General features: G+C 37.2%; 3 protein-coding genes, 1 long non-coding RNA gene and 1 pseudogene across 5 annotated transcripts; 1 reads left to right on the top strand and 4 right to left on the bottom strand.

Moving 5' to 3' along the window:
* Nucleotides 1–15,105: 15,105 nt before the first annotated feature.
* On the top strand, nucleotides 15,106–17,155 carry LOC140006879 (uncharacterized). Its single transcript, XM_072049551.1, has 3 exons — nucleotides 15,106–15,966; nucleotides 16,018–16,326; nucleotides 16,604–17,155. The coding sequence occupies exons 1-3, from the start codon at nucleotides 15,106–15,108 to the stop codon at nucleotides 17,153–17,155; spliced, it is 1,722 nt and encodes a 573-aa protein (XP_071905652.1).
* Nucleotides 17,156–38,434: 21,279 nt separating this feature from the next.
* LOC113687754 (anthocyanidin 3-O-glucosyltransferase 2-like) lies at nucleotides 38,435–40,303 on the bottom strand (annotated as a pseudogene).
* Nucleotides 40,304–50,386: 10,083 nt separating this feature from the next.
* On the bottom strand, nucleotides 50,387–51,852 carry LOC113688458 (anthocyanidin 3-O-glucosyltransferase 2-like). Its single transcript, XM_027206275.2, has one exon. The coding sequence runs from the start codon at nucleotides 51,850–51,852 to the stop codon at nucleotides 50,416–50,418; it is 1,437 nt and encodes a 478-aa protein (XP_027062076.1). The 3' UTR covers nucleotides 50,387–50,415.
* A 3,391-nt stretch (nucleotides 51,853–55,243) lies between these two features.
* Nucleotides 55,244–57,898, bottom strand: LOC113743653 (anthocyanidin 3-O-glucosyltransferase 2-like). 2 transcript variants are annotated; one of them, XM_072048395.1, is made up of 2 exons: nucleotides 56,357–57,717; nucleotides 55,244–55,773 (listed from the first exon to the last, which is right to left on the bottom strand). In XM_072048395.1, exons 1-2 carry the CDS (start codon nucleotides 57,566–57,568, stop codon nucleotides 55,750–55,752), a joined length of 1,236 nt encoding a protein of 411 aa, XP_071904496.1. In that variant the 5' UTR covers nucleotides 57,569–57,717; the 3' UTR covers nucleotides 55,244–55,749. The 2 variants fall into 2 exon arrangements, with proteins under 2 accessions (XP_071904496.1, XP_027127498.1); XM_027271697.2 differs by lacking the exon at nucleotides 55,244–55,773 and having other exon boundaries at nucleotides 56,153–57,577; nucleotides 57,619–57,898.
* A 2,320-nt stretch (nucleotides 57,899–60,218) lies between these two features.
* LOC140006206 (uncharacterized) lies at nucleotides 60,219–63,832 on the bottom strand. Its single transcript, XR_011813839.1, has 3 exons — nucleotides 63,412–63,832; nucleotides 61,137–61,193; nucleotides 60,219–60,417 (listed from the first exon to the last, which is right to left on the bottom strand). It is a non-coding gene; the product is annotated as an uncharacterized lncRNA (long non-coding RNA).
* Between the last annotated feature and the right edge of the window lie 8,257 nt (nucleotides 63,833–72,089).

Below are 72,089 nucleotides of genomic sequence, written 5' to 3'. Positions count from 1 at the left end.
TTGAAATAGGTATTTTTATGTTTAAGTGCTCAAGTAATAGTTAGTTATACTACCGTAATAAGAATTTCTTGGAGATTTCACTTTATCGCGCTTAAATCGGAAGTACGCGTTTTTACGCGCGCGATCAATTAAGGGACTTAAGACCTTTATTTTTAGACTATTAAGAGTGAATAATAATAGTATGAATAGAAGTGCAGTAGAGATATGGTGCACTAGTGAAACAAATTCAAGAGAAAATGAGCACGAAACCCACGCGCGCGCCTAGTAAGAGTTGACTTTTCCACACCACCTAAAGCTACTATACCATTCTTTCTCCCCAAGTTTTAGCACACAAACAAAACCTTATTTCTCTCTCCTCACTCTATTATTTTCGGCTGGAACCTCCAAGGGGAGAAGGAAGAAAGCTCTCTTCTCCATTTCACCTCAATCTTTGCTCCAAAACCTTCACAAATCATCACACAACTTCCACTTCACTTGGAGAGCAGCTTAAGCTAGAAGAAGAACATCATCTCACGATTTTTCTTGGAGTTTTTGGTGACCAAAATTTCTGGTTTTATCATCTAAAGAGGTAACAAACGATCAACCTCTTGAATCTTAGTTTATAGAAGTAGTATTGCACTTCTAAGCTTGTATTTCCATGTGGGTAGCTTTATTTATGTTGGATTTTGGTGTGTGGGCTCTATGAACTCCCACAATGACTTGAGGACTGATTTCATGAGTTTTGATGTTATTAATGTTGGTTTAGTGCTTAAATTAGTGGAAATAAGTTGTATTGGTGAAAGGAAACTCAAAGGAGGTGATGAGCAAAAATATTTCGAAACTGCCCCTGTCATTTTCATGTGCTTTTGAGCACTTTTTGGTGGTTCAATGTCTTTTTTATGATTTATATATGTTGTATAGGTTGTGTAGAAAGTTTTCACCAAAATTTACGTGATTTGGTTGGCCAAATGTTGAATTTTCGAAAGCTCTTCAAAACTGGAAAATTTCCAGTCACTGCCCTGGCAGTGTTTTTCAAATGGCCATAACATTTTACTTCGATGTCAAAATCGAGTGCCATTTGCGGAACTGGAAACTATACATTACCAGTTTTCCAACGGTATAAAATGCATGTTCTGATTCCACCTAAGCAGTCCGTACCAATCATTTGAACATGACTGTCTTGTTTCGCTAGTTCACTGGAGTCCACGTCTTGAGTTGCAACTTGATGCTCAAAGATGAGCTAGTTGTGGACAGATTTTAAAAATGATTTCTGCTGAGAAATTGTAACCTTATGAATGAAGTTTTCAACTCCATCAACTACGATCAATTCCAAGTTGAATTGAGTGAGATATGGCCAAATTACAGACCTGGATTTTTGCTTGAAAAACCTCTTTTGGCTAGTTAAATAGCCTAGCTTGATTTGGGACTTGTTGTTTTTGAAACTTTGATGTCCAACATCTACCAAACTTTATATTAGATGTTTCTTGGACTTTGTTTCACAAATAAACCAGATTTGGGTTGGTTACATTGGACAAAATTTTTAAAAAGGAAAGAAGAGCTAGAAGGCAGTTTTGTCTTGGAAAATTTCTTGAACTTTGATGGTTTAGTTAACTACCTTCCCGTGTGAATTGTCAAATGAAATTTGATAGAGGAGTAGTCCTCATATGGAGGTTTGATATGCAAATAATGTCCCGAAATTGCTGTTCGAATCTGGAAAACTTTTCGTTTTCTCTTAGCCGAATGACCAATCTTGACTTGGGACTTGTTATTTTGAAATTCTTGGTGTTAATCACCTAAGAAAATGTATCTTGAATGTTACTTAGACATTATCTACACAAATGAACCATGTTTGAAAATATTTCATTAGCCAAATGATTTAGAAAAGGGAAATGGTAGCACAAGGCATCTTTGCCTTGAAAACTTAGAAACTTTCATGACTTTGTTAACTGACTTTCCATACGTATTTTTCCATGAAATTCGACAGAGGAATAGCCCTTATATGGTAGTGTAATACTGCCAAATTTGGTGCCATTCTGAGTCCGTTTCAATGCTTAACCAAAGTCCCAAAGTTTGTGATTTGAACCTGGAAATTGCCTAAAAGTTTCGATTTTTCAGCAACTTTGAGCTACTATATCTTGGTGCTCAAAACTCCGATTCTTGTTCTACTTGTTATGTTTTAAACTTTGTTTGCGACTCTAATTGAGTTCCAAATTTCAGAGGCTGGTTCGCATTGTGTGAATTTTGCTGAATTTCCAAACTTTGCCGAAAACCAACCCCGAAACTGTCTTGCAAGCCAAAACAGCAATTTTGAGACAAATTTTGAATACCTTCCATTTGGAATCATGGAAAAGAATCTTCTAGAAACTTTTAGAACTTTGGAAGTAGTTTCCAATGGTACCAAGTTTTCCGATTTTGAACTCATAGAGAGTGAGATCTGATTCTTCAAAGTTTGCTTGCCGAATCTGAAATTTCCGAACTTAAAGGAAATTGAAGGTTTTGAACTCTCTATTTTCCTCCAATATTGCTAGACCGTTTTACACTTGATTTCAAAGGCGAAAATCAGATTTCTCTTGCATTTTTTAACACCACTTCCGAGCCTCGATTATGAATAATTAAGGCTCACCTCATGAATTCTCCTTAGAATGAACACTAGTACAACCTTCTCGATAAGTAAGGGATTTTAAGCGATAGTGTGTAATAGACAACTATTGTTTGCTCAGGTGCTCAAGGAGACCTTCAAGATGATCTCGAGGGGAACACCTGAAGGATTGTATACGCATTTACTCTTTTGTTACAATAGGTGAGTGTTCCATATAGGAGTACGTAATTTGAATAAGTCTATGACATGCTTATTCCATGATCGTCAAGTGTTAAGTGCTACATGTTAAGTATTTATCACACTCACGCATATTTAAGTAAGGTATACTTGAATTACTTGACATGAAATGCTTGAAGAGTATATTTACATGACAACTTGAATTATTTGACATGAAATGCTTGAAGAGCATATTTACATGACTACTTGAATTATTCGACATGAATGCTTGAAGAGCATGTTTACGTGACTACTTGAATTACTCGACATAAAATACTTGAAATGCATATACTTCAATTACGCGACATGAAATACTTGAATTGTATATTTACGTGAAGTGTTTAAATGATTAACTATGCTATGGCTGCATAAGTCGGCTGGAGTGAACCTCCTCGACTTTTAAGTGGTAAAAGTGAGAAACGGCCAATGGCGGCCTATTAAAATGACTAATGTCTACCAATTAACCATGATTACTACCGTTAACCGTCAACCGTTAACCGTTAACCGTCAACCGTTAACCGTTTACCGTAATTACTTACCGTTTTCCTATCTACTTGATTACCTGGTACTTGCTTATTTGATTACCGTAAATTACATGTTCACATGAAATTATCAAATATTGCGTACTTGTTTATGTGTTAATTGTTACTAGTAATTACTCATATGAAATTGTCCACCATTTTAAGGCGAATGTGTACTTTATCTCACTCGACCTACCAAAAGAATAAATTTTTACCGTTCGCCAAGTTATTTGATTACTTGTGCATGTTGTAAGCTCTAAACTGAACTTGGGCCCTGCCCTTGGTTACTGACCTACTCAAGTCAGGACTGGGCTCGATCGGGTAGGTTAGAACCCTGAACCACCGTTTCGGTATACTCGAGTATTACCACTGAAGGGATAAGGCGATGGCCAGACAGTACCGTGGGGACCGGAAGTCATAAGGTGCAGATGACCGACATAGTTCCAATGGAACACCGTATCCTTCAATGTGTGTTTATTTTACATAATGATAACCATTCCATGCAAATGTGCTATACCTGTGATATGTTCAAATTACTCGTAGAATGATAATTGTCTCATGTTCATATGTCAACGTGTAACCCTGAACCATACATGCGGTATGCTCAATTACTTGATTTATTAGAACTGCTACAGTGTCTTGGAACCTCACTGGGCTGTGTAGCTCATCCCACGTTTTTTTTTAACAGGGTTTGAGACCAAGAGTGCTCGTGAATAGTACTAGATAGCTTTCTTTTGAAAATTTAAAATTGTATTACAGCAGATAGCTGTAGTAAATATTCTTTTGGGTTGTATTAAGCTTGAGAGCTGATTAATTGTAAGTGTGAGATATTTTGGAGTACTTTAATTATGTATTGAAGTTATTTGAAGTATTCCGAACTTTTGAATTGTAGATTGTAGTGGGTCCTGGCGAGAATTTGGCAGGCGTCCCGCGGATACCCTTTGGTTCGCCTTAGGGAGAAGTGAGGGCGTCACATAATATACTAGCCACAAGAAAGGTTTTTAAATCAATTATAAATAGTGTCATGATAGTGCCTTCCACTTAAATTTCTTGCTATCAATCTTTTGGCTTTTCTAATATTCTTTTAACTCCCAAAATTTTTCTTGAATTCACTAATATCTCAACTTATATTCTTCTAGAATTTTGGCCAAATTCACTAATAAGTCACGAAATCAACAACTTTCAAGAAATTAATCGTTCGAAAGTTAAAATAAGCAAGCAAGAGAAACTCATTTATCACTTAACAAGTAAATCACTAAATGATTGCAAATTTTATAGAAATATAATTTAAATAGAAATGCAAATAATTAAGAAGTGAGAAAAATAATTTTTTTTGGTCATTACAATGAACATCTCATATACATTAGATTTCATAACAAGAAGCATTAAGGTTCAATGCATATAACCATACAAGGTCCATTTTCATATAGAGAAAGTAACGCTTTGCTAAACATTACCAAAAAATATTTTAGAAAATACAAAGGGGTAAATCCCACTCACCTTGATTAGCTTGGAAGAATGTCCTACTAGGGTTTTTGATCCTTGCCTTCTATCCCTAGAGAGATAACATGTAAGTCTATTACTTTACACATATTGACTGTTCGTCACTTATTTCTTTAATATATCCCCTAGAGATGTTTAACCCTAGGACACCTAACATTGCTAAACGAGTAAAGTTTCTGTATCTAATATTTCCCTTTTAAATAAGTTTCCTATTTTAGAAAGTTCCTTTCTTGGAAAGTTACTATTTTTGATAAGTCTAAACAACTTTGGAAGGAATCCTAGTTCAGGTCAATATTCTTGGAAAAATCAATCATTAAGGAAAGTTTAATTAATTTAGTTAATTCTTTATTTTAGAGAGGTCATGAATTAACTTAGGAAAGTCCATAACTTTGGAAGTCATTTTTTTAGGAAAAAAGTTCTTAAAATGTTAATGACAATTTCAATTGTTGTATCCTAGTAGTAACTTTAGTACATCAAAGTTTTAAAATTTAACCTTAACGCTTAATGAGGCAGTTGCAAGAAATACATAAATTACAACACTAGACTGTTGAGTACTGTTACTATTAATGTTGTTAATAAAAACTCATAGTCAGTTGGTGTTATCATCTTAGTAGTCTTCTCCTTTTAGATAGAAGTTTATGCTTTCAAGCATTAAAGTTCACTTTACCTTAAGATACTATCACTGTCATTTAGCTACGGATAATTAATAATGGTTATAAGATAATCTTGGAACTGTTATGATAACAAAAGTAACGTTAGGGCGTTAAGGGCTAAAAATTCAGTCTTACACTTGAATATTCTAGATGTGACGATACTAAAATAATTTACAAGGTATTGGTCAGGGACCACTGATTGCACCAGATTTGCATAACTTTTTAAAAGTCTAAAACACTAAGACTAAGAACCAGATTTGAATCATACTTGTTATATCAAATGTAAACTAATTGCATTACTATGTGAACAATAGTCTAAACAAAAAGAAACCTTAGTAAGGCATTGAAGCTACAACGCTTATACTAAACATAATCCATAATGACTCCAAATCCATGTAATGACATGTGCATGATAATAAGAAAACTAATATGCATAGGATCTGACTACTTATATGTGAGTTGCATTCTTAATCGATTCTCGAGCCAACATGATCTTTTGAAGGGTAAGTACTATTGTTAGATCAATCAAGGCACATTTAAATGGATTGATTATAACACGAACCTTTAGGAGTTACTTCACAAATTCTAATAGAACTTAATCAACAATTTTTAGAGTTTTAAGATCTAGTTAATTCTACTAAAATTCATAAACTAAAGTAGGTATAATAAATCTTAAAATCTAGACTGGCTTTTCAAAACAATAAAGAATAAAAATCATAGAGTTTTACTTGTATTGCAGTCACGAGTTGTTCAAAGTTCCTTCTCCTCCCTCTTTTCCTCTTCCAAAAGATTGCTCAACTTTTCCCTCAAACTCACCTTTGTATTTGTCAGTTATCTAGAGAAAGGAAAAGATGATTTAATTTTTTTGAATAGGTATGTATAAGCCTCAGATAAGTAGTGTTGTGTCAAGACTCAATTAAAAAGTTAATGTCCTAATTATTAGTTGATAATATTTTCTAAATGGATTGATTGAGATTTTATTTATAATTAGACATAAATGCTATTAATTGTATTCTAAATCTTACCATAGGAAATATCCTAATTAGTAATGAAAATAGGCTTGATTAGTGGTTGACTAGTAATTACATATTAATGATACTAAATGTAATTGGAAACCTTACCATAAAAAATAAAGAAAAGAACTAACTACATTTATTGATCTTATTACTAATGTTTAGTAGTATGACTAGATTCCTTTGCCTAAGTAATATGGTAAAGGCATGATTTTAAGATATTACATTCTACTCCCCTTAAAATAAGTTTTGTTCTCGAAACTGACATACCTTGTGTAAACAATTGCGAATACTTTGTTCTAATTTCTTCTTTCAACTCCCATGTTACTTCTCTCTCTGTATGGTTTGTTCATTGGATTTTGACATACGGAATCGCCCTTCAGTTAAGCACCTGATCCTTTTGATCAACAATTTTCACTGGATGCTCTCCGTAGGATGTGTTTTCCCTCACCTCTAGTGGTTGAGCCTCCAGTACATAACTTAGATCAGAGACATACTTCCTCAATTGGGACACGTGAAAGACATTATGGATTTTCAATAGAGCATGTGGCAGTGTCAAACGATACATCAAATTTCCTACTCTTTCAAGTCTCTCAAACGGTCCTATGTATCTGGGTCTTAACTTTCCACTCTTTCCAAACCTCATAATACCTTCGAAGGGAAAATTTTTAAATATACCTTATCCCCTTGATTAAACTCTAACGGTCTCCTTTTAGTGTCTATCCATTTTTTATTATGATCCTGAGCCATCTTTAATTTGCCTTTGATGATTCTAACCTTCTCTAAAGTCTTCTCAATCAAATCTGGTCCAGAAATTAATTCCTCTTCGACTCTATCCCAATATAATGGGGATCTATACTTCCTTCTATATAATGCTTCAAATGGGGCCATTCCAATTCCACTATGGTAGCTATTATGGTAGGAGAATTCCACTAGCTTAACCATTCCATCCCAACTTCCTTTAAATTCGAGTGCACATGCCCGCAGCATATCCTCCAAAGTTTGAATTGTTTGTTCAGATTGCCCATCCATTTGTGGATGGAAAGCAACTCAATCTAAGATCTGCTCCCATCATTCTTTGGTATGTAGACCAAAATCTTGATGTAAATTTAGGGTGTCTATCAAACACAATACTTATCAGCACTTCATATAAACAAATTGTGTCTGAAATGTACATCTTCACCAATTTTTCCATGGAAATTCCATTTACAATGGGTAGGAAATGTGCACTTTTGCTCAAATGGTCCACAATGACCCAAATGATATCATGGTCTCCTTTGGTCTTTGGTAGTGCTACCACAAAATCCATTGTGATATGCTCCCATTTCCATTGTGGGATCACCAATGGCTGCCATAATCCAGCAGGTTTTTGATGTTCAGCTTTAATCTGTTGGCATACTAAGCATCTCGCAACATATGTAGCAATTTTCCTTTTCATCCCATTCCACTAGTACGTCTGTTTTAGGTCTCAATACATTTTAGTTCCTCCTGAATGTATAGAAAATTTTGTACCGTGGGCCTCCTTTAAAATTTTCTACTTTATTTCTTCATTCTTAGGTACATATAACCTTCCCTTCATCCATAGGCTACCATCAGTTTTTGCTTGAAATTTCCTGGATGTTTCAACCTTAAGCTTCTCCTTCAGGATCTACCCTTTGAGCGTATTTAATTCTGTTAACCAAAGTTGGTGCTAACACCAATGCAACAAAAACTCCATCAATAGAATCTACCACATCTAACTTCAAATCTGCCATTTACTTTCTCAAATTAGCGGTGCTAGCAGTAGTTGTTTTTCTACTAAGGATATCGGCTACTCAATTTGCTTTTACAGGATGATAGCTAAACGGTCAAATCATAATCCTTTATCAATTCTAGCCACCTTCGTTGCCTCCAACTCCTTCTGAGTAAATAAATATTTCAAACTCTTGTGATCAGTGAACACCTCACATTGTTGCCTCCATAGTTTTAGTACAAAAACAACTGCAGCTAATTCTAAATCATGAGTCGGGTGATTTTGTTCATACAGTTTCGATTGCTGAGCAGCATAAGCACTCACTCGACCATTTTGCATTAACACACAACCTAACCCATGCTTGAATGCATCATCATAAATCACAAAATCATCCAAGTCAGATGGCAATGTCAATACAAGAGCCGAGTCCAATTTTTGTTTCAACTTTTGAAACTTGCCTCACATTCAGGTGACCATACAAACTTAGCTCACTTGTGAGTTAACTTGCTTAAAGGCACGGCTATTGATGAAAATCCTTCAACAAATTTTAGATAATATCCCATCAATCCTAGAAAACTCTTTACTTCTATCACATTAGCTAGCCTTCGCCAATCCACAATAGCTTTTATCTTCTTAGGATCTACTGCCACACCTTGATTCGATATTACATGTCCTAGAAAGGTTACACTCCTTAGCCAAAATTCGCATTTGCTAAATTTTTCGTATAACTTTTCCTTCCTTAATATCCCTAGTACTTCTCTAAGATGCTCAGCATGTGCTTCCTCAGTTGGAGAATATAGTAAGATGTCATCTATGAACATCACAACTAACATATTTAATTGGGATCTAAATAACCAATTCATTAAATCCATGAATGCAACAGGTGCATTGATTAATCCAAATGGCATACTAAGAATTCATAATACCTGTACCTTGTCCTAAATGCACTCTTAGGAATATCCCCTTCTTTGATGTTCAATTGATGATATCTAGACCTCAAATCAATTTTAGAAAATACCTTAGCACCTTCCAATTGATCAAATAAATCATCAATTCTTGGAAGTGGGTACTTATTCTTGACCGTGATTTTATTTAATTCTCGATAATCTATACAGAGTCTCACACTCTCATCCTTCTTTTTAACAAAAAGCACAGGTGCTCCGCAAGGTGATGTACTCGGCTGAATAAATTTCTTATCAAGTAATTCTTGAAGTTGGTCTTTTAACTCTTTTAATTCTGCTGGGGCCATTTGATAAGGTGGCTTAGAAATGTGTACTGCTTCATATACTAAATTGATCCCAAACACCATTTCCCTATTAGGGGTATCCCAGGTAGTTCATCAGGGAAAACATCTGAAAACTCTTTAACTACTAGTATATTTTCTAAGGAAATACCATTCTCTTTAGTGTCTACCACATAGGAAAGATAACTTTCTACACCATTTCTTAATGCCCTAGATGCTTGTAATGTAGTCAATAATAACTGCTTGTGTATTTTCTTCTTTTTTTTCTAAATTCCCTTGAAAAGAAACTTATCTTTAGTAGGATCATTAAAAATCACTTTTTTTTTTCTCCTACAATCAATCTGTGCATGGTTTCTCACTAACCAATCCATTCCTAAAATGACATTAAAATCACTCATGTTGATTTCAACTAGATTAGCTTGTAATGTTCTACCCTCAATTTCAGTCAAAGAATTGTTATATTTTAGGTCAGACACATGATATGGGTTATCTAACCATTCATGTTGCACGTTCAAGGTCTTAGCAAACTTTCTAGCCACAAAAGAATGGGTAACATCAAAATCAAAGAGCACGTAGGCAGGCGTAGAGTTTACAAGAAGTGTACCTGTGACTACGTCATTAGATTCTTCTACCTCAAAGCCAGTCATCACATGTACCCTTGCATTGATTCTTGTCCTATTTTCAGGAGGGTTAGTAGACTTATCGCCTTCTTTCTTAGGATTTGGACAATCCTTCACTCAATAACCCATCTGTCCACACCCAAAATAGGCACCAATTTTCAGATGCCATTCTCCCAAATGCATCCTATGTCAAGTTGGGTATTCCTTCTTAGTAGGAACTTTTCCTTTAGATTGAGATGTAACCATCCGTGAAGGGGTATTCAGGTTTCTCCTTACCAACCTAAAAACTCTGCTTGGTCTCTTTGGACCGACCATACTACCTTCACCCTCAAGTCGAGGCCTTTCACCTCTTTCTTCCGCTTGAAATCTTTTGATATCTACCTCAATTCTTACACTTGTATTGAACAGTGTATCATAGTCAGAGATCATAGTGTTTGACAGCTTTGATTGAATTTTGCTTGACAATCCTCCACCGCATTCTCCTATTAATTTGGCTTCAGTCCTCCAAGTTTCAATATCTATTTTTAGATGGATATTTTCATACTTCAAATTATTGACTTCCAAGTCCAAAGCAAAATTCCTATTCCTCAATCAAACCCTATTAGTCACTAGCTTCTGAACATCACGCCTTAAAAATTCTTTCTCCTTCTCTACCTCAGTATTAGAAACCAGAAATTTGGTAATTGCCTTATGCAAGGCATCTTCCCTTAATTCCTGTCCTTGAGTCCTATTAGTTTTCTCCTTGAGCTCCCTTTTTAAATTCTCGATCATCTCTCTAGCAGCCACCTCAACCTGTATTGCATTTTTCATCCAATCTTCAATTAAATCACTGGACTCCTTCTTTGACTTTTCAAGTTCCTGAACCCTATTCTGCAACATCTTATTTTACGCCTAACACAGCATCCAATTGTCTCTACCAGACAATTGCACTCCTCTCTCAACATGATAGACAACATGTCCAGTCATAACCTACACGATCAAAATGTTCTTATTAGTAGAAATTTTAACTTAAAGCAAATTTAAATCTCCCAAAAAAAAATTGGGAATCACATATCTTAGTATCTAGAATCTATTCCTATAAGATCTAGACCTTGCTTAGATACCACTAAACCTGTCACGTCCCAAGCCCGCACCTTGCTTGGAATGCGACAATCGCCATACCCCAAAGAGTATAATTCTCCAAGATACAAGGCCTCAATAATCATTACATTTTATTTGCAGAAACAATAGGAAATCAAGTGCGGAACTTATTTCTATTAATACATAATAAAAAATAAAATGATTAAGTAATCATTCTATTGAGCCATATATGCTCATTATTAACATAACAAATCCAAATATGACATTTATTCAATCACTATTTGATTATTCAACTAGCGATTCTAGTCACTATTAGCCTCAACAAACTCGTATACGTACTCATCCTCCATATAAAATGTTAAAATATTGGGATGAGCATCAGCTTGTTCAATGAGTAAACTATACCATCCTTGTTGGATCAAGTATGTTACATATATATATACACAGTTATATATTTCCAAAAGTTGTACATGTAAACACACAATTTCATGAAGACTAAACATTCCTTACACATTAGTATCATCTTATAAACATTGATTAAACAGTTAATGGCTCTTAATATTTACATGCCTTCATCGGCACTGAGTACTCAACCTAGTGATTGACTCTACTAGAACGGGCAATCAAAGGGAGCTCCGGAGTACCCTTTGACCAACATTGCACTTTACTTTTCATTAACATTGGCACGACTATAACCCCTACCGATTATGTCGTGACCATTACAGCCTTTACATTAACGTTCACACTTAATCAAGTAAAATCAAATAATTTTGTATAAGCATGAACATCTCATATACATATAGATTTCGTAGCAAGAAGGTTTATGTTCAATGCATATAGCGATACAAGGTCCATTTTCATATAAAGAAAGTAACATTTTGCTAAACATTGTAAAAAAATTTTAAAAAATACAAAGGAGTAAATCCCACTCACCTCGATTAGCTTGGAAGAAAGTCCTACTAAGGTTCTTGATCCTTACCTTGTATCCCTAGAGAGATAACGTGTAAGTCTATTACTTTACACATATTGACTGTTTGTCACTTATTTCTTTAATACATCCCTTAGAGATGTTTAACCCTAGGACACCTAACATTGTTGAACGAGTAAAGTTTCTATATCTAATATTTCCCTTTTAAATAAGCTTCCTATTTTAGAAAGTTCTTTTCTTGGAAAGTTACTATTTTTGGTAAGTCTAAACAACTTTTGAGGGAATCCTAGTTTAGGTCAACACTCTTGGAAAAATAAATCATTAAGGAAAGTTTAGTTAATTTAGCTAAGTCTTTATCTTAGAGAGGTCATGAATAAACTTAGGAAAGTCCATAACTTTGGAAGTCATTTATTTTAGAAAAAAAAGTTCTTAAAATGTCAATGACAATTTCAATTGTTGTTGTATCCTAGTAGTAACTTTAGCACATCAAAGTTTTAAAATTTAATCTTAACGCTAAATGAGGCAGTTGCAAGAAATACACTAGACTATTGAGCACTTGTCACTATTAATGTCGTTAATAAAAACTCAAAGTTAATTGGTGTTATCATCTTAGTAATCTTCTCTTTTTAGATAGAAGTTTTTGTTTTCGGGCAATAAGGTTCACTTTTCCTTAAGATAAGGGCTTATGTTTATGTTTTCTGTAAGAAACAAACTTGTAACTCATTGAGTTTCATGAACGTATACTAAGTTAGTTTATCATGCAAATAGATAAGGGGTTGGTATGAGTTTTTTTTTTTACTTATGAAAACAATTTCCAGGTGAATGAGTTACTTCCTTAACAAGTCACAATTTAATAGTCTAAATAACCAAGTTAATAATTGTCTTGAAGCAACAAGGGATTCTAATCCCTAGGGGCTCCCCAATTACTCTTATGAAGACCTAATCTAATTTGTTCTTAATTTTTATTTCTTTTCTTATAGTTTACCACCTACATGGTTGGTTTTACCATTGTATGGCCGGTGTTATATTTATCAAGCTATATGGCTAGTGGAACCGCCTATCTAACTTCTAACTTTTATGGATGGTTATACCGCCTAACTAACTTTGTTAATTCTGACATTTGACTAGTTTAAATTGATAGCATGACATTACCATTTATTTAGATAATAGAGTTAGTTTTAAAAACCTTAGTAATTAATCAATTTCCTATAGGATCGACTCTAATTTTCACTATACTCGTTTGACCCGTGTACTTGTAGAAAATCGAGGTAATTCGGTATAATAGATTTGATAGTTAGGATTTTATAACTTGAAAGTCTAAACCACGTCAAATTTTGGCGTTGTTATTGTAGTATAGTGGTGAGTATCCCTGCCTGTCATGCGAGAGACCCAGGTTCGATCTTTGACAACGGCACCAAAAACTTGATGTGGTTTAAACTTTCAAATTATAAGTTCCTAAATATCAAATCTATTAAACCCAATTATTTTCGATTTTTTCAAGTATATGGGTCAAACAAATATAGTGATAATTAAGGTTGATCCCATAAGGAATTGGTTAATTACTAAGACTTTTAAAACTAACTCTATTATCCAAACAAATGGTAATGTCAAATGGCAAAATCAATGAAGTTAATTAGGCGGTATAACTGTCCATAAAAGTTAAAAGTTAGATAGGTGATTCAACCAGCCATACAGCTTAATAAATATAACACCAATTATGAGGCGGTAAAACTAACCATGTAGGTGGCAAATTGTAAGAATGGAAATAAAAGTAAAGAACAATTTAGATTAGGGTTTTGTAAGAATAGTGAGGAAGTCCTAGGTATTAGCATCCCTTGTTGCTTCAAGACAATGATTAACTTGGTTGTTTAGAGCATAAATTGCAACTTGTTAAGGAAGTAACTCTCTTATTCACTTGGATATTGTTTTCACAAATATACAAGAATACTCATATCAAGCCCTTATCTATTTGCATGATAAACTAACTTAGCATAAGTTCATGAAATTCAATGAGTTATAGGCTTGTTTCCATCTAAATCCACTTCTACTAACGTGAAAATGTAATATAGAGTTCATATACTTTGAACAACACATGCAAGGCAAGCTTAAGTGCACAAACACATGCTTGAATGATTATAGTTGGTGATCAATTTAACTACGAGTATGAGATGCAAATATATGAACTAACAAGTTCACAAATGACCAAAAATCAACTTAAGTTATCACATAGTCAAGAAACTACAAGTTTATCTCTTCCCTAGTATGTGAGAGTTTAGCTAAGCATGGAGTTGAAACTCATAAAACTCTTGAAATGAAACATGAAATAAACAAGAAAGTAAAGAGTAAAGGTTGATGAAATCTTATTCAATTGAATGAAAAAAGAACTTCAAGTTTCATTTTTACACCCTTGATCTTCAATTTCACAACAACATAGTTGTTTTTCTACAAAGAAAAGCTCACCTTTTACTCTCACAACTTTATGTTCTATTTTCAAAGCTACAACTATTTAGTTCTCTCTACCCTTCTTTTCTTTTCTAATCAATGAGATATAAGGGGTATTTATAAATGTTTTTGAAAGAGAAAATGTTCTCATAATGTGGCCATAAAGTTGTCCTTAACTTTTCCAAGACAAGTCTTGGTAGTTCTAGCCTTTTTTTTTACTGAAAAATTGGTCAAAAAACTTTTGTGAAATGTCCACAAGAAAAGGATGCTTTGTGCGTCCGGCGGCTGCTAGGGTTGCGTCCGCGTGGGTGCTTCGTTCATGGCTGGCCAGTCGGCCCTCCAGCACTTCCATCATCTTCCACCAAATCGTTTGTTGAAATTGTGTCCCAGCTTCCGCCTCCAGTGACGCGCGATGTTCCTGGTGTTCTTCCACTTTCGCCATCCGTTGATGTAGTGAAAGAGCCATCATCCTTCAAGGGTAAGCCAGCTGTCTTCTTCTCCGATGAAGATGTCACGGCTTTCTCAGCACCTTTTAAACTTACGCTGGTTGGCAAGTTCTCCAAGGGCAGGCCACGCATGGAGGAGCTACGAAAGATGTTCCAGTCTATGGGGTTCAAAGGCGTGTACTGTCTTGGGTTGCTTGACCCTAGGCATGTATTGATCAGATTTACTTTGGAAGAGAACTATTTGCGATGCTGGCTTCGTGGAGTTTGGAACTTCCAGAGCTGGGTTATGCATATCTTTAAGTGGTCTCCCATTTTCTCGGTATCCTCGGAGTCTCCCATAGCACCAGTGTGGGTGTCTCTTCCTGGTCTCCCAGTTCACTATTTTGCCAAAGGGTCCTTGTTTTCGATTGTATGCTTGATTGGGGAATCGCTCAAGGTGGATTCTTCCATGGTTGCGTTGGTGAGGCCGAACATGGCCCGAGTTTGCGTGGAGGTTAATCTTCAGCAAGAACTTCCAGAAAAGTTTTGGATCGGTAATGGGTTTGTGGGGAGGTTTTGGCAACGGGTGGAGTATGAGAACCTCCCTAACTTCTATGCCGACTACTGCAAGGTTGGTCACAGGGCTCAAGTGTGTCGCATAGGGATGGGAAGAGAGGTGAGAGGCAGGTCGACGGCAGAGGATCAACGCCAAGCCTGTGCTCCTAAGGCTGCTGTAGTTGCTCCAGTGGGGGATGCAACGGGGCATGGGGAGTTGTTGGGGACTAGTCTGCAGGAGGACGAGAGGGGTGCACATCATCTTGGAGGGGAATTCACCGTGATGGAATTGCTGGAGGGGGAGACGGAGCAAGGAACGCGTCGCGAACTACAGGACGCTCCACCAAAGAATACTGCGCTGCTAGATGCGAGGCAGGTTGACGCCTCTGCCACGGTGGTGGTGTCCATTGAGGAGCCTAAGAATGCGGGCAAGGAGTTGAGGTCCCTGCCTGCTGAGGCAGCGTAGCCCGAGGACCTGGACCTACAATCTTCATTGGGTATTGCTCAGGAATGTAGCTTGGCCGAAGCCGCGATTCTACCTGGCTGTGTGGAGGTGCGGCTAGTTGATGCGGTGGTCTTGGAAGGGTCTCCAGGCCTGACTGGGGTGGAGAATCGGCATGGGCAGTTTGTGGTGTTGACGGCAGCGAGGAATCTTTCCCCTCGAGGCACAACACTAAGAGAGGAGGTATGGGAAGGTGAGGATGGGCTCGCTGCTGAACAGCCTTGCCAGGTCATTGACGACTCCTTCAGGGTAGTCACAGGCAAATCCAAGGGCGTGCGTGTGAAGTTTCCGTCAGATAGGGAGCTTCGTTCCACGGTAAGGGCTTCACAAAATTCTTTCCAGCCTTTATCCCGTGATTAATGCATTATTTTGGAACATTAGGGGTATGGCTAAGGCCTCCCATTTTCAGAGATTGCATAAATTAGTAGTGTCTCATAATATTCAGTTGCTGGTAGTATGTGAAACGCATGTTCGTATGTTGTTAGCAGAGGAGTTTCAGGCTAGATTAAAGTTTGATTTTGTAGTCTCTCATTCTGAGGGTTTGTTGTGGATTTTCTATAATGCTCCTTTTAGTTGCTCAATTGTGTGAGAGGGGGGTCAATTTTTGTCTCTGTCTATTCTCTACCCGTACTTGGGGAGCTCGATTTCTTTCTCGGCTGTTCACGCTGCTACTACTGCGGAGGAAAGGAAAGATCTTTGGGCTGGCTTACTTCAATGTCAACCGTCCCACGGATCTTGGATGGTATGTGGGGATTTTAATGTCGTCGTGGGGGAAGAAGAGAAGAAAGGGGGTAGGCCGTTTACGGTTGCGGAAGCTGCTGACTTTGGGGCCTTCATGAGTGCAGCAGGTTTGGTGGACGGCGGGTTGTCAGGCTCTAGCTTTACCTGGTGCAATAACCGCCATGGCCGTGCCAGGATTTGGAAACGGCTAGACCGCTTATTGCTGAATGTGGAGTGTTTTGATGCTGGACTTTCGCTTGGTGTTGCTCACCTGGAGCGTCATCCTTCCGACCATGCGCCATTGTTAATCTCCACTGCTACCAGAATGGATGGTAAGCCCCATCCTTTCCGTTTCATCAATGCCTGGGCTGATCATAAGGAGTTTTTTGGGAATGGTGAAAGAGTCATGGCAGCAGAAGTGTGATGGGTCCCCAATGCATGTTCTTTGTTCCAAGCTACAGCGGCTCAAGTGTCAACTTCAATGGTGGAACAAGGACCGTGTGGGGAAATTTTCAGACAATGTTAAGAAAGCGGAAGAGGAGGTTGGGAGGCTAGAAAAGTGTTTGGAGGAGGAAGGGTCTGAGGCTGTGCATTCGGATTTGCAACTGGCCTAGGCTACGCTGAGACGGGCAATGGCCATGGAGGAGTCACTGCGGAGACAAAGATCTCAGGTAAAATGGCTGGTCTTGGGAGATCGTAACACTAAGTTTTTTCACTCAATGGTAAAGCAACGGCGCATGCAATCGGTAATTCATCGAATACAGAAGTCTGATGGCGAATGGGTGTCTGAGGATGAGCTCGTTGGCGCGGAGGCGGTTCGATATTTCTCTACCTTATTCTCGTCAGCGGATGGCCCTGGTATGCTAGATGTCCTCGCGATCATCCCTCGATTGGTGTCAGGGAAGGACAATAAGATGTTGGAGGCAGTTCCGTCCTTGAAGGAGGTGCGGCAGACTGTATGTGAAATGGATACTAGTAGTGCAGCAGGGTCTAACGGGTTCACTGGTAGATTCTTCTCCGCTGCCTGGGAGATAGTGGGTGGTGATGTGCATAAGGCGGTACAAAGTTTCTTCTGTGGTGCTGATTTCCCAAGAAGAATTACAGCGATTTCCATTGTTTTGATCCCCAAGGTTCAGCAGCCAAAGGATTTCTCCCAGTATCGTCCTATCAGTTTATGCAACTTTGTGAACAAGATTTTCTCCAAGATCCTAGCTCGCCGGTTAGCTCCTATCCTGCCAAAGATTATTTCGATGAACCAGAGTGGGTTTGTTCGGGGTCGGTCGATATCAGACAACTATCTACTCGCCTAAGAGATAATTGCGGGTATCAAGAGGAAGGCGCGAGGGGGGAATGTCATATTCAAACTTAATATGTCAAAGGCGTACAACGGGATGATGTGGCCTTTCTTGATACAGGTCCTGCGCGTGTTTGGGTTCGGAGAACACTGGCAAGATATGATCTAGAGGGTTATCTCTAACATGTGGTTCTCCGTCATAATAAATGGGTCACTTTGTGGGTTTTTTAAGTCATCTAGGGGGCTTCGGCAAGAGGACCCTTTGTCCCCTGCTCTATTTATTATCAGGGCGGCAGTGCTATCTCGTTCTCTTAACCAGTTGGTGGCTTATCGTGGGTTCCAGGGCTTTCGGGTTCTAAGAAGTTGCCCGACTATTACGCACTTGGGTTATGCGGATGACGTGCTGATTTTCTCCGGCGCTAATACGACCTCTCTCAAGTTGGCGATAAAGATACTGGGGGATTATGAGGTAGTCTCTGGCCAGTTGATCAATAAACAGAAAAGTTGCTTTTTGGTACATGCGGCCTTGGAAAGACCAAGGAGGTTGAAAATCTAGCAGGTTACGAAATTCTCTTCTAAGCCTTTTCCCATCAAATATCTAGGGTACCCCCTCTTCTACGAGCGGCGAAAACGAGAGTACTTTGCTGGGATCTGCCAAACAGTAGTGAGTAGAGTGGAGTCCTGGAGAAACAGGTTGTTGTCTTTTGGGGGCAGGATGGTGCTGTTGAAACACGTCTTCGCCGCTTTACCAGTATATCTGTTAATTGCTGTCTCTCCTCCGAAATCCGAGGGGAGTCAGAAGCTGCATTGGATTAGGTGGGGAGACCTATGTCTTCTAGGTGATGAGGGAGGGCTGGGATTCCGGCGCTTAGGGGATATTCACGATGCTTTCTCCATCAAATTATGGTGGAGATTCCGCTCTCTGTCATCTTTTTGAGCGTTTTGTGCAGAGGTACATCCTAATCTAGTGTATCGCGATGGGGGCTCACAGACTTGGAGAAGAATGATAACGGTGCGGCATATTGCGGAGCAGCATATTGGTTAGAGTGGGCGCTCTAGTAACTCGAACTTTTGGTTTGATAATTGGTTAGGAAATGGGACACTGGCGTCGAGACTGGACAGTGTTCGGATCATCTAGTGGCTGATTTTGTTAAGGATGGCACTTGGGACGTTCAACTTATACGGCAATGGGTGCCGGCAGGGATCGCCCACGAGATTGCTCAAGTTGATCCGCCGGTGGGCCAACTTCCTGATCTGATGGTATGGAGACCTTCACGGTCTGGACAGTTCACCCTACAGTCTGCGTTTAACCTAGTACGGTGGCATAGCAATGGATCCTTCATGTCTTAACAATGATGGGACCCATATACAGGAGGATAGGTTATGCAGGTTGGTCTTCACCAATCTCCTGGAATTATTTGCTTTATTCTTCCCAAGCCGCAGGGTCTTCCCAGCGACTTGGGCACATTTCTATACAGAGATTTCTAGGTGGGCTTCGCGTTCCTCCTTTAAGCCTATGAGGTGGGTTCGGCCTCTTCCTGGTGGCTTCAAACTTAATACAGACGGGTGTTCTAAGGGCAATCCAGGTATTAGTGGTAGTAGAGAGATCCTTCGGGATGGCGGCGGCAGATTTTGTTTGGCTTTCTCATGCCATTTTGGGAAGGCAACCAGTTTACAGGCCGAAGCGCGGGCCCTTCTTGTTGGGGTAGAAATGTGCGTCCAGGAAGGGTTTGACTTCTTCGAAGTTGAACTAGATTCGCTCGTGTTAGTCGACATTCTACTTGGAAAGATTGGCTGTCCATGGAGTATCTATAAGGAGGTGCAACAGTTGTTGGATTTGAAAGAGCGGTTTCCACAAGTCTCCCATTGTTTCCGCCAAGCGAACCAGGTTGCTGATGTCCTTTCGAATGTAGGGTGCTCGCATGAGGGGAAGGTGGTTTACACGTCTACCTCGTCGTTACCTTCGATTGCTAGAGGCCCCATGTGCCTAGATAGGTTAGGGGTTCCGTCAATTAGGAGGTTCCTACAGGACTAGTGGCCTCTTCATTTGTTTCCCCAATGTTATGTGATAATAAATTTTTTGGTTTGAAAAAAAAAAATTGCAGTAGGTTTGAACTATTTTGCTCAACCTTCAATATTGTTCTATTTTTGGACCAAATTCAACTGCAATTTCCTCAATGATAGAAGCCGAATTAGCTCTTTCACAAACCATAAAATTGTAGTCCTTTGAGTTATCTTTCGAATGTATCAAGAATCATCTCATTTGGATGTCTATGGGCAAAAAAATGACCAAAACACCCCTAACTGTTCAATCCCCTATTTCACCTTTTGAAAGCAAAAATGCATGATGGTATATCGACCTTTTGGCCAGGAAAATGCATGAACTGGATTTTGATATCTTCATGAGAATTGTAAATCTATGTATTAGCTTCATCATACTTTAAGAATTATCTCAATCTAATACTTGTAACTCAAGATATAGTCAAAATACCAAAAGATATCAAAACTATCAAACTTTTTTTTTTTTTTTTGTAATTGGTTGCATCTCATCCTATGAACATTTTACACTTCATATTCACTTTGAATCACTTAAACCATCAATAATAATACAAATATATTTTCAATTCACTCCATTTGATGATTGAGCCGTTAGATCTATAAAAATATGAAATTTCTACCACTTTAATTCATAGAAATGCAATTTTTCACAATTGGACCATAAAATGCAAATTTCACTAGAAACCTAGTTTTTTAGCTATAAAAATGACTAAACACACCAAAACATAAATAATAAAACACACTTAAAACATGCAAAATTAACACGTATCAATATGCTTACACACAACCAAGGTTAATCGTCAAAATCATTAGTCCAAATTATTTGTGCTTGTTAATCATCAAAATCAAGGATTGATCAACTTAAATCTTCAATCTCGATGAGATGTTTGCCTTGTACCCAAAATTTATATCCCAACATTAGGACCTCTCTGTCAACATGCTTGAGATTTCTAAGCACTACATCACATTTGAACTTGTTTTTAAATTTATGATGGTGTTATATTAAAACTATATTATCTAATTATAAGTACAAATGTAGTACGGAATATAGTTTTACATCATTTTGTGTAAGAGTTGATATTTGAAATTCTTTTATCTTGAGGAAAATTGCAGAAACCTCTCCTGAGGTTTCTGACACTAGCATTCACCTCTCCTGAGGTTTAAGAAATAGCATGCAGCACTCTTGAACTTAATGAATATGTTGCAGATTCAGTCCAAGCAAGAAAATGTCCCATTAAAAAATGATTTTAAGGAGTGAGATGAAAATTTTGTATCAAATTTGCCCTTGATCTTGCTTGGCAAATAGTATTAGCAAGTGAAGGACAAAGGTATTAAGGATCGAGAAAGTTTAGGGAGTGTAAGCAGAAACCATTTCCAAGCAACCTGCAATAGCTTTTTCACTTAAGGAAACTAACGGCTAGTTAACGGCTAAATGGCTAGGTTCTTGCACCAGCTTATAAAAGATGGTCTGCAATACATGAAACTCAATATTAGGAAAAAAATGAGTTGTTCATTTTCAACATAAAACACAGCTGGTTTGATTGACTTCAATTTGGCAGCTTGAGGTAAAATATTACAGCAAAGAGTATGGCTGCTTCCAACCACAAGGGAGCATCATGGAACTCCCCAACATCCTTCACAATAAGGAATAAATATTGCACCTGCAATCGAAAGGCAACTTGAAGATCTCTGAGACTGAAAAGAACCCCAACAAGTTATATTTTTGTTGTGCCAAATGCAAGTAATTCCGGTGTTATGAAGGTCCTAAAGAAGAAGAGGTCAGCAATAGAAGAACTGACACCAATTCAGTTCTGCAATTTGAACAACAGCTGCAAAGGTCAACGGTAATGCAAAAGGAAATGCCAATTCTAGTGGCAAGGGCAGGGGCTCTAAATGTAGCAGTCAACATACTTTTTATCATCAATCTCATATTTGTTGTTATGTATGTTTTCATCCATATTGTGATGATGTGCCGGTTCAAATATACATATCTAAATATAAGATGTAGTTGTAGAAAAAATTGGTGTTGTAAGATATAGTAGAGGAAAAGTGAAACATCATGTATGCAGCACCATTTCTAGTTTACATTATAATGCAACCAATTAAGTTTAAGTATACTGTCATCCGTACAAAATCTAGTTCATCTACCAATACTTGCAAAAAAGATACGAAAAGCAGTTGCATTACAAGACTAATCCATTAATACAAAAGTGCATCAGAAAAATTCATTACTACAAAACAGCATCAGAACAATCCATTAATACAAAAGCATGACTGCGCAATCCATTAGTTTCAAAACACCATCTGCTGCAATGACTGAGAACAAATGATGAGGATTGCAAAGACCTATCAGTTGTCATCACTGCAACAGTCATACAAAACATTCGTATATAGTGACCTAAATGCAAGGAATACTACTAAGTTGAAACTGAAGCAGTAAGTAGAAAACTACAGAGTATGCATTAGAATTGCATACTAAAACTGTTGTTGCTGCTGACATTTGTTGACTGCAGTGTTGTAGCTACATTGATTGACAAAGATGCAGCTATAGCAACTTGAGATGCTGCAATTTGCTGAACTGGAGGAGGTTCCAGAGTTTGAGTGACTTGAGTAGTTGTATTTGCGTTAGTTCTCTTGCTACTCCCTCTAGTAGTTGTTCCAGTATTGCACAATGGTCTTCCTGTCTACACAATCACAGAGATCGAACCTTATATTCAGGCATTATATTGAAGCATGTATAAAATGCAGTCATTTGAATGAACCTTTTTCTTTGAAGCAGTTGTTGTGGTATGAATCTGCTGTTGTACATTCACAGTTGCAGGTTGACTTGGAGGAGAATGATTGATTCTTTGGTTTGAGTGTACAACAGGCACATTGCCTTGCACATGATCCTAACAGTAAACATAGACAAGTAGCTTTAGATCTTAGAAGGTTTTAAATGCTACAATCCTGATAATAAATCAAAAAAATTTTTACCCAAAGAGTAGCTCCTGACAGGCCAGTGTTTGCAGTCCCCCTTCCTAGTTTGCCTCTTCTATTGCTCAACTGTTAGGGAATAAGCTAACATTAGTGCATTTTATTTATTTTCAGTATTATTTTCAGTAGCAAGTTGAGCACATATAAGACCTGTTGGCCAGGAGTTGTGCTGCCATTCTTCTTCTGGACGGTGCTCTTTGGCAAGACCTCTTATTGTGACCAAAAGAGCCACAGTTTCCATACTTGAATCTGCTCGGCCTTTTTGATTGTGATACAGATTGTCCTTCATCATGTTCCTTTCTCCCATTCACCTTTGGTCTACCTGGAGCTCTCCTCAAAGGAGGTGGCAACATGTGGTATAGGTAACATGTGGAGGCTTGAGGAGTCTTAAGCTCTCCTCAAGACTGTTGAAGGGGTAACATGTGGCATAGGTGGCCACATCTTCTTATCAGGAATTGGATGAATTATACTTGTTGTGACGACCCCACTTCTCCTTAGGGTGAACCCTAGGGTTTCGGCGGACCGCCTGCCTAGCTCTCGCCAGGGCTTAATACGAGTCAAATTTAAACTTAAAAGTAAATAACCAATAATAAAAGTCAATATAAAGAAAAGTCGCTTTCTTATATAATCATTCAAGTCTTACATCACAAAGTTTTCAAAAGGTACATCAATTTTTTCAAAATACAACCATTCAAATTTGACTAAACCATTTACATCCAAATTCTAATCAAAAGGTAATCAAGTCCGCTTCTTCAAAATCTTTCCATTCCAAGCTCCTATTAAGGAAAACAAACTATGGGGTTGAGCTAACGCTCAGCAAGGCCGAGAAAAACATGCAAACAAATAAGTTCAAGTAACAATAACACTTGTACAAGAAATATAGTTAGAAAGTTCATGTAATTCACAAATAACAATAAAGCACAATCAATAAGGATACGGGAGCTCTCAGGAGCTAAATTCCCATTTGCTTTGCCAAGACTTGATCCAATACCTCCATATGATGGCACTCCGTCAACCGGGTAGGTAGCAAGTCCGTAGAAACCCCGCTTACTTCCTCCATCCCTCATTTCACCCTCTCGAATCCATAACCAAACACTCACTAGAAGGAAAATACTACTCGAGTATGCCAAGTAAGACCTCAAAAGATCAAACTTATAATTTTCTCATGGTTCACTAGGCTTCTCAACCAAACCCATGCCGACTCGAGTTGCAAGGTTAGCCAATAAGTTGTGGGCATCCCCAGATGTACAAATACAATTTGCCAAGTTCACGCAATTCAATTATCAAGTCACGTTCACACAAGTCAATTATCTAGTCAGGTAAAAGAGAACGAGTGCGATAAAGTACACACTCATCTCGACAAGTTCAAGTCACTTAATTAACAAGAAACAATTCAAGTATTTAGCAACAAATCATGTACTTGACACTCACCAATTCAAAAGTAAGTGAGCAAATAAAGTCCTTCAATTGTCCGTACTGGGATCGCCTTCGAAACCCCCTTGAGCACTTGAAGAAATAGTGACCAACCATCACTCACATATACTCTAGACCACTTAACATTCAAGGAAGGAAATTGTGACGCCCCCACTTCTCCCAAAGGCGAAGCCAAGGGTATCGGCGGGACGCCTGCCCAACTCTCGTCAGGACTCGGTACAATCCATAATTCAAAACTAGGAATACTTCAAATAACTTCAATATATATATTTAAAGAACTTCAAAACACTTCATACTTACAATTAGTCAGCTCTCAAGCTTAATAGAACGAAAAAGAATATTTACTACAGCCATCTGCTGTAATACAACTTAAAGTTTTCCCCAAAAGAAAATAATCTAGCACTATTCACGAGCACTTTTAGTCTCCAACCCTGTTAAGGAAAACAAAAACATGGAATGAGCTATACAACCTAGTGAGGTTCTAAGACACTCTAGCAATTCTAATAAATCAAGTAATTTGAGCATACTCAATGTATGATTCAAGGTTGCACATTGGCACATTAACAAGAGACAGTTATCATTGTACGAGTAATTTGAGCATATCACAGGTATGGCTCAGGGTCGCACGTTGGCACATTAGCATGAAACAGTTATCACTATGTAAAATAAACACACATTGAAGGATACGCTGTTTCAGTGGAACCATTTCCGTCAACAGCACCTTATAACTTCATAATCCCCTCGGTTTGTCTGGCCATCACCTTATCCCTCCAGTGGTAGTACTCGAGTATACCGAATGGTGTCCCAGGGTTCCAATCTACCCGATCGAGCATAGTCCTGGCTCGAGTAGGTCAGTAACCAAGGGTAGGGTCCAGTTCAGCTTAGAGCTTACAACATGCACAAGTAATCAAGTAAATTGGTAAACGGTAAAAATTTATCAATTTTGTAGGTCGAGTGAGATAAAGTACACACTCGCTGTAAAACTGTGAAAAAGTTCATGTGAACACGTAATTTACTGTAGTCACATAATCAAGTAGTCAAGTAATCAAGTAAGCAGGTAATCAAGTAAATTGGTAAATAGTAGACGGTAAATAATCTCAGTTAACGGTAAGATTTATCATTTTAGTAGGTCGAGTGAGATAAAGTACACACTCGCCTTAAAACAGTGGAAAAGTTCATAGGAGCAATTATCGGTAACACTTAACAGTTAAACACATAATGACCATGGAGTAAACATGTCGTAAAACTATTCAAGTAACGTACTCCTATATGGAACACTCACCAATTCGAAACAAGTAATTAAGTGCTCAAACAAGTGTTTAGGCGTCCACTTCGAGTTCCTCTTGAAGGTCCCCTTGAGCGCCTAAACAAATAAAAATCAACTATTACACACTATCACTTAAAACCCCTACTTATCGAGAAAGATTGCACCCGTGTACAATCTAAGAAAATATCACAAAAATGAGCCTCAATTACTCGTAAATCGAGGTTCAAAGGTGGGGTTTAAAACTCAAGTAAAAATCTGATTTTTATCTTTAAAATCATTGGATGGAAACAAGTAGGTATGAAACCATGTAAATAAATTTTCAAACGAACGATTGAAGTCGGACGTGAAGATGCCACGTCACAATCCGACCAAGAACTGGCCGGATATCCGGCCGGATTTTTGGCTGGATTCAAGGCAGTGAAGAAACCCAATTTTTTTTCAAATCTCACCATCAATCCAGCCAAGAACTGGCTGGATATACGGCCGGATTCTATGAAATTATTTTCGTTGGGATTCTTTTCAAAATGGCCAAAATTTATCAAATTTAGGGTATTTTTTGGAAAATCTTAACTCACTCTTTGAAAGTTTAAAATTGAAAAATTTAGCACCATTGGAAACTACTTCCAAAATATTAAAAGTTCTAGGAAAACACTTTTCCATGATTCCAATTGGAAGACATTCAAATTTTGGATCCAAGATGTTGTCTTGGAATACCAAGACAGATTTAGTTGATTTTCGGCAAAGTTTGAAAATTCTGCAAAATTCACACAATGTGAACTAGTCTCTGAAATTTGGAACTCAATTAGAGTTACAATCAAAGTTTAAAACACAATAAGTGGAACAAGATTCGGAGTTTTGGAGCACCAAGATATAGCGGCTCAAAGTTGCTGAAAAGTGAGACTGTTAGGCTAATTTTCAGGTTTAAATCATGAACTTTGGGACTTTGGTTGGGCATCGAAATGGGCTCGGAATGGCACCAAATTTGGTAGTATTACACTACCATATAAGGGCTATTCCTCTGTCACTTTTCATAGAAAAATAAGTTCAGGAAGTGGGTTAACAAAGTCACTAAAGTTCCAATTTTCCAAGGCAAAGCTGCCTTGTACTTCCATTTCCTTTATTAAAACATTTGGCCAACGAATCTTTTCAAACATGGTCCATTTATGAATAAAAATGTCTAATAAATATCCAAAATATATTTGGTTGGTGATTAACACCAAGAATTTCAAGATCACAAGTCCCAATTCAAAAAGGGTCATTCAACTAGCCAAAAAGAGGATTTTTCATCATTGAGTCAGTTTCAAAATTCAGCGACAACTCACTCAATTCAACTTGGAATTGAGCATGGTTAGTGGAGTTGAAAATTACATTCATAAGGCTACAATTTCTCAGAAGGAATTGTTTTAAAATTCTGTCCACAACTAGCTCATAATTGAGCATTAAATCACAGCTCAAAACAGGGCTTCCAGTATAGACGAGAAACAAAATAGGCAAGTTTACAAGGTTTGTACGGCTAGCTCAGGTGGAATTAAGGCATGAATTTTATACATTGGAAAACTGGAAGTGTCTAGTTTCTAATGCCACTAACGGCACTCGATTTTGACATCGGAGTAAAAAGTTATGACCGAAACAAAAACACTGCCAGAGTAATACGGGGCTCATTTCCAGCTTTGACAAATTTTCGAAAACTCAACATTTAATCATCCAAATCACCTAATTTTTTGCGGAAACCTTCCACACAACCCACACAACATGTATACATCATAAACAAGTCAATTGAACCACAAAAAAATGCACTAAGGGTCATGGTAATAACAAGGGCAGATTTGTCACTTTTGCTCAACTCTCTCCTTTTGAGTTTTCCTTCACAACCCAACGTATTTCCACTAGATTAAGTACTAATCCAATATAAATAACATCGTATATCATCAAATCAGTCCACCAAGCCATTGTGGGATTTCATAGAGTCCACACACCAAATTTCCAACATAAATAAAGCTACCCACATGAATATATGAGCTTATAAATGCAATATAACTTCCATAAGTCAAGATTTGAGAGGTTGATCATCACTTACTTTCTTAGATGATCAAGGCTGAAATTTCGGTCCTTTTAGCTCAAGAAAAACCGTGAGAGCAAGCCCCTTTTCCTAGCTTGAGGTGATCTCCAAGTGGTTAGCAAAGTGTATGTGAATTTTGAGGTGATTTGGTGAAGATTTGAAGCAAGGATTGATGAAGGAAAATGAAGAACTTTGGTTGTTTTTCTCCTTGGATGGCTGGCTGTCTTAGAGCAAGAGAGAGAGAGGTTTTGGCTGCAAATGAAGGTTCCAAGAGAAGCTAAAATGTTTGGCTCTAAATTGGTTCAAAAGTCAACTCTCTCTCCCGTGCATACGCGCGCGTTTCGTGCTCGATTCCTCTCGAGTTTGCTTCACTTGTGTGACAGACCCACCTCCCCTTAAGGCGAACCAAATGGTTCGGCGGACCGTGGCCAGCTCTCGTTGGGACTCAGTCATTCACCTCAACCCTCAAACAAAACCAGAATAAACCCACAAGAATAACTATAATGACGATCCAAAACTTAAAGCAAAACTTATGTACATCACTATCTCAAAAGGAGTACAAACATCGAATAGACAAAGGTTCTCAATTCATCATACATCCAGCCCGTGCCAAAAGGTAGGGCGAGAACCATTACAAAAGAATCCAAAGAACTAGACTAAGCTAGTCTATACCAAGCACTCGTCCTTGCTCGCGTCCCCTGTTAAGGAAAACAAAACTAACGGAATGAGCTAAAAACTCAGTGAGGTTCCGAACACATAATCAAACAATAGGTCCAGTGAAAGCAATAATCAAACAATAAGTCAAGAAACAGGTACAATATAAAGCGATAATAATACATTCATTAAAAGGATACGTGCTCACATGGAGCCTTTCGTTCTTTCCTTCTCCTTTCGTTCCTTATTCCTTCAATATTTAAAATTTCATTTGTAATTGAAAACCTCCTTTCATTCTTTCTTTTCATTTCTCCCCCTTCTGTACATTGGCCAGATTCCACCCGACAACGTGGTAATACTCGAGTATACCAAACTTTCACCCAGGGTCACCCAAATCGCTCGACCGAGTCCGCTTCTGGCTCGAGTCGACCGGCAACGAAGGGCAAGGGCCCAGTTCAGCCAAAAGGCTTACATACATGCACAACTAACATGTAAACACTTAACATTGAAAATTTCACATTTTATTTAGGTCGAGTGCGATAAAATACACACTCGCCTAACAAAATTCATTTTGAACAAACGTTTATCATTTAATCAAATATCCACAACAAATCACATTATTAATAACATAACAAACAAAGAACACTCACCTATTTAAACAAAAGAACGTCCAAAGTATTCTTCCGGGTGATACCCTCAATCACCAAGGAACCCTAATATAACCAAGAGAAACTATCACAGTTCATCCATCAAAAGTTTAAGTAATTCAAAGAAAATTCGAATACTTACTAGTACAATATATAAATGTGAGTTTTAAAATAAAAGGGTACACTTAGATTTTACGGCCGAGAAAAGAAAAATAAATAAACTCTAGATTCACCCCTAAAGCCTCGTTTGATAAAATTAGGTTTTACGGCCGAGAAACCCTAGGCAATTCTTCTTTGTTTCGAAAAGAAAATGAATAAATATTTGAAGTTCAAAACTTGACATTTGTAACTGAGTATCATGCTTAAAACCGTTGTCTCATTCACCATGCGGAAAAGTACAAGTTCAAATGAAAGGTAGCTTAGATAATACCATTAAAGTGGACCTAAGTATGTCCAAGCAAAGTAAGTCCAACGCATCACTAAACCACATTTCAAATCTCACTTTTACTTATTCAAACATCAAGAAAATAAACGGACAGCATTTCCCCTTAATTTGCTTACTTTTCTGGCCATCAAGGCTTCCTTTTTTCCTCAATCAAACCCAAGTAATACACAAAATAATTTTATTTCAATAGCCGTTCAATAGGCTTCAAGTAGTACAAGTACAAATTCAATCTAGGGAAAAGTCCGGAAAGGAAAACAGGTTTGACGTTGTTTTGTATAACAGACACAAATGAGGCTACGCTTATCGGATTGGAATACAATTTATACCGTTTCGAAGCTAAGACAGAGAGCTACAACTTTGATTAAGACCACTCAGTCCAGTTCATAGTGTAGCTAGGTCAAAAGTGCAATATACGAAACCAGAATCTCACACACAGGTTGGCTAACCGCACAATGGTTAAACGACAATAACTCAGGCTACCGAAGTCCGATTGAGGTGTATCTTATGGAGTTTCGAAGCCAAGACATATACCTACATTTTTTATGAAGACCTCCAAAGCCAAATATTGAATTTTCATAGTCAAAAATGGAAATCTCCATGAAAATAGAAATCTGAGCGCGGAACAGGGTTCATGGACAGTCAAGGGTATTTCAGTCATTTCACATACTACAGTGCTCGGATCGAGCTGAAAGTTTGTAGGCAGCTAGTTAATACCATTTTCTACAATTTTCATGTTTTAACCTAAGCCTGATTCAGCCTCCATCATGGCCGCACAGAACCGGGCAGAACAGGGAAAAAATGAAACCCTAAACTGGAATTCATGCATTCAAGTGCTAATCTTCCACAAAACAACATCTAAAACAACTAAAAACCACTAATAAGCAATTAATTGAAGTAAAGAGGATGTTCTTGGCAAAATACCTTAAAACCACAAGAAAGGTAGGAGTTTAATCTTTCCTCCTCCAAAACAACTCCATCAACACCTTCAACCTTCCCTAATGATCACTTGTATGGTGTAGTTTGTGATTTGGTTGGTTGAAACTCAAGATTTGAGCAAATTTGGAAGCTAGAAATTGAAGAGCTCTCTCTTGTTTTCCTCCTCAAGAGGTTCGGCCAAGACACAAGAAAAATGGGAGAAAATTGAGTCAAAATTGATTTTAGGAAAGTTAAGAAGGTCTTGGTCAAAAGTCAAGGTCCAATGGTTTTGTGACAAATGATCCTTTAGAGATTCAATTCTATCCTTTTGTCTACCAAGGGTAATTTATCTAGCTAACTTCCAATTGTCTCCTAGCACCTTGTAAAATAATAATACTTAGCACAAAAATCACTTAATCACCAAAATTTTATCGCACTAGCGGGTCCCACGTCCATAACGCACTTCAAATTTAACCCGAACTAACTTATACTAGAAAAATGGTTGGAAAAGCTATATTCACTTATAAGGTGTCTAGAAAATTAATGTAGTAAACTAAAATAAGGAAAATGCATGAAAAGGAATAGAATTAAATGGTATAAATTAAGAAAAATTTTACGGGCTCTCACAACTTGTGCACTAAACCTCTAATGCACTTGTATTCCTACTATTATTATTCACTCTTAATGATCTAAAAATAAGGGTCTAAAGTCTCTCAATTAATCGCGCGCGTAAAAACTCATACTCCCTATTTGTGCGCGATAAAGTGGAATTTTCAAGAATTCTTATAACGATAGTATCACTAACTAATAATTGAACACTTAAACATAAAAATACCTATTTCAAGACTAATGTACAAGTCTCCAATTTTCCAAGGTTATTGTATTCTCGAATCGATTATTGTCTCCAAAGGCGCATCCACTATTCACTCTAAACGAGCTTCCAAAAATAAATTTTCGAATCAAGGCACTTTTAAAATACTTGTAGGTCATAGTTCCATGTAATTGAGTATAAAGAGATTGGAATAAAATATTCAGAGAAAACGGGTGAGTAAATAATTAATTAAGCCAATAAAATAAAATAAAATAAGAAAAATTCGAGTCCTCACAGAAATGCACTTGCTTAAAATTTAAGACAACGCCTTAAAAGAGATTTTCTCATCGAAAATCGAGATTCAAAAATGAGGATTTAAAGTCACAAGGGAAACTTGTATCATCCATGAAATCAAGTTTATAACGGACTATTAATCTCAAAAGGAAGTTGGAAGTTCTTAAAAGTTCATTCCTTAAGAAATCAGAAATTTTCAGCTTTACGCGACCATACTTGGAAAATCAAATCTTGAGTTTGGTAATTCCAAATTTTGAAAACTTTACGCCTTTGGAAACTAGATTCATAGTATTAAAACTTTCCAGAAGACACTTTTCCCAGATTCCAACTGGAAATCATTCAAATCTCAGCTCAAAGTTGCTACTTCATAAAATCAGGGCAGAACCAGTCTTGATTTTTCAGCAATGTTTGGAAATTCGGCAAAATTCATAGGAATTGAATTAGCCTCTGAAATTTATAACACAGAAAGAGTTTCAAACGCAACAAGAAGAACTAAATTTGGATTTTTGAACAGCAAGATACAACAGTTTGAAGATGCCTGGATTTCACAACCTGTTCAACAATTTTCCAGTTACCAGCTTTGACACAGTTTTGAAATCAGACCATATCTAACTCTACACAAGTCCAAATTGAGAATGGTTTATGGCGTTAGAAACTAGATTCAAAATGTAATAATTCATCAGAAGACATTATTTTCAGACTCTTTTCACAAGTAAGACGAAATTGAGCCACAAGATACAGTTTTACAATTTCTCTCGGATAAACAGGTAAAACAGGTCAGTCCACTTTGCTAGTTAGCTACGGCTCATTCAAAACAAATTAGCAGGGTAATTTTATACCGTTGGAAAAATTTTGGTGTCTAGTTTCAAATGCCACAAACGGTACTTGATTTCAATTTTTGTACAAAGATTTATGCTCAGACAAAGTACCCTTAGTCGGCTGCCCTGGCCGCTGTTTTCCAGATTGCTACCTTTTCCGCAAAACCCAAGTTTTATGTAACCAATTGAAATGATTTTTTAAAACCAATTTCCACACACATAATACAACATATAACAAGCAATTTAACAGCCATATAAGCAACAAAATTCAAAATCCAAGCGAGGCAACAAGGCAGAAATTTTCGGCCAGCTCTTCCCATGAGTTTCTTCCAACTTTCTCTCCTCTTACCAAGCCAATATCAAGTCACTCATCACACAAACAACAACAATCAAGCAAGAGCCTCAAGTCAGCTACCTAAAAGACCACCTCAAGACCACTAGCCTAGATGTAAAGCAAGAAATAAAAGTTTTCCTCAAGTCCAGTAGCCTAGATTCTTGATTAGGGTTTCAAATCCATGAAATACAACCTCTACTCTTGGTAAAATTTGAAAGATTAAAGAAGGATGAAATGGTTACCTCTTCAAGCTCCTAAACCCTAGTTGTAAGCAAGACTTTCCACCAATACTTCACCAAGAAACACCACAAGCTTGCACCTTCCTTCAAGCTATAGCAAAATTCCAAGAGATTTGTAGGTTGGATGAAAAGTATCAAGCAAGATTGGAGCAAAAGGTGAAGCTTTTCTCTTCCCCCATTTCTTCTCCTTGTTTGGCCGAGAGAGAGAGTGTGTGAGGGAGTGAAATGTTTAATTTGTTTGTGGTGAAAAAATAAAGGAAAGGCTAACCATAAGTTTGTATAAAAAGTCAACTTTCAATAGTGGCTCAATAGTGCCTTGCACTACCAATTTCTCTCTTGTTTGCTACACTTATACACTAATCCTTCAGGGTAATTCCTCTAGCACTACAATTACTCATACTTATTAGTCTAATATTAAATCTTCAAATCTCCAATTAGTCACGCCGGTGTGACCTTCGAGAAACTTTCGACGCACACGCGATAAAAGCTTAATTAAGAAAAATTCATGCAAAATAGTAAAATTAAATAACACTATGGCAAAATAATTATAAAATAGACTAAATTAAGAATAAAAACATGATTCCTTACACTTGCATATGTCTTTAAGTACATATCTCTTGAGAACCAATGGTCACAGTAGGACTCTAGCTTCTGTCTCTTGTAAATAATCCCCAATGCAGCATGTTTACAAGGAAGTCCTAAAATTTGAAAAGCTCCACAATTACAACTTTTAGCTGGCAAATTGACTATGTAAGACCTGTTCATATCCCCCACTTCAAATATGTCATCACCTGCCATAGTAAGTTGACATTGTCTTGATGCTTGTCCTATTTTTTGCAGTTTATCCATCATCTTTAGGGTGACAGTAGTGGTTAGTGTGCACCCTTTTTGATATCTCTTGTGTGTTTTCTTCATGAACTTCTTCCTCAACCCCTCAACCAATGTTGAGATAGGTTTCCCTCTTAGCTCACCTATCCATGCATTAAAGGACTCAGTATAGTTATTTGTGACATGATCACACTTAATTCCAGTATTAAAGGTATATCTACACCAACTTGTTTTGGGAATTTTCTCCAGATATCTCCAAGCTTCTATGTTTAGCTTCTTTATGTTGGCCATGGCTTCATTATGCCCTGCAATGTCAAAGCTTTTTGCTGCTCTGCAGAACAGGTTACTGAGCAAAATACTAGGAAATTGAGCTTTAAAATTGCTACAGATATGCCTACAGCAATGCCTTCCATGAGCAATAGGCACTATATCTTCATAAGCAAGATTCAAGCCCTAAAATGAAAACCAAAAAAAATTATATTGTTACACTAATGACTAACAGAATCAGAACTGAACAAAACTATTGCAGAATTAATGTATCTTTTGCCTGTCACTCATGAAGGTTAAAGGACCATTCTCTCCAAATGGCCCAAAGAACTCCTCAAAGTGATGGAAAAACTAACTCCATGTTTCTTTATTTTCACACTCAGTCACAGCAAATGCAATAGGAAAGATGCTATTGTTAGCATCTAAAGTTACTGCTGTGAGAAGTACGCCACCAAAGGGACCTTTCAAAATACATCCATCAAAATCAACAAAAGGTCTACAGCCTTCAAGAAATCCACTTCTTTGAGTTTTAATAAATATTCTCAGAAATCTAGACTCAACAAGGAGAGTAGGCCTATCATAATGTATTTTGCAAATGTTGTGCGGGTTGTATTTCCTGAGAAGTTCTGCATACTTTGGCAATTTGGTGTAGGATTCACTGTGATTGCCTTCAATCTCATTTCTTGCTTTTGAAAGTGCTCTATAAATTTGCCATTTGCTTGGATGAACACCATATTTAATCATCTCTGCTTCTACTCCTTTGGAAGACATGTTAGGGTGAATTCTCATGACTGGTACTAGTTTCTTTGCAATCTAGTCAGCTGTAGCTTCTATGTTCTTCCTATCCATCACATATGTGTGTTCACCTTGGTAAGACTTAATCATAAAGGTGATGGAATCTGCTACTGGTGATGCATGAATTCTCCATTTGCATCCTTCAACACCACAAATAGCTGTTACTCTACTCTTTTCATTCTTCACTCTCACAATAGGAAATCCTTTCTGAATGCATCAATATTAGTGAACAGCTGACCTTTCTTAAACTCTATGTTTCCTGTTAGGTTATACGTCCACATTTTTTATTTCAAAGCTTGCTGAATGGGGTCACATGCTTCCTCATTTTCAGAATCAAAAACAATATCACCCTCCTCATTATCATCAAAATAAAAAAAGGACATGTTAGTATTCTCACTACCTGCCAGAGACATACTATCAACATCTATGTCATCCTCATTGTCACTATCCATGTTGTGTAGCCAGCTTGAATTAAAGCTAAAGTCATTATATTCATCCTCAGAATCATCAATCTCAATAGCAGATACACTATCATTTCCTTTTTTTCTTAAGTTCAGATAGGTGTTATGACCATTTTCAACCTCAACATTAGTTTGATCATTGGGAATAACATCCATATCCAGCACATGCACATTAATCACCATTACAGACGTATGCATTTTGAACATTTCACTAACACTATTATCATCATCTGTAATATCAAACATGCGACCTGTCTTAAAAATTAGGCACCTCATATGTATTAACTTATTCAGATGCCCAGGGACTTGACTGAATACTTTCTCGGCAACATCAAACAGCAAGTTAATATAATAGTAACCAATTGGATCGACATTTGGAATTCTCACTTGTTTCCCCTCATAGTGGACAAATATGTCATAAGCAAGAAGAAGAGCCATCCTAAGTTTCAAAAGTGACAGTTATTGAGCAAGGATCAATCACAACACCTTACAATTGTACTAAAATGTTCTATATTTGTATTATAGACCAGTTCTGAACTCAAACAATGACTAATGCACCATGTTTATACAAGAGCTGTAAAGATCAAAAACAGATCATGATACATCATCCATTGATTAATGTCTTAAACAACTGGAATAGCAGAGCAACAAGTCTTAAACAACTGAGTACAGCAGCAAGTCTTAAACAACTAGAATAACATCACATTCATATGCCATTGATCATTACTGACATATTCAAATCATGATGCAAGAGCTAACATACATTCACTGTAGTCAGGTTTTGCCTTATTATCATATAAGAGCTAACATGGAAATTCTGTGTCTTCAAGTGACAACATCAGAAATAATTTACCTATACAACTGTGATTCTTGCAAGTTAACTGGAGTAGATGCTCAGATTTTGGTTCCTTTCTATTGCATATTGTGCTTCCTCTCTCACGCATATGAAACCTCTCATGAACTAAGCAAAAGCTCCAGCGTCTTCCCTTTTGTTTCCTTCCCTCAATGATCACAATTTTATCAGTCATTTACCTCTCTTATGGAGCAAGTACACAGCTTGTCGCCTCAAGAGCTATCAAAGCACAAATTGGCGTCAATTCATGGTGCCATCTTCCTCCTCCATTGCCGCCTTGTGGCTGCCTCTACAAATAATGCTTAAACATGCTCCCAAGTCTGATCAGACAAGGACGGACTGTCAAGTACTTTAGTTAGTTAGCTAATTAGTTTAATTAGTTTAACATGCAAATAGTTTAATTAGTTTAATTATTTTAACAAAGGATTTGTTGGTTTTGATGAAAATAATTAAATCTTTCATCTGATAACATGAAAATAATTGGGGTAGCCAAGTAAATTCACACACTTTTACCTCAACAATAGGCCCCAATTTTTTTTAGGGGAGGTCAGTGCTATTTCAAAAATTATAGGAGAGGTAAGTGCTAGTGTCAGAAACCTCAGGAGAGGTTTCTGTAATTATCCCTTTATCTTGATTGTTTGGCCATTCCAAGTAGTCAACTTTCCCCGCTTTAATGGTCCGGGTAAATATGATCAATGATGAGTGTTGAGGAATAGTTGGATCATTTACCCAAACTAATTACAATTGTGCAAAACATACTTATTACTCCCTTTGTCACAATAAGTTTGACACTCTTCGGAAACTGTGTTTTTTTATCAACAGTCACCTAATTTTGCTTGATTTCCTTTTGTATCCCTATTTGTAGCCAGTTTAACTTTACGATGAAAGAATGAACGCAATTGTGGGCCCTTAATTGCTTTGGTAATCTATTAATAACCATTTGAAGTATACGTAGCTTTACGCTCTAGAGTTATCATAGTTTCGTGCAAAGTAGCTCCGCTATTTTAGCAATCTTGGAAAAGATGAGATGTATTATTTGGGACCCACAATAATTCTTGAAACCTCTCCTAACCATGTGAATAAAGGGCAATGCTTGGAACGACACTAAATTTATTTATCTATTTTTAGTAAGATGACATAATTTTGGAACGGACCAAAAAGAAAAGTACAATACTTTTAATGGGACGGAGGAAGTATCAAATAATTTAATTGTTACTTCTCTAATGCAAGCCACTTTATTCCAAACTTTTTGTGTTTTCCGTGGAGACATGGACTTTTCCTTGGCTCAATTTATTTTTCATCCTTACAATTGTTAGATTAATTTCTGTTTGCTGGAAGAGACCCCCGGTGAATTTTTGCAAATTAAACACAGATGCAAGCGTAGTACACGGTAGGGTGGCAGGTGGTGGTTTGGTGTGTGATCACAGAGGTAACTTGGTTTTTGCTTTCTATAAAGAGTTTGGGGGAAGCTGAGGTGTTGGAGGCAGAGATTCAGGCATTATTATTTGGTCTTCACTTGTGTAGTGAAAGAAATGTTTCCTATTATATGGTCGTAAATCAATTTAATTCCAATGAAGTTTTGAACATGTTGCCTACAAAGTTTAAAGTTGCATACGAGAATTTGCCTTCTTTTAGTCAATTTTGAGGATTTTCCGTATTCATTGAGTTCAAATTTCACAAAATGCAAAAAAAAAAAAAAAAAAAAAGACGCAAAAAAAAAGAAAACTTACCAGGTAAGAGCCTGCAATGATACAGTACATTAGAAGAAAAACAGTACCACCTTCTCAGCATTATAAGAGTAAACTATGCTTTAATTGCAGTCCAAAAAATGTAAGGCAGCATGCATTTTGTACCAATTATTACAAGTACAACAGCGCGCACCACACTAAATGCTGCAAAAGACATACTCTACTCTCAATGCCACAGTAAAGTTGTCACAATTTAGTTCCATCATTTTTGGTTTAGCACTACAATACTCCATAAACTTGCCAACTCCGAAGTTTAACAAGTTTAGCTATTCACTGTTAGTATTAACTCAATTGTAAGTCTACATTGTCCTTGCTAGTCCATTTCAAAGTCACGGATTGTATTTGACCTACAAAGTACCACGTAGAAGATTAGAATAGCAAAAGAAAGTGCGAAAGGGAAAACATAAGAAAGCCTAACAAGCAAAAGCAGAAAAAAGGACTGATTTTCAAAGTAAAATTGGTTATAGCAGAGTTAATGGATATTAGTAATGGTTGACCTTCAACTCTGGATTTAAGAAAAAGAAGCAATTATGCAATACATTATAACAATTCAGATCTGACAAACAATTATGGAATACTATTTATTACATCTTCAAGAAAGCACTTCAAGGAAGCATAGGATGATCCTCCTTCATTTAGAGTCAATCTGCTCTTTTCTTTGATTTCCTTTACCTTCTCTCTGATTTCATTCTCAGGATCCATCAGATGTTTAATCCCTCTTTCAATCACATTTGCAGTCAAAGTCTCACTACTCACACCCAGTAGCAGATCTTTTCTGAAATCTATTTTGATCTCCACTGCCGTTGCCAAGTCCTTCACCAATCACCATTAAGAACGCATTCGTCTGCTGCTCTGCATAAAGCGGCCAAGTTGCCACTGGCACACTGCACCAAGCGCTTTCCAATATTGAGTTCCAACCACAGTGAGAAACAAAGCCCCCCACAGCAGGATGGGATAGAACTGCCGCCTGTGGTGCCCATCCAATAACTTTTCCAACCGCTGCAGTTGGCGGCAAGAACCCTTCTGGCAAGATTTCATCCAGGATCTCATACTCACCGGGAAACTCAAATGTTTCTTTAGGTGGAGGCCTTCTCAATGACCAGAGGAACCGATATCCACTGCACTCGAGTGCATGGGCAATTTCCTTCACTTGGTCACCATCAAAACTACCTCCACTACCAAAGCAAAGGAACACAACAGAACATTCTGGCTGAAGATCGAGCCATTTCATAATCATCTCAGTTTCTTGATTTTGACTTTTGCTTCCCTTCAGATTCAATACAGGCCCTACTGTATATACTGGTGGGACGGTTTTATCATTGCTCAAGGCGTGAATCACATGGGATTCTAGCTCAAGGAAAGTGTTAACTATGATTCCCTTGGTCTCCTTGAATCTTCTGACCTGATTGAGGATTATGTCGCCAATTCCTTCCTTGTCAAAGAGTCCCGGAGGCAAAACTTTAGCTGGAACAGGATTGATGTAAGTAGGCACAGCTAAATGAACGTCCGAATTCTCATAACGTCTCAAATCTTGTTTGAGATTGTTGGGCTCTGAGAGAGCCAAACTCGGGGAGAATTTAACCATGAGCTAGAATGGGAACCACAACCATGGGCTTGACACCACATCCAACCCAAAACCTTAAGGCATTGGGTCTATGGATCATTCCCACTTATATGTTCCTCATTCTATTCATCTCTTTTCGATGTGGGATATTGATTCACACTTGATATTCCAACAGAGATCATCTCTCAGACTTTGCAAATGGAATACAAGGCCAAGCATCGCAGCACCAGATGTGTAGAATATATAGCAAGGAACTCCAAATTCATTGGCTACATCAATGAAGGAGGTGCAAAACATATCTATGACAATTCCACTGAGATCAGACGAAACAGAATTGGATATTTCAGCAAGAACCTCCTTCACACAACTTTTATGGCTGTCGATAAATTGAAACAGAAATGAATGAGAAAATGTCAATTGTGAAGAAGGCTCTTCTTTGATGAGCTCAAGGAACCTTATGCGCGAACTCAAAGACGCTGACAATGAATTTCTGTAGCTAATGATGTTTGTATCAAAGGGCAGCTTCATAATTAGAACAGTAATCGACAATTGTTCCTCACGTTCAATGAGAAACTTTGCTAGTTCGACACTTGATACTAAATGACCCATCCCTGGTGAAGGAATGAACACGAGCTCTGCTTTCTTCATTTCATTCATCTTCTCCGTTAACCTCACTCTGTGGACTAGATTGAAGATGAAGTTCCAAAAAATTTATTCGCCTTTCTAGTTTCTCCCTAGCTTGTGAGTTGTGATACAAGAATATGGATGTGTATTCTATCCAGTTTACTTCAAAAGCAGATGTGATGTTAATACAAATTGCTGTAATTATGTAGACACTAAAACAAGAAATACAGATACTAAAATCGTAGATGAAGATCAGGTTTGTAAATGTAGACAACCTAAACTACCAATGCCCGTGATGGGGTATTTTTGACGTCCGAGTCCCTCCATAATTTCAAAATTTTCCTTTATCTTCGATCCCCACCATTATTTTTAAAGGATTTACTACAATTCCTTTTGATATCATAACGTTAGAGTCATTTGAATTGCTATTTTCTGGAATTTTTGCATAAAAAAATATACTGTAACAATTCAATATATGTAAAGTAAAAAGACAAATTAAAAAAATGTGTTTATGAAAAACATAAAAATTTTTGGGGATAAATTGCAATCCAAACAAGACCTAGATTAGATTTTTCCGTTGAAAGTGTGTTTGGATTAAAGATTATTTCACTTTATTTACACACACTGATTTGCTTGCATTATCAACACATTTTCCAATCACTTTTTTATCTCACATACATCATATAAAAAAGGTGCTACAGTACTTTTTCGCAAATTTATCTCAACTAATTTACAATCCAAAATTATCTCAAATAAGAGATCATTATTGAGGATACAAATCTAAAAACAAGTTTCCATAATAGATCATAAAATTTTCCTTTTAAATGATAGAATCACGTCCAACAATTGCCGCAAACCTCTGGTGATCCAATGCATCAGTCATTGTTAGTCTGAGTTATTGGTGATTATATAAACGCAAACTATATATATATATATATATATATATATACATTATTACAATTTTTGGTTATAATAAGTGCTGTTTACCTAAATATCTGTTTGTATTTTTCTTAACTATTTCCAAATTTTAAGGGATACTTTTAGAAATCTCCTGTAAAGTTTTTGACGACTTTGAAAAATGTCATTGGCCTCTTTTATTTTCAATTAAGTTATAACAATTTCAACTATTTAAAATATAAGTTAATATCATCATTGAGGATACAATCTAAGCAACAGTTTCAGAGAAGAGACCGTAAAATTTTCCTGTTTTCAGTATAGTAGAATCACATTTAACAATTGCTGAAAACCTCCGGTGATCCAATGCATCAGTCATTTTTAATATCAGTTATAGGTGATTGTATACACACCAACTATGAATATAAACATTATAACAACCTTTGGTTATAAGAAATACTATTTACCTAAATGTCTCTTTATATTTTCTAAAGTATTGCCAAATTTTGAGGGATAACTTTAGAAATTTTCCCTGAGATTTTTGACAATATCATTTAGCACCCTTGAATTTTGAGAGATGTCATTGACCTCCTTTTTTTTCAACATTTTCAACATATTTCAAGACATATGAGTAAAAATATATTAATTCAAGGCAAAAAACAAAGACAAAAAAATGCATGAAGGCATAAGTTTGATGCGATAAAATATACCAACAATGACTATCAGCAGTATGTTTTTTTGAGGCCCAAAAAAATTAAAAATTTATTTGAAATGTGTTTAAGGTTCGGTGCCCTAAGGGCACTAGATGAGGAATGAGCCCGGTACTATTTTTTAAAAGAAGGTAAAATTCTCGTGTGAAAGTGTTGCAATTCAAGAGGTGGGCACTAATTTAAAAACTTTAATATGGATCCAATTTCATTTTTTATGTGCTTATCGTGTGCCAATAGAGCATCAAATAACTTTCTTAAATGTATAGGCATTTTGGTTAACCGAAGGAGTTTTATAGTTGTTTAGAATCTTAAAATTCTTGTTATCCCAATCAATGGCTTGAGTATTAAAAGAAAAAAGAAAAGTTCTGAAAATTATACCAAAAAACTTATTTGAAATTTTTCTTAAGGTACAAACAGCTACTTTCTTAATCTTTATAGCTTTTCAGGTCATATTTATGAAATTTGTAATTTTTGTAGAAGTTTGAATTTTGTATCCAAATCATAACACAAAAACTATTACAGAATCACTCAACCCAGTTAAAAACTTATAATTTCACTTAACGAATTACATTGGTCAAGTTTTGAAATATTGAGGGATTAAATTTGTATGTTTTGACAATTAAAGAACCACGAGAAAAGGGCAATTTTCTGAAACAAGTTATCTTCTCTCTTAAAATAAATATTCTAATGATATATTTTAAAATGGGTTGAGAATGTTACAAAAAAGTTTAAAATAGGGGAATTCAATGATACTTTTTAAATTTTAAGGGTGTAAGTAATCTTGCTAGAAACCATAGGGATGGTTTATGAAATTATCCCAAATTTTACTCCTGATCCTTTTGCGTTGTTGGCAGCCATCGTAATGTCCATTGTAATGTCTAATTCTCTACAACTTGTGGATGTCTCAACCCAGGCCAAGTCTACATCTTATCCAAATTCCAAAGAATACCCACTCCACGTCTGCATCATATCCATAGAAATGCGGGGTTCCAAGATTTTTGGTATATTGGGGCACAATAATATAAGGAAAGGGAACATATTGACTCGAGATGGAGAGTGGTAGGAAAAGTTATCGATGTAAGTATTTCTAAATGATGTAAGAGTACTTTAACAAGTTGTAATTCATCAGTAAATAACTTGTACATCTTTATAATAGAAATGTCAGGGGGAAACACCTCGAGAGAGTCTACTAAAGAACCCAATATGTAAGTCAGGAACCCAACTCTGATCCAAAAGCTTAAGCTATTAGGTCTTAATTCCTTACTTACATATTAACCGCTCTTCTCCATCTCTCAGATCAATGTGGGATACAATCCTTTAATCATAAACCTAACAAATCTCCCCCTTCATGAGTAACCCCCACATTAAATCCAAATTTACAAGCCCTTTTTTTGAACCCACTTTAATACTTAATGCAAGTCCACCTTTATCACCAAGGTCACATCTTCTCTCAAACAACCCACTCTTTTTCAACATCTAAACTTCATTCTGGACCCCTGCCAATCCTTAGCTTCTTGGTCTAACATCAACCGGACCCCCTGCCAAACTCATGGCACACCTAGTCCAACACCAACCAAACTCCTTGGCATTTTGGTCCACCATTAAGAAGAAAATTTTCACCTGGTCGAACTCCGAGAAGAATCCACTTGCCCATGAGTAACCCAGTCTCACAACCTGAAACTCTGATAGCAATTTGTTAGGGGAAAACACCTCGAGAGAGTCCACCAAACATCCCAATATTTAAGTAAGGAATCCAACTCTGACCCAAAAACTTAAGTTATTAGATCTTGGACCCTTACTTACATTAACCGCTCTTTCTCCATTTCTCGGATCAATGTAGGACACAATCATTTACTCATGAACCTATCAGAATTTCAGGTTGCGAGATTGGGCAATGAGCAAAATTCGTGGTCGGATCCTAATTAACTATTGAGATCAAGAGGATTGGTAACTGTTACTAATTGAACAATTTAATGAGTGGTATCTTTGTTTCAATGACTTAACAGAAAACATTGATGGTAAAGGATGAGAAGTCGAAAAGCATGGAGATACTTGACAATGAATCTAGACAAGTAATTCAAGGGTCAAGGAAAAGGTGGAATCCAATGTTGATTTTGGACGTGAATCGGTGGAGACTTTCTCACACCTCCAACGATCGATACTTCATCCCGATGAATTTTAGATTTTGATTATATTTTTTGACTGGTGTGGCACGTGTCCCAAAAAAATAAAGAGATCTAATTTTCATGCGCCAGAAGACTCTGATAATTACGAGTTTTTTGTTTTAGGTGGAGTCTTGGAAACCATACATGACGTGACAGTCCTGAGGATGGGAAGAAGTATGGTGATTTTACCACTTGGTTGCCTCAATGATCAGGGTTAGAGCTCATAGAAGGGGATCCCAGATTGCAAGTGGTGGTAAGAAGAAATCCTGCAAAGGGAGATGCTGAATTGAAACACTTTTTCACGAGTCAGCTAGAGGTTGGACTCGGGGTAACTACACATGTTCATTTGCCGATTGAATCAATTTGGTATCAGGACTGTATTGATTCAGGTGTGTAGTTCGGTACCATATTATTTGGTAGTTGAAGGCAAATGATTGCTAAAAGAAATTTTTGCCAAGGTGGAGATTTGTTAGGAAATTGGCTTAATTTCTTTTAGATAAAATTCTTGTTTTGTGTGGAAATAATTAGTTTCCTAGTTGATTTTAGTTACTTGAAGTAGTAGTCAAAGAATATTCTATTTAGTTTAAAATTAGAAGTTATTTCCTATTCTATGCAACTCTAGGAATTAGAATTGGTTTTCTATTATTATTTGGGTTTTGACCAAATAATGTTCTCTATAAATGGGTGGGTTGGTATACTAAAAAGAGACACACAAAGGCATACAGGAGGCAACATGTAGCCTTATACATGGGGTGGTGAGAGAGGGTTCTTGGGAGATGAGAGATGCTATACAAGGGTTGGGTTTGGTTTCAAGTTGTATTCTTGTATAGGGTTTTCCTCTCATAATAAAGAACGGGTTTCTCTCCGTGGACATAGACTCAATGGTGGAGCCGTACCACGTTAAATGTTGTGTGTTGTCCATTTCTCATGCTTGTGGCTTGTTCCTCATTAAATTGTTGTGCACTTGATGTCTTAATAGTTGTGTGTTCCGTGTTTGGATCCTAACAAGAAATTTTTAAAATATAACAAAGAAATTACATTTTACTACTATTCATATCAGTCCGCACGTGATAGTTATATTAGACTTACGTGGCATTTTCTGATTCTTACAACTCAAATTTTTTTGCCTTGTTAACAAATTTGGATTGATGAATTATTAGGGTTCACAATCGTCCCTACACTCTGTCCAACCTAAGATATCCTGCTTGAAGTCATGGTACCTGATTCACGATCATATCAATATAGTCACATCACTGTCCAGTAATTAAGTCATTCAATTATTTCAACTTTGAGGAGGATTGGCTTAGCTCAACCTTCTACAATTTGATGGACAAACAGACATTAATTTACGCTTTGCCCCTCTAAATTGGGTCTTAGAAACAATTTGCCTTCCAAATATTTTGAGTATATACAATTGAGCTCCTACAATGACCAATCAAAGAATACATATAATGTTTTATCCAAAAATTCAATGATAATGACATTAACGGCCAAGTATAATAGCTGTATGGTCAAAGAATCAGAAATATTCTAGGAATCTTTAAAATATGCAACGCTCCAGTCTTTGTTTCTAAATTATCAAGTTAGGGTGGATCCAACAATATTCATTGATCAGAAAAAGTTGAGAGAAAACATTTGAGTGTTCTCATTTCTCACACAAGAAAACCAAACCTAAAGCTATGTTTTTCTTTATTTATTTTTTTTCAATGTTTGTGTTTGGATAGGAGATTGTTTGAAATGTTATTTAGAATAATTATTGTAGCATTTTTTAAATGATCTAATGTATGTGAAATAAAAGATAGTTTAAAAAATAAAAAAAAATTGAATTTTATGATGCAAACAAATAATTTGTTTGTAAATAATGCCTATTCAAATGCACTTGTTTTGATACTCAAAACAACCTTTATAATGAGAAAAAATGTCCATGCATGTAAAAAATTGATGTATAGATTTAAGGGTTTCATGTATTGTGTTCTGAATACATTCCAAGTCTTCGGTTGTTAGGGAGAAACATCTTAGAGAGAGGCTATCAAAGAACCTAAAATGTAAGTCAGGAATTCAATTGTGAGCTAAAAGTTTAACCTTTTAGATTTTGGACCCTTACTTATATATCAAATACTCTTTCTCTATCTCTCAACTAATGTGGGATACAATTCCTTACACATAATCTAACAATATTTCCTTTCATAAGTAATCTCTCACATTGAATTCAAATTTACAAACTCTTCTCTGAGCTCACTTTAATACTTAACACAAAATCATCTTAACACATAAGGTCACCTCATTTTCCACTCATGGACCAACTCTTTTCAACATCTAAACTGGATTTTGGACCCCTGCCAACCCTCGACTCTTTGGTCTAACGCCAACTGGACCCTCTGCCAAATCCATAGTGCACCTGATCCAACACCAGTCAAACTCCATGATACTTTGGTCCACCACCCATAAGAGAATTTTTATCAGTTCAATTCTGAGAAAAATTCACTTGTCCATGAGTAATTCAGATTCATAACCAGAAAATTTGATATCATTTGTTAGGCAAAAACACCTTTAGGAGAGATCCCTTGGGATTGAAACATGGAACAAATGACCATTGAAAAATAAAAAACACAGCAATTTAATTAGAAACAAGCCACAAACATGAATGATAAATGACACACAAGATTTAACGTGATTTGTTAAGAAATTGATTTAATTTCTTTTAGACAGATTTCTTATTTTGTGTGGAAGTAACTAGTTACCTAACTGGTTTTAGTTACTTGAAATAGTAGTTAAGAAATTTCCTATTTTGATTAAGATTAGAAGTCATTTTCTATTCTATACAAGTTTAGGAATTAGTAATGGTTTCCTATTGTTATTTGGAATTTTTGCCAAATAATGTTATCTGTAAATAGGTGGGATGACATATTATACAAGAGACACACAAGAGGTGACATATAGCCTTATATATGGGTGATGATATAGGGTTCTTGGGAGATGAAAAATGGTATACAAGGGTTGGGATTGAGTTCAAATTGTATTCTTGTATAGGATTTTCCTCTCATAATAAAGAATAGGTTTCTCTTCGTGGACGTAGGTTCAATAATGGAGGCGAATCATGTTAAATATTATATGTCGTTTATCTTTTATACTTGTGGTTTATTTATCATTAAATTGTTATGTATTTGATATCTCAATAGTTGTGTGTTTCGCACTTGGATCCTAACAAGTGGTATCAGAGTTTGATTGCGAGATTGGGTTACTCACAAGCACTTGGATCCCAACAAACTGAATGGTTGGATCAAGAGTTTGGTGGTTCAAGGTTAGATCCTGGTTAACTATTGAGATCAAATGGATTGATAGTTGTTACTAATTAAATAATTTAATGAGTGATATCTTTGTTTCAATAGTTTGGCAAAAAGCATTGATGGTGAAAAATGAAAAATTGAAAAGCATGGAGACACTTAACGGTGAATCTAGGCAGGTGATTCAAGTGTTAAGGAAAAGGTGGAGTCTAGTGTTAATTTTGGATGTGAATCGGTGGAGACTTTCTCATACCTCCAATGGTTGATATTTCTTGCCGGTGGCTTTTAGATCTCGGTTATGTTCTTTAGGTGGTGTGGCATGTGTTCTAGAAAAACAAAGAGATTTAATTTCCAGGTGCCAGAAGATTTTGACAGTTACAAGTTTTTTGTTTTGGATGGAGTTTTAAATATTACACATGGCGAGACAGTTCTGAGAATAGAAAGAAATATGGTGATTTTATACTTCATTGCCTTAATGATTAGGGATAGAACTCACAGAAGGGGATCTCGGATTACAAGTGGTGGTGAGAAGAAATCTTATAAAGGGATATGGTAAATTGAGGCACCTTCTCATGAGTCAATTGGAAGTTGGATTTGGAGTAACTACATATGTTCATTTGTGTCAGGACTATATTGATTCGGGTGTATAATTCTGTAACATATTATTTGATAGTTGAAGGCAAATGGTTGCTAAAAGAAATTTTCGTGAAGATGGAGATTTGATAGGAAATTGGTTTAATTTCTTTTAGACATGTTTCTTATTTTGTGTGAAAGTAAATAGCTTTCTAATTGGTTTTAATTACTTAAAGTAGTAGTCAAAGAATTTCTTATTTTGTTTAAAATTAGAAGTTATTTACTATTCTGTATAAGTCTAGGAATTAGCACTAGTTTTCTGTTGTTATTTGGATTTTTAGCCAAATAATATTATCTGTAAATAGGTGGGCTGACATACTACACAAGAGACACATAAGAGCACACAAGAGACGACATATAGCCTTATACATGGGTGGTGAGAAAGGGTTCTTGAGAGATGAGAGATGGTATATAAAAGTTGGGTTTGGATTCAAGTTATATTCTTGTACAGGATTTTCCTTTTATAATAAAGAGCGGATTTCTCTCTGTGGATGTAGCTTCAATGGTGGAGTCAAACTATCATAAATATTGTGTGTTGTTTATCTTTCATACTTGTGACTTATTTTTCATTAAATTATTGTGTGTTCCGCACTTGAATCCTAACATGATTTGATGTCATCATTGAATTTATGTTCACGGAGAGAAATCTATTTTTTATCATGAAAGAAAAATACTATATAAAAATACAACTTGAATTCAATACCAACCATTATATACCATCTCTTATCTTATAAATATCCTCTCTCATTCCTTGTATAAGGCTACATATCGCTACTTCTAAGATTTATTTTACCAAAAATAGAAAAAGCAAGTGAAGGTGACAATAGTACAAGATAAAACAAAGATTAAAAAAATTAGAGAAGAAAAGATTGAGAAAAAAAGAAAAGAAAAATAAGAATAAAGAAACTAAGTACTAGTGGTCAAACCACTACTTTTAGAGTAGTTGGTCACCGGGGGGGAGTTTTAAAACTCTCCTTGGATGTAGGATCAAATCCCCCCTTTGGGTCCCCACTTCCCTCTCCCCCTTCTTTTGACCCCTTTGGATCCCCCAATTCCCCCACTCCCCCTCCCCAACAAATTTTACCAGTTGGATGGTGGTTCAGTCTCCTCTGAATTCTCCCTTTAACCTCTTTAGGTCCCTCTTTCCCCTCTCCCTAGCAGTCTCCTCCCCTCTTCCTCCTTCCCCTCCCTTTGATTTTTTTGGATCCCCCTTTCCGTAACATAGAGTAAGAGCAAATATAGAATAAAATATATAACGTGCCAAAAAAAAAAAAAGAATACTAGTGATCAAAACCATAGATTGGGTCTCTCCTTATTTCCCTTCCCCCCAGGTCAAAACCAAAGATTCAACAAAAATTTATTTAAACAACCACACAAATTTGGAGAACAAGCTCATATATGAATCAATCTAGTAATTATCCAAGAACAAGTTATGTCTCCATACCATTGCCGCCGCCAACTCTGTTGTCAATCGCCACTGCCTCCATTGCTTTTTTCATATTTCCTCGCTATCCCTTTTTCTCTGTTTCAAACACACACCGACAATGATGAACAGGCCTTGTAACAATTTGTTTTTGGGATTTAATAGCCCATGAAATTGGGAAATTACCCTTCTATGAATTGGAATATGATTTTCTATCCATAATCTGATCTACCCATATTGGTTAATGGGTGATTTTCGTTGAGTCCATTTATGATTGAATATGAGCTATTGCATCAGTGTGTGTTTCTAATATTTCAAGGAGTTGTCCGAAGACTTTGGAAGAATTCAGTTTCGATTTAAGCACGTTTTTACCCACATTTTGTGTTTTTTTTTATATCAAGTTTATTGAAATATTGAAACGTTAAGGCTCAAACCTTGAAAAAAAAAAACTTTAAAACTGACATTGGCAATTGGAGCGGGATGCTTCAACTCTGGCGTCTTGTTGGGACAAGTCACGGTTTTAGTGTCCTACTGTATACTGTATACGGGGAAGGATGAAGAAAGATAAGTAGTAACGTACAAATTATGGTTTTAGTACTATTTGATTGCATAAGGGGAAGGAAGAAGAAAGATAACTGGTAACAGATTTTTGATGGGCATTCTCGGAGTTTTGTCATATATTTGCCGTGACATTATAGCCAGTTTGTAAATCAACGTTAGTTGACTGACACAGCCACACAGGGATGTTTTTGTTATGGAGCTTTGAGTTTGAGGGACCTTTTCATAGTTTTGTTAAAAATGAGGGGCTGGTTTGTTATTTGATCAAACCATAGAGGAAGTAAATGTAATTAACCCTAAAATTTTAGGAAAAAGGGGAATAAAAGGGTACAAGGAAAAGGAAAATCGTATCAGGTAAGAGCCAGCAAGGAATACAGAGCACATTACAAGAAACAAAGAACCATATGCAATTATAGATGATCAGAATAGCCAAAAAGCAAGTACAAAAGGAAAAACAGATGGATAAAGGAACGAGACTCCATTAATTGATTAATTCTCACTGACTCTCAAAACAGAATTGATAATAGCAGATTTCATTATTGTAGTAGTAGTTGATATCCAGCTATTGAATTTATGAAAAACAAGGGATCATGTAATCCATTATCACTGTTCAATGCTGACATACTATTCAATCATGGAATGTTATCTAACACATCTTCAAGAAAACGCCTCAAGGAAGAAAAGGATGATCCTCCTTCATTAGGAGCCAACCTGCTCTTCTCTTTCATTTCCTTCACCTTCTCTCTGATTTCATTCTCAGGATCCATGAGATGTTTAATCCCTCTTTCAATCACATCTGCACTCAAAATCTCACTACTCACACCCAGTACGAAATCCCTTTTGAAATCTATTTTGATCTCCACTGCCATTGCCAAGTCTTTCACCATTAGGAATGCATTCTCCTGCTGCTCTGCATAAAGCGGCCAAGTTGCCACTGGCACACCGCACCAAACGCTTTCCAATATTGAGTTCCAACCAGTGTGAGAAACAAAGCCCCCCACAGCAGGATGGGATAGAACTGCCGCCTGTGGTGCCCATCCAATAAGTTTTCCAACAGCTGCAGTTCGCTGCAAGAACCCTTCTGGCATGACTTCATCCAGGTTCTCATACTCACTTGGAAACTCAAATTTTTCTTTAGGTGAAGGCCTTCTCAATGACCAAAGGAATCGATATCCACTGCGCTCGAGTGCATAGGCAATTTCCTTCACTTGGTCACCATCAAAACTACCTCCACTACCAAAGCAAAGGAACACAACAGAACATTCTGGCTGAAGATCTAGCCATTTCATAATCATCTCAGTTTCTTGATTTTGACTATTGCTTCCCTTCAGATTCAATACAGGCCCTACTGCATATACTGGTGGGATGGTTTTATCATTGCTCAAGGCGTGAATCGCATGGGATTCAAACTCAAGGAAAGTGTTAATTATGATTCCCTTGGTCTTCGTGTATCTTTTTGCCTGATCGAGGACCATGTCGACACCTCCATCCTTCTCCAACAATGCAGATGACAAAAGTTTAGCTGGAACAGGATTGATGTAAGTAGGCAAAGCTAATTCAACGTCTGAATTCTCGTAATGGCTCACAGCTTCATTGAGATCATCCCTCAGACTTTGCAACTGGAATAAAACGCCGAGCGTTGCAGCACCACCTGGGTAAAATATATAGGAAGGAACCCCAAATTCATTGGCTACATCAATCAAAGAGGTGCAAAACATGTCTATGACGATCCCACCAAGATGCGACGAAACAGAATTGGATATTTCAGCAAGAACCTCCCTCACACAACTTTTATGGTTGTCGATAAATCGAAAGAAAATCGAAAGAAAAGACGACAATTGAGAAGAAGGCTCTTCTTTCATGAGCTCAAGGTACCTTATGTGCAAATTCGGAGTTTCTAACAACGAATTTGTGTAGCTACTGACTTTTGGATCAAAGGGCAGCTTCATAATCAGGACGGTGATCGATAATCGTTCATCACATTCAACGAGAAGCTTTGCTAGTTCAACACATGATACTAAGTGGCCAATCTCTGGTACAGTAACAAAAACCAGCTCTGCTTTTTTCATTTCTTTCGTTTTCTCTGCTAACGAAAACGGCAGATGGGATGTGCTTATGAGCAAAGTTCGGTGTGGATAGATTTGTGGCTCTGTTGGGCGGAAAATGGGAAACCAGAGGAGTAATAAATGATGGAGGAAAGGGAAATTGAGAAGTAGCGACAAAGGAAGTAAATGGTCGATTAAAAAAGAGAGATCGTCGATTGTGGGGAGAAAATTGGGGACAGAGGAGGAAAGAAAATTTGGAGAGTGGAGACACACTCAAAATTACGTTAAAATTGTATAAATATTATAAGAATTTAAGAGGGCAGTGGAACCCAACGGCCCGTGCCCCCAATGCCCCTACCTTAAATCCGTCCCTGGTTATTATCACAATTTTAAGAGGAATTAGACCCCGCCTTCAAGCCTCTCAAACCCCTAGTTTTGACTTTTTAACCAGTATCTCTGTCCAAGCAAGCTTCTCATTTCTTACTCCTATTATTTGTCAAGCATATCAAATAAAAAAAAGGGTGCCTAGTATTTGGCACTCGTTTCAATTAGGCGCCCTTTTCAATGATAAATTGGTTATGTTTTCACATTTCAAATTATGACTAATGCAATGAACAAATGACTTAATTTTTTTCTATGGACAAAACTATGTAAAACCAACTAAGGGCCTGTTTGGAACCCCAAGTTTTTAGAAAGTTTGTATAATACTAGTTTTTTAACAACTTTTGCTACAGGAACCCCAAAAAACTTATCAAAGTTTTAAACCTACATACCTCAAAAATTTTTTGAACAAAAAATCTAATACACAAAAAAATTTGTTCCAACCCACCACTCCAACCACCACCTCAACCATCTCTCCTGGTGCCGCCGGTCACCTCAAAAAAAAAAATTTTTTCTGACCCTCTCCCTCACCCCCTCCCCTCCCCTCCCCCTTCCCCTCTCCCTCCCGCGCCACCCTCCCCCTCCCCCTTTGCGGTCTGGTCGTAGATCGCAGCTAAGGGAGGGAGAGAGTGGCGGGGAAGGGAGAGGGGAAGAGGGGAGGAGAGGAGAGGGGGAGAGAAAAAACTAAACTAAAAATAAAAATCCATTGCGATCATCTTCCTCTGGCGTCGGAGTGCGAGAGGGAAGGGAGAGGAGAGGGAGAGAGGGAGAGGGAGGAGGGGAAGAGAAAGGGCCAGAAAATTTTCCCATGGCATGAGTCGGGCGACTAGATTCATGGCTGGAGGGAGGGGGCAGGGTGACGGGAAAGGGGGAGGAGAGTGGGGAGAGAAAAAGCAAAAGAAAAAATCCATGGCTGCTGATGGCGACGGGGATGGGGGAGGAGAGGGAGAGAGGGAGAGGGAGAAGAGGGGGAGAGAAAAAGAAGGAAAAAAAATTTCCATGGCTGCTGGTTTTTGCCGGTCAGAGGCAGAGGTGCCGGGGGAAGGGAAAGGGAGAGGAAAGAAAAGAAGAAAGAAAGAAAAAGAAAAAGAAAAATAAAGAAAAAAGTTTTTCATCCTAAAAATTTTTCTTACAACTTCTACAGTAATCTATAGTAAAGTTTTAGACAAACACCCAAAAAACTCACCTTCCAAACAAGCCCTTGTAAAGGTAGCAGAGTCAATGATGTAGGCACTGGATCCCAAATAACTAACATGAAGGTAAGTAATGTTTCTACAATTTTAGAAGACAATATGAAATGGTCAAAACCTCGATGGCAGTTTCTAAAATTATCCCAATAATATAAGGAAAAGGGAATATTGACCCAAAAAAATCCCTTCCAAGTTGTGGCTTATATCACATGAAATACTTGTGTCACGGTTGCATAACATACTTGTATCACCGTCCAATAGGCCCCGATTGTATCTCAACTTCTAGCAGAACTGGCTATGCTCTAATTTCTGCAGTTTCATGGAAAATTTGAGGTTAATTAATTACACTTTGCCCCTCTAAATTGGGTCTTAGAAACAGTTTGCCCTCCAACTACTTTAAATATGTACACTTCAGCACCTACTATGATCAATCAAAGAATAGAGATAATCTTTTGTTTAGAAATTTCAATGATAATAACATTAAAGGCCACCGACAAAGGCTGTATGAACAATGTGTTACCCTTTACATGAGTACATAAAGTACTTACTAGGTGGAGAAATAACATGCTGATGTGACATGTATGCAAAGCGCCTCTCTCTCTAAATTATCAAGTTAGGTGGATGCAGCAATATACGATCAGAAGATGCTGGGAGAAAAGTCTTGAATATTCGCATATGACCAAACCATGTTAAGCTATGTTTTCTCTTTTTTCAGATGCCGTTTCAATACGCAAACCTACCTTTATCTAAAATATATAAAAGGGGGAAGGGGGAATAGCTACAGTACAACTATGGGTCGGTTTCGATGGTAATTTTGATGACTTCGTGGGGTGTCTTGGTCTTTCCACCATACGTGACCTGCAATGTGTTCTTGCCTCTTCCGTTCTTCTATTATTGAGTTTGTCTGGACAACTTGCTTTTGGAATAAAAATTTCAGATTTTGTTTTGCTTGCATTATACACACAATTTTCAATCACCTTTTTATTTTACATACATCACATCATAAAAAGTGATATAATAACTAGATCAAATAAATCATCCAAATAAATTCTTATCCAAACAAACTCACCGCTTCTGTTATTACAATCACAAATCAGATATGTTGGATATTATAATGGCCTACAAAGATATTGCGCTTTAATGGCCCTGCACCATCCCTGCTTTAGTTGTCGTCTGCCTTCAGCCTTTCCTCTGTCCGTGTTCCCATCGTTGTGCAGCACTAGAAAGATATATAAAATGGAATATATTTACCTTATTATACTTGTACAACCTTTACTTTGCTATTCCTGCCCTTATAGTTTATTTTCATAACATAAGTTCAATGTGCCTTTTAAAGTGTTTACCCTTATGGTACATTTGTCCATGTGTGGGTTCCACGTACTTTGTGCTCAAGTGTCTGCCTTTGTGCAACAATTTGAATTGGTCATTTCTTACACAGAGTTTCAGGTTGCTCATTAATTATTGATAGTAATTGTTTATCCTACTCATTTTTAATTAGTTATATTTTAGATATTTGTCATTTTTCAACCCACTACGCATTTTTTTCCTTCCTTACAAATTATCAAGGTTCTATATGTGTCGTTTTTCAACCCACTATACATTTTTATCCATTCTTACCAGTTATCAAGGTAATTTCTTTATCTCAGACCTATTATCATACCGTCTGATTTTTTTCCCTTCATGCTTTTTGTCCCTCGTTGCTTTTAGTATTTGTCTATCACGGGTCACGGTCGCATCGCGGTCTCGATTATTCCATATTCGTTGTGGCATATCGGTTGAATATCGGGTGATACACACATTATAGCACATGAAAGTTTCCAAAATTTTTTAAAAAATTACTAAAATTAGAAAAATACCAAAAAAGACATAATTTAAAAAATATCTGAGTTAACTAGAATATATCGACCGGTATCATGCATCACAAATTCGAATAGACCAATAACGATCGAGTCAGAGCGAGTCATCATGGACATAATAATATTCACAATTCGGGGATCGGTATCGTATCTATCCTCTCCGTTCCGGTTACGACTAGGCTGATACGTATCGGTATTGGCCGATATTGCGAACCATGTCAACTAGTAACACCTTCTTGCAACACAGCCGAATCATCTGTATTCAGTTTAGCAAACTCAGGAGACGGAAATTGCCACTTAACCATTTTAGAGAGCACCCGTGGCCGATGATATGTCAATGCAGTAATGACATCTCTCCAATTAGCATGCCAATGACACGTTTTAATGGAACCACCACATCTTGAACCACCAAATGAAAAATCTGCACGACAACAATCCTCCTACTAAAACCGTACCACCTTCTCAAGCATGGCAGGTATCTTGATTGGCTCCATCTATAAGAGTAAACTGTGCTTTAACTGCAATCAAAAAGTGAAAGGCAGTATGCAGTAAGTACCAATTATTGCAAATAGAACAGCCCGCACCACAACTAGGTGTGAGTAAATGCTGCAAAAGACATACTCTGCTCTCAATGCCGCAGTAAAATTGTCACAATTTGGTCCCATCATTTTTGGTTTAGCACTATAATACTCCCTAAACTTTTACCAATTCCGAAGTTTAATTAATAAGTTTAGCTATTCACTGTTACTATTAACTGAATTGTAAGTCTACATTGCCCTTGCTAGTCCATTTCACAGTCACGGATTGTATTTGACCTACAAAGTACCACGTAGAAGATTAGAATAGCAAAAGAAAGGGTGAAAGGGAAAACAGAAGAAAGCCTAACAAGCAAAAACAGAAAAAAGCACTGATTTTCAGAGTGAAATTGGTTATAGCAGAGTTAATGGATATTAGTAATGGTTGATCTTCAGCTATGGATTTAAGAAAAAGAAACAATTATGGAATACTATCTATTACATCTTCAAGAAACAACTTCAAGGAAGCATAGGATGATCCTCCTCCATTTAGAGTCAACCTGCTCTTTTCTTTGATTTCCTTTACCTTGTCTCTGATTTCATTCTCAGGATCCATCAGATGTTTAATCCCTCTTTCAATCACATCTGCACTCAAAATCTCACTACTCACACCCAGTACGAAATCCCTTTTGAAATCTATTTTGATCTCCACTGCAGTTGCCAAGTCCTTCACCATTAAGAACGCATTCATCTGCTGCTCAGCATAAAGTGGCCATGTTGCCACTGGCACACCGCACCAAACACTTTCCAATATTGAGTTCCAGCCACAATGAGAAACAAAGCCTCCCACAGCAGGATGGGATAGAACTGCTGCCTGTGGTGCCCATCCAATAACTTTTCCAACCACAGCAGTTCGCTGCAAGAACCCTTTTGGCAAGACTTCATCCAGGTTCTCATACTTACTTGGAAACTCAAAATTTTCTTTAGGTGAAGGCCTTCTCAATGACCAGAGGAATCGATATCCACTGCGCTCGAGTGCATAGGCAATTTCCTTCACTTGGTCACCATCAAAACTACCTCCACTACCAAAGCAAAGGAACACAACAGAACATTCTGGCTGAAGATCGAGCCATTTCATAATCATCTCAGTTTCTTGATTTTGACTATTGCTTCCCTTCAGATTCAATACAGGCCCTACTGCATATACTGGTGGGATGGTTTTATCATTGCTCAAGGCCTGAATCGCATGGGATTCTAGCTCAAGGAAAGTGTTAACTATGATTCCCTTGGTCTCCTTGAATCTTCTGACCTGATCGAGGAGCATGTCGCCACCTCCATCCTTGTCAAAAAATGCAGGTGACAAAAGTTTAGCTGGAACAGGATTGATGTAAGTAGGCAAAGCTAATTCATCGTCTGAATTCTCGTAATGGCTCACATCTTCATTGAGATCATCTCTCAGACTTTGCAACTGGAATAAAAGACCAAGCGGTGCAGCACCGCCTGGGCAAAATATATAGGAAGGAACCCCAAATTCATTGGCTACATCAATCAAAGAGGTGCAAAACATGTCTATGACGATCCCACCAAGATGCGACGAAACACAATTGGATATTTCAGCAAGAACATCCCTCACACAACTTTTATAGTTGTGGATATATCGAAACAGAATCGAAAGAGAAGATGACAATTGAGAAGAAGGCTCTTCTTTCATGAGCTCAAGATACCTTATGTGCAAATTCGGAGTTTCTAACGACGAATTTGTGTAGCTACTGACTTTTGGATCAAAGGGCAGCTTCATAATTAGGAGCTACTGACTTTTGGATCAAAGGGCAGCTTCATAATTAGGACGGTGATCGATAATCGTTCATCACATTCAATGAGAAGCTTTGCTAGTTCAACACATGACACCAAGTGGCCAATCGCCGGCATAGTAACGAAAACCAGCTCTGCTTTTTTCATTTCTTTCACTTTCTTTGTTGACTTTGGCCAGTTGATTGAAGATGGGAATCCAACCTTCATCTTTCTGGTTTCTACCTAGCTTGCAGCGCACGCCACGTGTATCTTATCTGTTTACATTAAAAGCATATGTGACGCCTTTCACACTAGTGAATCGAGTAGAAATCAAAACTACCATGTTTCCAGGATTTTTACTTGATAAATGTAAATGTACTATCAATAAATTGCTTTGTAACGTTGAATTGTGAAATTTTATTATCATTAATCAAGCTAATCATTAAACTCAATATAAAGTAGTTTCTTTTTTGTTTTGACATTTAATTATCTTTATTTAAAGTTAAATGCACTTAATTCTCCTCAATTTTAGAACAAGAGTACTCTTACTTTATAATGAGTTCAAGGATGCGAAGTAACATTTTGTGAGTTTTATATCTGTTTATAACTTTTCAAAGTTACAACGTCCTTCATGTTACTACAATCCTATTCTGGGATAGCAATGGGGTGGGTTTGGAATGGGAGAAGTGCCATCCACTAATCAGCTTTCAAAAAGTCCCGGCCCCCTCCCCATCCCCAGTATCTCTGGCCCCTGCACCCTACTACCTCTGGGGTACCCCCTTCCTACGCCTCTAGCATTTTTATATTTTTTGCTTGATTTTAATTTTTTATATATGTAATACACTAATAATGAACTTGCTAATAATTGTTTTACATTTATCCAATGTGAAACAAAGTTTAAAAATTATTTTGATCTCGTGAATCTATTTATGTATATCTGATTTTATATAAAATCAATCAATTATCGTACTTTTTTTTAATAGATCTAAAAACAACATCAAAATAGAAAATATAATCTAACGTAACAAAATCATTGGTTAATCACGATAAATTAACAATAAATATTAAATTAATTTATTACAAGAAAACATCCTGTTATTAATATTAATATTACATACATAGAGTTTTATTATATTGTATATTTTTACGTTCTACATATATAAATATATAATATTAAATTATTAGCGGCAAACGGGATAGGGGTATTTTTCCCTCCCTCCCACCCCATTTAAAGCGGTAGGGAAAAGATCTCCCTCGACCTTGTTGATCATGAATATCCGCCTTGTTGTCATCTTGAATCCTATTCTTAAATTTATAAAATCACAATTAACAATTGCCGAGAACCACTAGTGATGCAATGGATCAGTAGTTGTTAGTATCAATTATTGGAGACTAGTTATAGGTTAAAGAGGGATAATGTAATTATTCTCTTCATAGCAGTTAAAATTGATTCAGAGAAAGCTTATGATCGTCTAAGTTGGCATTTTTTGAAGGAAACCTTGGAGATGGTGAACTTCCCTACGGGCCTTGTTTCTCTAATCATGAGTTGTGTGCAGGCATCAAGCATGGAAGTTTTATGGAATGGAGAACGAATTGCACCTTTCACACCAACAAGAGGGCTCCGTTAAGGGGACCCCCTCTCACCATATATGTTTGTCCTCTATATGGAACGATTGGGGCACCTGATCAGTAGTGAGGTTATGCGGGGGGTTTGGAAACCTATCAAGACGTCCAGAAGAGGTCCAGCAATATCCCATCTCTTTTTCGCGGATGATCTGATACTTTTCACTGAAGCAAGCTTACAACAAGCTAGAGTGTTACGAGGGGTATTGGAAAGATTTTGTGCCTCGTCAGGACAAAACGTAAGCATTGAAAAATCACGACTTTCTTGCTCAAAGAACGTACATAGGGATTTGGCAGAACAAATCAGCGTTAGAACAGGAGTAGGCTTAACAGATAATCTAGGGAAATACCTTGGAATGCCGCTACTACACTCTAAGGTAAACCGAAGCACATATAGTGAAATCTTGGAAAAGGTTCATACGAGGTTGCAAGATTGGAAGAGCAGGTGCCTCTCATATGCAGGCCGAGCTCTCTTGGTGAAGTCGGTTATATCCTCCATACCGATATACGCTATGCAAACTTCGTTGTTACCGGCTACAATTATTGCCGACATTGAGAAGAGAAATAGGAATTTCATTTGGGGAGAAGGTGAGAAAAGGAGAATGCATCTGATCAATTGGAATACTATTACACAACCTAAGGATAGAGGGGGGTTGGGAGTTCGAGAATTGAAGAGAGTTAATAGAGCCATGCTTGCAAAAACATGTTGGAGGCTTTTAAAACAACCAGACGTTATATGGGCCAAAGTACTGAGGGGGAAGTATGGCGTCTGCAGCGAAGATGAGCTCCCGCTCAAAGGTAGAAGTATACAATCATATACCTGGCGGAGTGTGGCGACCCTACTTTCCCCTAAGGCGAACCAGAGGGTTGGCGGGCCGTCTGCCTAGCTCTCACCAGGACTCACACAAGCAAACTATCCAAATCCTTCCGAAGAATAACCTAAACTATTACAACACCGATTCCTTCCAAATAGGCTGATAACTAAAACCACATTAACTTCAGAGATAACAGCATTTTTAAGATAGCCAATCGTCGACTCTTAAATACCTTACGCGTTACGAACCAGGCAACAAAAGCATACAATCCAAATACATTAGTACAATCCAAATAACAATTCCAGGGTTTACACTTTTCCAGCTTCAAGTGACAACCCAAAACAAAAGATACATAGTCGATTCAACACAACAGTTACAAAAGCTAAAAGCAGACCTCAAATCTCTCGAATGCCAAAACCTGTTAAGCAAAACAAATATTGGGTGGTGAGCTAAAGCTCAGTGGTGCCCCAACCATGCAATCATATAAAACAATAGCGAGTATTAACTTCAATTAAAGTAAACAATTAGGAAAGCGTTTAACAGCATAAGGTAGGATACAGGGGCTCTCAGGAGCCATTTCTCCACGAGCTTGATCAAAATTTTCCGTAGTCGACCCTCCGTCAACTTTCACTACCTAAGGTCTATGTAGATCTTCTTATTTTTCTTAACTCCGACCACCAATCATACCCCTTTACCGGGCCCGCACGGCAAACACGAGAGTGGTAATACTCGAGTATACCTTAGGGACTGGTCGAGGAATTCATCCAACGACGTTGCGTCCAACAAGAGTTTAGGGACTGGTCGAGGAATTCATCCAACGACGTTGCGTCCAACAAGAGATTAGGGACTAGTCGAGGAATTCATCCAACGACGTTACGTCCAACAAGAGATTATCAGGTTAGGGTAAGAGTCCTTTCCACCCTTAAGGTGTAGTACACTCCCTTGCCTAGTGATTAACAAGTGCAAGCAAGTATTCATGAAAACATTTCAAGCAAGCCACCACTCGAATGGCTAGTGTAATAAAGTACACACTGCTCACTTCGATGGTTTAGAAACCATTTTTTTTTTCCAAATATCACATATCAAGTCAAAAAAGCGCTTTAATCAAGTAAGCATAGAACAAGCAGGGACACTCACCTAGGAGTGAAGCTCAAAAGTCAAGCTGGGATTCAAAATCCACGTCCTCGCTAAACCCTAGAAAACCAAGTTTTAAAACTATAAGTTTTACTATACAAGTTCTTGGTTTACGTATATAAAAAAAATATCTAGTATATGACTAGTTTATTTTCTCGAAATAAATCGACAATCCACTTAAAGTTAAAACTAGAAAAAGTAGTAAAATATTTCGTATAGTTTCCTTAAAAATACTTTTCTTTCTAGAGGTGCAACTAAATCTAATTTACTTGAAGTAAGTTTTCTTGCCGAGCAGGTTTCTACGCTTTTTAGTTAAAATTATTAAAATCTCGTGTTTTTTACAATTTCCCTCTAGAACAACTAGCCAGGGACAATTTTTAAGAAAAGAAAAGAAAAGAAAATAATACTTAGGGTTTTAAAAACTAGTGCAATTATTTTCTAGAAATAATAAGGCTAGTTTAAGCCAAAGAAAGAAATAACTAGTCTACAAGGTTTTAAAAATTCTCGACACTTGAATTTCTAACATTATCGTGCTACACTAACTTTTGTAGTTCAATACTAGGCAAAATATATTCACGTAGCTTGATTTAAAAATACTCAAGTTCATAGGATCAAAACGGACTTCATGATTCCGATTCACATGCACATTATTTCTCAGATTTGCCAATATAGTAAAATCACAATTCAACCAGCAATTTCACTAGGGTTTCGTCAATCATTAGCCCTAGGTTTCAACAGATTCATTCCAAACAAAATTCAACAAAGGAAGTCCAAGGTATTAAAACAATTCCAAATCTCAAACCATGGACCTTCCAAGTACCTTTCAACCAACCACTTGAACAAATTCACCAAAATTTAAATTCTTGCAAAAACTACTCAAATGGCCAAAAGCTTAATCAATCATTAGCTCTTGGCATCAAACAAATATGTCTTACAACAAGTCAACTAGAAGTTTAACTCAAACATAGAAGAAAGTCACGGTTAGCTTACTCACAAATACACTTAGGAACTCAGATTTTCTTTTCTTGTTTCGATAGTCAAGAAAATTCCAGCAAATTTCAATCCAAGATGTCCAACTTTTACTTACTAGAAACACTAAACGTATAGCTTATAATCTGTCCAAACCAAGCTAAAGTAAATAATACACAAATCCAGCAAATAAACTCACCTATAGTCCCAACCAATTTGGCCAGCAACCTTAAACAATATCCAGCAATATAACAGTTTAATTATAGAGCTTTGTCCATAATTTCCTTCAAGTTTTACTTCAACTCAACATGCAAAAGATGATTAGTAAACCACAAACTAGTCTTAAACATCCAATACAAGAATCTTAGCTAAAATTCGAAGGAAAACTAGTCAAGTGCTCCACTCCTTTCTCTCGGCCATGCTGGAAAATACTTTCCTTTCAATAATCAGCGAAATACACATTTTCCTCCAATAATCACTTCGGATCATGTTCAAATCTTTCATGCATGTCCAACCCAAGTTAATATGCAATACATATTACAGTTTAACATAGGAATTCAAGGCCAAAATTCATAAAAATAGTTGGGAACTTCACCATTCCTTCATTCGGACAATCCTGGGAAAAATTTTCCAGCAAAACTCCTCCCATGGCTTCTCCCAAAAATTCCAACTTTTCCCTTAGTTTCTTCAGCTAAACTTCACTTAACACATAAAGCTAATAAATTACATGCATTACCAAACATAAATTTCCATTTACTGGAATCACAAGCGGCAAAACAAACATGCAAGCTCTCGGTTCCTCATCTTTGGCCAGCTCTCATATTTTTTTCGTTATCAAAAATTCCCTTCAGCCAAATATTATTATTCATGGCTAAAAACCAACATGCAGCCCGTAAATCAGCTACATGCATGACCGAAAATATACAGCTATCTATTAGATTTGATTCACAACCAAGCTCTGCAACATCAAAATCACTATCCCACCAGAAATTTCATACAATCCTACTCGATTAGCCTGCATGCAACCAGATTTTGTATTTCTACAACTTTCTTGCTTAATCAAGGTTGGTTAACCTCATGCAAAGCTTGATCATCCAGTTTTTAGTTAGCTAAACACACATTTAAACTCAGATTACCACAAATTAACAAACTAAAGCTGCAATTCCATCTCAAACTGTCGGCAGCATCAATTTCAGTCAAAATCAGATTTCCTGTGACTTAATTTATCATCCAACCGCACCACCCTCACACGCATGCCCCTAAATAGCTTCATCAACCTAAAATCAACTAGTTTAAGTCTAGAAATTACCTCAGCTTGGAGCTCAACACACACGACTAGCGGCTGAAAATTTTCCTCTCCTCTCGGCCTTGCTCACGCACGCGAGAATGGTTGGTCTGAGTTCAGTAGTTGCAGCTGTGGTGGTTGTGGTTGAATCAAGCACGGCTGGTTGAGGGTGAAGAGTGCAGTGGCAGCTCTCGGTGGTGATGGAGGAAGTAATGAAGCTCGCACGGCTATCTCTTGCTCTCACCCTCTTCTCGGACAGCTCAAGGTTTTCAACTCGCACAGCTCTCTCTCTGGTTTCCTCTTGTCGATGATACCAAGGCAGGAAATGGAGTGAAATGGAATGGTGTCGTGGGTGTTGGAGTTGCTGAAATGGAGGGATAAGTCGCGGATAAAGGAGATGGAGTGTGTGAGTGGAGAATGTAATGCCATCCGGCAGCAAAAGGAAATGGACGTGTGGAATAAATAAAATGGAAGTGGTGTGGTGATTAGTAGTTGATATAGTTGTGTGTGATAATGGAGAAAGGAACCGGCACTATGGTTAGTGGAAGGGTGGAGTAAATAAAGAACAAATGGAACCGGCTTGCTGGAATTGTTTGAAATTGGAGATTGTTCTAGGATGTTCCGTGGCTGCATGGTGGATTCGAAATGGAGGAAAGGCTAGTTTGGTCTTTTAACATTTTATTCGACCTTCCACTTAAGTCCTCATTCGTAAACTATTTCTAAAATTTTACCCCAAATGAAATTCGATAGCCTACTAGTGTACTAATCTCGCAAAAATTAAATTATCGAGATTCAACGTCCTAAGTGTAATTATAAAGGTTTTAACCTAAAAACTATTTCGTCTTAATTCTAGGTTCCCGTTAACACTTAACGTTATTAGCACTTTAAATTAGCTATCGAAATTCAAAGAATCAAAACCAAAGAAATAAAATAACCTACTTCAAGAAATATTAATTTAACTAGGCAAAATTCAAACAATTTAATATTTTGCACGAGTAACTTATTTGTAACTTTAAAAATTATTTTTACATACTTATTTAAGAACCAACAATAATAAAAGTTATTAAGAGTCTAAAATGCAAGTGCAAGATATATCTATATATGAATATATATATTTTTTCTTTCAAGGTTCTCACATCCTCCCCCCCTTAAATGAATTTCGTCCTCGAAATTTAATTTTTTTTTCCGACTAAATCAAATGACTCCATCATGTAGTTCAAAACTCGAGTACAAAGATATATTTTCTATAAAAGATTTCACTTACCAAATTGTCGTACTCAAATTGTCCAAAATTATTTACTAGTATTCGATTTTCAAAATTAACAATTTTAGAAATGATCTAGCTTCTTTTGTCCCAAAACGGCCAACCGAAGGTCTTTTTCGTTCGAGGAAAGCTTTTCACGTACCTTTCGTAACCAAACTAATAATAGGATATCAATTACACATTTGGAAAAATTGTGGTATATATATATATATATATATATATATATATATATATATATATATATATATATATATATATATATATATATATAAATAAAATGGCTATTCAAATGGAAGACAAGAAGAAAAGAGATTGGTTCTGATCTTGATAGTCAAAATTTCTAAATGCATTCGACTTTTGGTAAGAAGTTTAATATTTGTTGTTTGAACGTTTGATCAAGAAAAATCATTTAACCCCACAAATCATTTTTGAGAATAAAATGCTTTTGAGAACATAAGCAGACATGCAGGTTCGTATTTACTTAAATTTCGGTCCAACGCCTCTACTCTTCACACCTAATCTGAGAATTAGCTTTTATGCCTCATAAAACTTAACTATTTACTCTGCAATCTGTAGACACCAAATTTTGAATAATTTTATGTGGCATCTATTTCATGATTTTCATTTTAGATTGTTTGCATTCGTTGTTTACTTTTAAGTTTTAATTTTTAATTTTTAGTTTTAGCTTTTAAGTTTAAAATTAGCGTAGAGTTTTTAGAAAAAAGAAAAGGAAAACATCAAAAATATGTTGTAGTCATTTTGTTTTTATGCTTTCTTGAAAAGAAAAATTCAAAAAATATAGGCTTTAGTTGGATTGGAAAAATGAAAAAAGAGAAAAAGGAAAAAGGAAAATTTGTTCACAAAAATATGTTTACTTCTTTAAATTCAATCTTTGGGCACTTTAGTTATTTTTATTAAGTTATTTTGAAAAAAGGGGAAAAAAAAAGGAAAAATGAAGAAAAATTGAAAAATGGACATTTTTGTTGTTTTTATTTATTTAGTTTGTTTTTTTATTTATTTGTTTTCATTCTTATTATCATTACATGGTTTTTGTCATTTTGTTATTATTATTATTATTATTTATATTATGTATTTATTAAAAAAAAAAATATATATATATATATATATTTTGTCGCGGCATGCACGCTGCAATTTTTTGCAGCGTGCAAAGGACATTCGTAGGAGACAATTGGAGGGCTGGATTTCATAGGGGTAACAAGCCCTCATCCTCATCGTTGAGATGAGGGTTTTAGGAGATTTGGAAGTGGATATAAAAGAGAAAAAGAGCTACAGCCGCAGGGGGGGCTGACGGGGGAAGAAGGAAACAAAAAAAGAGTGAAGAGAAAGGTGACGGGGGAAATCTGGAAGACAGAAAACAGAAAAGGGAAAAAGGAAAAAGCCGAGAGAAAAGTTGGGGATTGGCGGCTCAAGAACAATCGGGGCTGAGGTCTAAGAGAGAACCGAGAGGATTAGGGAGGAGACGACTGAAAATCAGGAGAGGAGCGACGGGAGAGAGAGAGGGAGAGAGAGCTTGAAGCCCGAGACAGAGATAAAGCCAAGGAGGGACGCTGCCATAGTCTTCATCGAACTTGTCATCAGCCGCATACTTTCATCGACGGAAAAGGCGAGAGCAGGAGGCTTCAAGAAGAGTTTCTGGTCTGAACAACACTTGATTTTGTCCTGATCGCTTCAAATCGTGGTTTTCGAAAGGCTGAAGGTAATGTTCTACCTTGTTCATAAACCCACTAGAATTATGATGCTGGTTTTTGCTTGGCTTCCTCCTTGTACGCCTGAGTTGCAGAAGTTGCGGGCCGTAAATCCATTTTTTGCTTGCCTCTGTTTCCAAGATCTTGTAGGAAAGCTGAATCTTACTCTGTTGTTAAAACTGTGTCAACCTTTTGAACGAATCTGGAAAAATGCAAGCTAACCCATGAAGTGCAGAATTTTTCTTCCTTTTCTAAGTTTCTGTATGCTACTTTTTTGTGCTTAAGTCCGGGGTTTTTTTTTTATGTTGTGAGTTGAAGACAATGCTTGGTAATATGGTTGCGTGGGTCAGGTTCTGTTTGTTTGAAGATTTGTGCATAAAAACCTGCTGCAACAAGCTTCAAGTTAGCTTGTTGCAGCAGCGTGGAATTTTCCTCTTGGTTGCCGAATGCTCTCTGCAATTTTGCTCTAGCATTTATGTGTTTCTCCTTTATGCTTTCCCCTTTCTTTGTTTGAAACTGGTCCGTGTGTCATTTGTTTGGGCTGTTAGGATCCTTAAAAGGTAGATTCAGAGTCTGCTGCGACAAGCTTCAAGTGTTTGGCTTGTCGCAGCCGTTTTTTTTCCTTGGTTGCTGAATTTGCAGCAGATCTGGCATGTTCGATGTGATGTGTTTATATTGCTCTGATGTTCTGGTTCTTGTTTATTGTAAGTATGGATTGTGTTGTCCATAAACCAGTTAAGAGCATGACAAAGGTTGATATGCATTTGCAAAAAAATGAAAATTGCAGTAAGCTTAATCATTGCTGAAGCCGAAGTTTTTTGCCATTGCATGCATGTTTACCAGAATTTTGCTGAGCTTGGTTTGTTTGGGTTGAGGTGTTTATGTGGTTAGTTCCTTAGTCTAAAGCTGTGATGTTGGGAACGAAATGCAGCTGGTTTCTTTCTTAAGCAAGTTGCAGCAAACTTCATTCGTTGTTGCTAAAAGTTCTTGGGGCTGGAATGTTTTTTCATTTGTTGTACCAGATTTGCATACAAAACATCTTCATTTTGGCTCTTACATGTATGATGAATTTGGTAGGAACTTGAAATTGGACTTTGCTTTGAGAGCTTTGTCTTGTTTTCTTAGAAAATCTGTCATGCAAAGTGTAAAGGCTTCAAAGCCTAAGAAAAATATTTGCAGAAGCATTCTTCTACGTGATTGCATGGGTTTTGCATGAAAATACTTTTGAATTTTGCCTTTTGATCCTTCAAGTCCCCTTTGTTGCACTAAGGCACAATTATGAACTGATTCCTTGCAATTAGGTCCTAAGGAATTTGCATTTCAATTATTGTTTGGCTTTATTATTATTTTGGGGACCTTTGAAGTTCTTAAGTGTTTCGATTGAGCTCGAATGGGTGACTAATGTTGCAATTATTTCCCTCTTACATGACAATTTGCCTTGGCATGTTTTTATGTGATTTGTGGACAATGTTAATAGATTTCTAGGACAAAATCATGAAAGCTTGGGTAACCTGGAAGCATTGGTGGTCTTGATTTCGTTTGATTTAAATTTTTGCTTAGCTAAATTTTGTTATTAAACTTTAATGAATAATTTTCCATTTTCTCCTTTTCATCTGATTGCGAGGGATCCCACCTTCGACCACTCAATTTCGTACTCCATTTTAGACTATTGATTTTTTTTATTTATTTAGGACCGAGTTTGCCTCCCCCTTGCATGGTTTATCCCATCTTTAATTATCATTTCGTGCTTAATTTCCACTTTTATGTTTAATTCTTGTTTCATGTGATTATTCGATAATTTAAGTGGTACCTTGACCTTTTTATTATTTTGGAGGGTAAGTTAGTAATTTCACTACGTTAGGGCGTCGCTTCAAGGGAGGTACACTCTATCCCTCATTTGCACTACATTTGACCTTACGTGCTCCTACGTGTTATGTGAATATGCATGTCTACTTCGCTTTCCTTACCTCCTTGCATGCGTTTACTCGCTTTTAATTTTATTTAAGTTTTATGGGGTATGTGTACACCTCTTGGCTTGTAATAGATAGGGCTCGGAGAGCCTTTGGTCCATTTCCCCTTCCCCTTGGTTGCTTTTATTTAAGTTTTATGGGGTATGTGTACACCTCTTGGCTTGTAATAGATAGGGCTCGGAGAGCATCTGGTCCACTTCCCCTTCCTCTTGGTTGCTTGCTTTTGCTGTTACATGTTAAATTGCTTTAGTAGGCTCTTGCATCTAGTCGAGCATGCTAAGTGTTATGTGCTACGTGTTTATAAGTGATTTGCATGTCTACTCGCTTTTCATAGTGTGGATGAATGGAATGGATGAATGTACGTTTCCGCTAGTCCAACGCTAGTCGGAATTCATAGATGGGCTAGTCCAACGCTAGACCCTTAGGATTTCCCTTTCAATAGTGCATATTTGCATGTTCACTACATGTCATACATTTTTCTTAGTTTTATCATTTGGCATGTTCCTCGAACCCATTTTCCCCTCATTTTAGGATTTTTGCATCTCATGCTAGTTAGGGTACATTTGCCTGAAGAGTCCCCTTAAATATGGGATATAGACGAGTGTGGCTTTTTCTAAGCCTTAGCACGCTTGTATCCTCTCTATAAAAGGGCAAATTGAGTCACAATTTAGGTCTCCCCGTACCCAATATGCATGAATTCCCTAGGCTCATGCATTCTCAATCCACTTTATCATCACACTTTCACTTTTGCCTCATTTGCACACATGCACCTTTTTATCACTTTCACTTGCACACGAACACTTTTATCTTCACTTGCACACGAACATTTTATCTTCACTCGCACACGAGTACTTTCATCTACATTTGCACACCTTCACTCTTATCTTATTACTTTTATCGTTCTTCTCACTTCACAAACTCACACTTTCACATGGCATGCATTCCAATCATTTTTCACGTCATTTAGGTTTAAGTGTGACCTCTCCAAAAGGATCATTATTGGGCCTCACAATTAATGTGATTGGCACCACTCAATCTTTGGAGAGAAATTTCCCCCAATCCCCCTAGGTCTAGGTTTTTGCATTCATATAGACATATCCAACACGCGATACATACCTTGGGTAGAAAAATTAGGAAAAATTGGTTTAAGTCACGCAACTAGCCTTGGCTAGGTCGAAGGGGTGCCTTGGATTTTTATCCTTGCCTTCCCCTTCGTCAAATGTGACCCCCGAACCCTCTTTTGGTTACGTAGACCCAAAAAGTTCTTTAAAAGGGTTTATTTACTTTTTTCATTCAAAAACAAAAAAAATCATTTTTGGGTGACTTGGTACACCCTAACTCGATACCAAGTGGCGACTCCATTTTCATTAAAAAAACCCTTTTTGAACTTCACTTGGCCAAATCGTCGCATTCTTAAGTCCCATGGCCTTTTACTTTTCATTTCGCACACGTTCACATGTATATCACACACACACTCACATCACACCATCACCATCATTCAAAAAGTGGGGCGCGACAGTTGGCGACTCCACTGGGGACTTCCTAAGTGGGTCCAAGCATTTGATTTAGCCATTCGTTTCCTTTTTCTACCCTTTTTATGCATGGCATGTGGATATTAGGGTTGCATCTTCCATTTTTAGGACCTTTTTGTCTCACGTACGTCTCAAACTACTCTCTCGCTCACGTATGTATGATTGGTTGATTGGATGTATATTTTACTTGTTTTATGTCGCGCTTTGCATTGCATTTGGGTGGGGGGACATACCCTAGAGCCTCGCGTTGGTTCTTGATCCCTCCCCTCTAAACGAGCACTAGCATACGTGCATACGCTTTAATTTTTCACCCTCCATTTATTTTTCTTTTAGTGGCTTGTCACGCCACTCCACCCTGTTAGGATCTTAGACGACCCACTTGGACGTGTGATCGTGACACGACGTGTGCGTAACACGATCCGAGGGGTCACTTAATCTTCCGCTTTAAGCTTTGGGTTAATAGCCTATAGCTTTTAGTCGAAGATTGAGGATTTTTGATAGATTCACTCAGACATGTGGCCGTGACACGACGTGTGCGTAGCAATGTCTGGGGAATCGCTCGAACCACCGACAAAGAACCTTGGGATTGATGACCCTTGGTTTCCAAGTCTGAAGGTTCGGGGACCTAAAACCTATCGAGTCTAGCTGCATTAGTGAGCCCCAACCTCATGCATTCATGATAGTTTTACCTAGGATAGCGTCTGCCTTACCCTATTAGGAACACTATTCACGAGGGGAGGGGTCCAACCCCTTTCTCCTTTTTATTGCTTTATTTCTTTGTGTTTATTTCGTTGCTACAACGTGTTTTGTGTATTTATCTGGCTGAACTAACTTTTCTTGGTTTTGTGTCCCCATTGCATTCACAAACCCTAGCAAATAAGAGGTCTGGCGTGACCTTCTTTTAGAACCTACCCCCGTAGATAGGTTATTGCACATTTGAAGATTTTGGGATATTGCATTCATAGATTAATAATTGCATAGAATTTTAAGCCTACCTTGGCGTATAAAAGGTCCTTTTAGGTCATGATTTCATTTTAAATTGCATGTTTTACTGCTTTAATAAATGGCATCATGCATAAACCATAGAAAGGGAATGCCACATAGGGAATCCCGTGTTTAGGAATAAGCCGCCTTGTGTCTCGGATACTTAATCCAGTGAGACTTGCACGTTTACATTTTGTACCATCCAAAGGGGTAGTGCACAAGGTAAAGTAGGATCCGATCATTTTCACAGAGTGATCTTTGGAATATGAGCATCTAATAATCACTTTTTGGCCATTTTATCAAAAATTGGTAAAATTCCCTTGCATAAAAGGACATTAATTCCAAGAATATTCACAAATGATTCCTCATTGTTGAGACGATAAATATAGAGGCTAAATTTTGATTTTAGAGGCTCATAGACCAAGGCATTGTAATGATTTCTTGAAACCACCCAGTGGGCGAATAATTCAATCGATTTTTGAACAAATCATCCATCTTATCCAATCCATTTTTTTCAATAACTTCATTTCATCCAATTCATTTGACCAATTTACCCTTTTTAGGGTCATCCGGTCGATTCTTCAATAAATCATCAATTCATTTGACCAATTTACCCTTTTTAGGGTCATTCGGTCGATTTTGAATAAATCATCAAATCATTTGACCAATTTACCCTTTTAGGGTCATTCGGTCAATTTTGAATAAATCGTCAATTCATTTGACTAATTTACCCTTTTTAGGGTCTTTTGACCAATTTACCCTTTTTAGGGTCTTTTGACCAATTTACCCTTTTTAGGGTCGTTCGGCCGATTTTTGAATAAATCCCTAATTCAATTTCATTCATTTGACCAATTTACCCATTTTTAGGGCAACCGAGCCGATTTTGAATAAATCAAATTTCGTTCAATCTGTTTGATCAATTTACCCTTTTTTAGGGTGATCTGATTAATTTTGGATAAATTTCATTCAATTCATTTGACCTGTTTCCCTTTTTAGGGTAATTTGGTCGATTTTAAATAAATTGTCGCCCTATTGGGGTTTCATTGTCAAATTCCAAATTGGGAAATCTAGTCACTTTTGAAGAAAACCGTCCATTGCATCCAATCAACGAATTCCAATCTCTTTGATAGGAAGTTCGTCAAGGTAAAACCCGTGCGTTTTGCAAAATCTTGTACCGATCAAAGGTGATCAATCTATTCGGACGTTGTCCTCATTTTGACAAATCTCCCGTCACTCCAATGGCCAC

Source organism: Coffea arabica, chromosome 5e, assembly GCF_036785885.1.
Source record: "Coffea arabica cultivar ET-39 chromosome 5e, Coffea Arabica ET-39 HiFi, whole genome shotgun sequence".
NCBI lineage: Eukaryota > Viridiplantae > Streptophyta > Magnoliopsida > Gentianales > Rubiaceae > Coffea > Coffea arabica.
Note: the sequence above shows the minus strand (reverse complement) of the source record. Positions and strands in the feature narration are given on the sequence as shown.

What these genes read in the sequence shown, in the direction of transcription:
- LOC140006879 (XM_072049551.1), top strand. Translation starts at nt 15,106, where the DNA reads ATGGAGGAGCTACGAAAGATGTTCCAGTCTATGGGGTTCAAAGGCGTG. An exon ending in TGAGGTCCCTGCCTGCTGAG is followed by an intron (nt 15,967 to 16,017) that starts GCAGCGTAGCCC and finishes GGTATTGCTCAG; the next exon opens with GAATGTAGCTTGGCCGAAGC. An exon ending in ATAGGGAGCTTCGTTCCACG is followed by an intron (nt 16,327 to 16,603) that starts GTAAGGGCTTCA and finishes ATTGTGTGAGAG; the next exon opens with GGGGGTCAATTTTTGTCTCT.
- LOC113688458 (XM_027206275.2), bottom strand. Translation starts at nt 51,852, where the DNA reads ATGAAAAAAGCAGAGCTGGTTTTTGTTACTGTACCAGAGATTGGCCAC.
- LOC113743653 (XM_027271697.2), bottom strand. Translation starts at nt 57,789, where the DNA reads ATGAAGGTTGGATTCCCATCTTCAATCAACTGGCCAAAGTCAACAAAG. An exon ending in ATGAACGATTATCGATCACC is followed by an intron (nt 57,578 to 57,618) that starts GTCCTAATTATG and finishes AAAAGTCAGTAG; the next exon opens with CTCCTAATTATGAAGCTGCC.